The sequence below is a fragment of the Glycine max genome, chromosome 18, assembly GCF_000004515.6.
Source record: "Glycine max cultivar Williams 82 chromosome 18, Glycine_max_v4.0, whole genome shotgun sequence".
NCBI lineage: Eukaryota > Viridiplantae > Streptophyta > Magnoliopsida > Fabales > Fabaceae > Glycine > Glycine max.
Genome location: NC_038254.2, coordinates 28729097 through 28801185, shown reverse-complemented (window position 1 = coordinate 28801185; position 72089 = coordinate 28729097). Strand labels below are relative to the sequence as shown.

General features: G+C 37.7%; 2 protein-coding genes and 1 long non-coding RNA gene across 3 annotated transcripts; 2 read left to right on the top strand and 1 right to left on the bottom strand.

Annotated features, from left to right (window-relative positions):
* Positions 1–12033: 12033 nt before the first annotated feature.
* LOC100813212 (uncharacterized) lies at positions 12034–15153 on the bottom strand. The gene is made up of 7 exons (XM_014770601.1): positions 14616–15153; positions 14398–14471; positions 13857–14141; positions 13654–13763; positions 12881–13524; positions 12584–12802; positions 12034–12491 (listed from the first exon to the last, which is right to left on the bottom strand). The coding sequence occupies exons 1-7, from the start codon at positions 15151–15153 to the stop codon at positions 12034–12036; spliced, it is 2328 nt and encodes a 775-aa protein (XP_014626087.1).
* A 16251-nt stretch (positions 15154–31404) lies between these two features.
* On the top strand, positions 31405–32205 carry LOC102665300 (uncharacterized). The gene is made up of 2 exons (XR_419525.3): positions 31405–31741; positions 31921–32205. It is a non-coding gene; the product is annotated as an uncharacterized lncRNA (long non-coding RNA).
* A 22450-nt stretch (positions 32206–54655) lies between these two features.
* On the top strand, positions 54656–55135 carry LOC102662811 (uncharacterized). Its single transcript, XM_026126862.1, has one exon. The coding sequence runs from the start codon at positions 54656–54658 to the stop codon at positions 55133–55135; it is 480 nt and encodes a 159-aa protein (XP_025982647.1).
* Positions 55136–72089: the final 16954 nt, after the last annotated feature.

The window sequence follows — 72089 nt, the reverse complement described above, 5'->3', positions numbered from 1 at the left end:
TATTTGCTATGAGTGGTTCAGAAGTAGCTGCCTCCGACGATTTGATACGGGGTAAGTGTTTGATTGCTGATAAACTACTAGATGTACTTTATGATTCAGGTGCCACGCATTCTTTCATATCTTATGCATGTGTGGAGAGGTTGGGATTATGTGCGACGGAGTTACCATATGATATGGTGGTGTCTACTCCGACGAGCGAGCCTGTAACCACCTCTCGGGTGTGTTTGAAGTGTCCCATAATTGTTGAGGGTCGATCCTTTATGGCGGATTTGATTTGCCTACCTTTAGCTCATCTAGATGTGATCTTGGGGATGGATTGGTTATCTACTAACCATATATTTCTAGACTGTAAGGAGAAAATGCTAGTGTTTGGTGGAGAGATAGTTCCAAGTGAATCGTTGAAAGGGAATGCGGCCAACGAAGGAACGGGTGATGTTCAAACTTACATGGTGTTGTTCTCTATGTATGTGGAAGAGGACGCTGAAGTTAGTAGTATACCGGTGGTGTCAGAATTTCCAGAAGTTTTTCCTGACGACATTTGTGAATTGCCACCTGAGAGAGAAGTGGAATTCATTATTGACTTGGTGCCTGGGGCGAATCCAGTGTCGATTGCACCTTATAGAATGTCTCCGGTGGAACTAGCAGAGGTGAAGGCACAAGTACAGGATCTTTTGAGCAAACAATTTGTTCGTCCAAGCGCATCACCGTGGGGAGCGCCGGTCTTGTTGGTTAAAAAGAAGGATGGAAGTATGAGGATGTGTGTAGACTACCGGCAGTTAAACAAGGTCATTATCAAGAACAAATATCCGCTACCAAGGATAGATGATTTGATTGACCAATTGAGGGGAGCAACGGTATTTTCGAAGATAGATTTGCGATCGGGGTATCATCAAATTCGAGTTAAGAAGGAAGATATCCCAAAGACTGCGTTTCGGACTCGGTATGGGCACTACGAGTATTTAGTCATGCCATTTGGAGTGACTAATGCTCCTGCCATCTTCATGGACTATATGAACCGTATATTCCATGATTACTTGGACCAGTTTGTGGTTGTGTTTATTGATGATATCCTAGTGTATTCAAGGAATAAGGAGGAGCATGAGAAGCACTTGAGGATTGTATTGCATATCCTGAGGGACAGGAAGTTGTTCGCCAAACTGTTAAAATGTGACTTTTGGTTGGAGAAAGTGCAGTTCTTAGGGCACGTGATTTCTAAAGACGGGGTTGCGGTAGATCCGAACAAGGTGGAGTCGGTTATGGAGTGGCAACAACCGACAACTCCAACGGAGGTTCGAAGTTTCTTGGGGTTAGCTGGCTATTATAGAAAATTCATTGAAGGATTTTCTAAATTGGCATTGCCTCTAACTAAGTTGACCCGTAAGAATGAGAAGTTTGTTTGGAATGAGAAGTGTGAGCAAAGTTTCCAAGAGTTGAAGCGGCGGTTGACGACAGCTCCAGTGTTAATTTTGCCCGACCCTAAGAGGACATTTGAAGTGTATTGCGATGCAAGCGGGCAAGGTTTGGGATGTGTGTTGATGCAAGAGGGAAGAGTAGTGGCTTATGCTTCACGTCAATTACGTCCTCATGAAGTTAACTATCCGACCCATGACTTGGAACTAGCAGCGGTGGTCTTTGCTTTGAAGATTTGGAGGCATTATTTATACGGTACTCGTTTTGAAGTTTTCAGTGATCACAAGAGTCTCAAATACTTGTTCGATCAGAAGGAACTCAATATGAGACAACGAAGATGGATGGAGTTCCTCAAGGATTATGATTTTGGACTTTCCTACCACCCGGGAAAGGCTAATGTAGTAGCCGATGCGCTAAGCCGGAAATCTTTATATGTTGCGACTATGATGAGTTTGGAGCAGAGATTGATAGAAGAATTCTGAGACTTGGATCTAGCAATCGAGATGCGACCAAAGAGCTTATTTGTGGGAGCGTTGCAGATCACCAATGAATTCGTAGATCACATACGCGAGGCTCAAGAGAATGACCCGTTTTTGCAAGGCAAGGTGTTAGATGTAATGGGGGATAGGGGTGTGGAGTTTGAGAAGGACACAACCGGGCTAATTAGGTTCAAGGAGAGGATATGTGTGCCATCTTTAGATGATTTGAAAGTTAAGATCTTGGAAGAAGCGCATAAAAGTCGTCTTAGTTTCCATCCAGGAATGACTAAGATGTACCAAGATTTGAAGAGAAGTTTTTGGTGGCATGGCATGAAGAAAGATGTAGCTGAATATGTAGCAAGATGTTTGACATGTCAAAAGGCTAAGGCTGAACACCAGCGACCATCAGGAGAATTGAAGCCATTGGAAATTCCGGAATGGAAATGGGAGAGCATATCTATGGATTTTGTATCTAGTTTACCTAAGACTAGCGTGGACATGATGCTGTGTGGGTCATAGTAGATCGACTCACCAAATCTGCTCATTTTATCCCAGTGAATATGAAGTATAGAATGGAAAAGCTAGTAGAGTTATACATCAAGGAAGTAGTAAGGTTGCATGGAATTCCTTCCAGTATTGTATCCGACAGGGATCCGAGGTTCACTTCGCGATTTTGGACAAGTCTACATGAAGCCTTGGGGACAAAGCTGAAGCTTAGTTCAGCTTATCATCCTCAAACAGATGGTCAGACTGAACGAACTATTCAGACTCTAGAGGATCTGCTTCGGGCGTGTATTATAGAGCAACAAGGTAGCTGGATGGATTGTTTGCCGTTGATTGAGTTTACTTACAACAATAGCTACCAAGCCAGTATTGGTATGGCTCCTTTTGAAGCTTTATATGGACGAAAGTGCAAAACTCCTATTTGTTGGTATGATGATGGAGAAGCAGTACTTCTTGGACCTGAAATGCTACAACAGATTAACGAACAAGTGAAATTGATTCGAGAGAAGATAAAAGCATCTCAGGATAGGCAGAAGAGCTATTATGATAGAAGGAGGAAGCCACTAGATTTTCAGGAAGGGGAACATGTGTTTTTGAAGGTTTCTCCCGTAACCGGGGTCGGAAGAGCTCTTAAGGCTAGGAAGTTGACGCCCAAGTATCTAGGTCCGTATCAGATTTTGAAGAAGATTGGGCCTGTAGCTTATCATATCGCCTTACCTCCAAGTTTATCGAATTTGCATCCTGTGTTTCATGTCTCTCAACTGAGACGGTACAACCCGGATCCATCACACATACTTGCAGCGGATGAGGTACAGGTGAAGGATAACCTCACCTATAAAGCACAACCTCAGAAGATCACTGACCGAAGAATGAAGTCGTTGAGAGGAAAGGAGATCACGTTGGTGAAGGTGCAGTGGGGAACCGATGAGGGTGATTCTACATGGGAGTTGGAAGATAGGATGAGAGAATTGTACCCAAGTTTGTTCATCGAGTAGTTAATTTCGGGGACGAAATTCCTAAAAGGGTGGGAGTATTGTAACATCCTAGAAATTTCTACCCGGAGTTTTCGGAAACGATGTATTTTGAATGATTATATATATATAAGTATTATTCAGTGCATATGCATATATGTTCTTGGTAGAAATAGGAGTAGTGGGGGCAAGATATGCGGGTTAGACTAATTAAGGAAGAGAAATCCATAACTGGGAGGTTATGGGTTAATTCCTAATTAATTAGTTTAAAAATCATCGTTTTGCGTGCGACTTAGAATTTAATGAAACCAACCTCTGAACCACGCTCGGGGTTTTATTATGAGCGTTTTGATATATATATTGCTTGCTTTCGAAAACTGGCCCCGACGGACGCAGAGAAACGCGAGGAACTGGAACCAGAGAAACGACATGCAAACCGAGGCAGGATTTTAGCGTTTCTAAGGTCAGATTTTTCCCACTTTTGTGACTGAGTATGGGTCACAGTCAAAAAGGGAAAGTGGGCCCTTCTTGCTCCACTCAAATGGAGACATGTGGCATTGCTCAAATAAAATAATAGAAAAAGAGAAAACCCTTTATTTAAGACCAAAAAGCTTTTCTCTCTCCTCACTCAGCAAAACAAAAAATTTCAGACAGCCCTCTCTCTCCCTCACGTTGCCTTTCTTTCTCCCTCATTCTCCATTGAAGCTCCAAACAAAGCTTCAACCTTTGGTGCCCATTTCTGCTCCAAATCGCGAAAGGAGAGCATTTTTGGAGTCGTGAAGTGCGTGGCTACGAGTGGGACTTCGAAATTTCAGGTTTGGGTGGACTTCTTTCTCCTTTGATTTTCGTGGGTATGGGGTTTGGGGAGATATGATGAGTAGTCTTGCTAGGTTTCTACTGTGTGATGATTATTTGTGAAGACATTTGATGAAAACTTGTTGAAATTGCCATGTTTGAATGAATTAAACATACCCATTCTGTTTTAGGGTTTTTGTGATGATGTTTGTGATGTTTATATGCTGAAATTGCTGATGGAAAACTGTTAGAGATGAAGGGTAGAACTAACCTAGGGTTAGAAAGTGAGAATGTGATGTTATGAGTGGAAAAAGAGTGAGGCTTTGAGGGTTGGAAGGCTAAGTCTGAATTCTGTGGTAAATGGAGGTTAAAGTGAGTTAATCCTAGCTTGAAATGTCATTTAGGACTTATGAGAAAGCTTGGACTGTGCTAGAGAGAACAACAAATGACCAAAGTGAACCAAGAGCCATTTCTAGGGCAAATTTGGGTGTTGAAGAGTCAAATTTTGATTCGGTGAGATTTTAGGTGTAAAACCAGTTTGAACAAGTCTAAATAGATGTTATGGACTGGTGTGAGGTGAGAGTTTGCTTCAAATTTACCTCATTCTAAATTTCACTTTTCAAACCTAGAAAACCCATTGAATGGAGGGGTGTTGGACACCTAGATCCTGTGTTGCTGTGCTTTAAAGCTTGACTTTGGTTTAGACATGATTGATACATGATTTGGGACTTGTAGGAATTGATTTGGGCAAGATTGGATGAGAGGAAGTGTGATTTTCGAAATCTGCACTTTGTGCAGATTTTTGCTGTGAAATTATGCAGCAGGATTTTGCACAAGTGCAGAAAAATCCATGTATTTGCTGGTTGTGGAAAGAGTAATGTAAAATGAGTTCTGGATGTTTGCTAGTAGATCCCAACGGTCACAATGTAGGCTTATGTACTATAGACTTCCAGTAAAATTTTGGAGTCGATCCAACGGTTAACGAATTGGATCGAAGGAATTGTTACTGGGGTCTTTAAGTGAGAAAAGCTGTGATTTGGTTGGCGTTTTGGCAGAGTTTTCTGCCTTTGCTCTGTTTTGCTTGGCTGTGATAGCTGTGCTGTTTGAATGTTGTTTTGTTTGGATGTTGTGGAAGCTTGGGAGGATTGATGGGGACCCGGTGTTGAGAGAAACGAGGATATGGGCTACGTGGGAGTACGTGAGCTCAGTTGGAGGTGGGCAACAGGGGATGGTGGGTTTATGCGCGCATTGTGGATGTGGAAAACTTGTTGTGCACCATCGCCCGACCGCCACCTAGTACCACATGTGATGGGTACCCCATAATCCTACAAGCTTGAGATGAGGAAGTGTTGAAGGGTGAAACTTCCTGCTTTTATTGTTGACCACAGAGTGGTACCTGGAGATATGTCGCGGGGGTCAGGAGACCTTGGGGACGTCAGGTGGGGTGCTATTGCCCAAAACCAAGCTTGACCAATCCCGACCCACCCCGGGCATAGTCGGTCAGTGAGAACCTGTGATGTACCTAAACAGGCGAGCTCCTGGCAGTCAACAGATAAAAGGAACAAAGACCACAAAGCAAGGGGGCTTGTGGTGGCTGGCCAGCTGTGAATTTTGTGTGATATGTGGATTATGGCCTCTGGTAATCGATTACCAAGGGTTGGTAATCGATTACAAGGCTTAAAATTGAAGACAGGAGGCTAAGATGGTCTCTGGTAATCGATTACCACGGGGTGTAATCGATTACCAGGCTTGAAAACGAAGTCAGGAAACTTAGGGAGCCTCTGGTAATCGATTACCAGCCTGTGTAATCGATTACACAGAGGGATGGGTCACTGGTAATCGATTACCAGGTATGTGTAATCGATTACACAGTGCATTTTTGCATATTTCATGTCCTGAGGCTGTGTAATTCAAGTTTAGCCTCTGGTAATCGATTACCAAGGCTGTGTAATCGATTACCAGAGATGAAAAGCCTTAAGATACCCTTCTTACTTGCATGTAAAGGTTTGTAGAAGTATTGTGTTGCGGCATGGTTAGATTCTTGTGAAAGAGTCTACCCCTTTCTTTTCTTTCTTGTAGATCGTGATGGCGGCGCAGCTAACCCATGATCGAGTGAGATGGAGTGTCTAGAGGGAGCTTGGGAGACCCTCGAAGGCAACACGAGGTGCTGATTTCGGGGCACCATTCAATGCACGGCTACTTCTTTGGTGCATCCAGATGAACCTGCACGGACGCTTCAGTGCACGGTGGAGTGGACAGTTTTTTTTTTTTGGATTAGTTTTGTATACTTTTGAGGGTGGGTGTATCTAGGACTGACTGTTAGGTTTACTCTTTTGTTTTTGTATGGGTAGACCTGATGTATAGGAATTTGATGATTGTATACATGTGACTGAAGCCACCACTATGGACACCTTTGCTCTGGATGACACTGTATTTTGTAAAACTCCCATATTTTGAACAGCTTTAAATGATGAAAGCATTTATGATCAATCTTGTTATTTGGAAAGAAAGCATTAGCAACTTTATTCGTAAAAGAGTTCATCGACTGTATTTTATCCTTTTATTTTCACGTGACGACCTAAAGTAATGGCTGGTATATTCTTCCTTTTGAAACAGCAAAATAAATTAGAGAATTATGAGCGGTAAGAAAGAAATGACTCCGAATAGAGTTGTGAACTGGCCATTCAGGACTTTATAGTGAGGATTTTCCTTCTAAACCTAGTTATGGTGAAAAGAGAAAGAAATGAAAAAGAAAAAGAAAAAGAAAATTTACCATGGTTTTTGTTATTTAAATTATTACTATTAAACCAGTCATTAATTTAGGGACGCCACAACATACTTGTTCGATTTGCTTTCAACAACTTTGAAACTTTGATGCACCTTCATAACATATTGTTTGACTGCATTTTTTACCGCATCTTTACTATCTAATTCCATGCCAACATATAATTCTTGGCCAACATTAAAGGTCGACGACATCTCCAAACCGCAAATGTCCTCCTCATCAGGATAACTCCAGTTGATATTGTTATAATGTAAAGCATCATTCCAAAATGGATTTTCAATTCGTTGTGCACCTAACTACTCAAAATAAAAAATCAAATCATACTTTTTTAGCATTAAATACAATTGTCATCAAATAATAAATGTATTGTCTAATTTTTTTATACAGCAAATTATACCTTCTGCTGGGTGAACAATTCTTACTGGTTGAGGAATGTCGGTGACTTCATCGTCTGTATCAGATATACTGTCAACATTGTCATCTTCGTCTAAAGACTCTTCAACGTATGAGTTAGACACAACATAATCATCATCATCATCGTCTTTGTCAATATGTAAATTGCTCATATTTGTTGCCGGTTGTGTCTCATCATTAGATAAATAATTTCCACATGATGTAAGCGAATTTGCAGAATGAAACATTGAACCACCAGCGACATCCTTCTCTATGTACAATTTCAGAACTGACATTTGGTCTTGTTGTTTAAAACTTTCCAGCATCGTTTCAACGTTTTCGTCATCACAAATTTGCAAGGCAATATATTTTCCTGACACTAAAAATCTACAACTGATAGCAGAAATAATTTCATTATTTTGTAACTTTACCTTATCTCCAATTTTTTTCTTCAAAGCATTGAAACTCATTCCATGTTTAATCTGAATCGCTTTTTTACTGCCTTCAAATATGACACCATCATTATCTTCATATACCCTTCCATTGAAATACAACACTGTTATAACCGAATTCATCGTGTACCTACAAAAATAATATTTTAACACGTCAAATAAATTATAATTTCAAAATAAAACTTCAAAATAAAACTTTATTTTAAAAAAAAATAATAATTTCAAATCAATTTCACATTAAGACACTTTAAAAAAATTAACAATTTCAATGTAGTAATTTTAAACTAATCAACATGTAATTAAAATTATTAACTTTAAATAAATTTCACATCAACACACTTAAATAACACAAACGATTTTATAAAACTTTAAATCCAAACTAATAAAATGTAATCACAAAACATCTCTTTATTGGAACTTCACATTCAATTTCTCTTTTAAAAAAATTTAGTTAACTTCAAATTAATTTCATGGGACACACTTAAAAAAAATGAACAATTTCAAGATAGTCATTTTTAACACAAAATAAAATAATTCATGAACGAAGTTAGTATTATAAATAATTAATCTTAACATTAATAACTTTAAAATGGAAAAAGGTAATTACAAAATTACTACAAATATAGTAAAATATTTAACACTTTCAAGTTGAACGCTTATAAATTTTTAACACACCAACAAACCAACCTAATCTAATTAAAAAAATACTACAACTTCATATTAAAAAAAAATCATACTCAAAATACTTATTTAAATAAATATAATCTACAATTTTTTTTTATTCAAAGTTCAAACATTCATCAATTTTTAACACACTAATAAATTATCAACACCAACCTAATCTAATTAAAAAAATATTACAAATTTCATATTCAAAATATTTTTATTTTCACTCAAAATATTATCTTCAAATAAATATTGTTACACAATTTTTCTTTTATTTTTGACATTTAAACACACACTAACAAGCCTATCAAATATAAAAGCTAATTTAATTTTAAAATAAATAAATACTTTAAACGAAAAATAAGTTACAACCTAACAAAATAACTTTAAAAAATTATTTCATACCACACAATTTTTTTGATTGCCAAAGCCACGAAAACGAAACAAAAACAAGTTGAAAGGCACACGCAGTTGCAAAAAAATGAAGCAGATGAAGCAGTTGCAACAAAAGGGAAATCATGGGTATTTAAAGACCCTAAAACGCCAAAGGAGCTGGCGTTTTCAACTGGCCTCGCCAACACCAATGGCGCCTTCACCCTCTGCAAAAGCAGTCTGTTGCTACCTAGCCTGCTCTCCTGAAAAAGCTAACGTAGGCCTAAAGCGCTGGTTTGACCAGCGACTCCACCCTGCATGGCCAAAGCGCTAGTGCAGGTGGCGATACCACTAGTGTCGCCAGTGGCAGAGGCGACACAGCCACGTGTCGCGTGCGAGAGTGACGCGCCATTCATGCTGGCGCTTTGCTTGAAAATTCCCATGCAGACTACGTGCAAAACAGCACCTCTGGGGAAAATGTTTAGAAACAACCCTAGATTGGGAAATAGTTTCTAAAACAGACCTAAACTGGGAAATTTGCCACATATGCCTTTTGACCAGATTGAGACCGGTAAGTATGGTCTGGTTGCAGACTAGTGTCCTGGTTGGCTATCATGGGTTCATGACGCTGCTGCTTGGCAAATTAATCGTCCACATCTTACCAGCTTCGTTACACAAATTCTTCCTTGAGGTTAATAATGAAACGCCACTATTTTAATTAATTATTTTATTTAATTACCAACTTTTTTTTTGAGAAATATTTAATTACCAACTACGGAATAGTAATTCTATGAAAATTTTGGAGATCAAAAGCATTCACTTACATTCCAATTTTAAACCAACTCAATAGTGACTAAAACATACTAGGTTAAATTATAATTTTAATTCTCCAATAAATTTAAATATATAATTTCACTTACATAAAATAATTTTTTAAAATAGTTTATATATTAGTTTATGATTTTTTTAAAGTTATAATAAAATAAGAAAAAATTTGCATATATAATAATTTATTAGTTTATATTAAAATAAAAATTTGTAATAAAAATAAGTAAATGTAATATTCAATATTAAATATATTTAAATATTAAATATTTTATTTTAATTTATAAATTTTTATAATTTTAAAAAATTAATAATTCTTAAATAATGATATATCTAAAAACATATTTATAAAATTGATTAAAAATAAATATTTTAATGATTTATTATTTTACTTTTTAAATAAAAGATTGAGTTCAACTCTTACTAATATTTTTTAATTATTACTTTATTTGGTTTTTTGTCAGGTAAGAATTATATCAACTATTTACGTAAGTGTCATCCTATGAAATGACTAAAATAATTTATTTTAAAAAATAAGAAAATTAAATGTTAATTACAAATAGGAAATCATAATGGTGGATTTGAAATTATAGAGAGATTAAAATTGTAATTTAGCCAAAATCTTTAATAAAAAAAATAAGAAATAAGCTTAAAAAATCCAGATATGATGAAGCACTCCAAAGCTCTAGATCTAGATCCGTTGAAGGTTGGACGGTCGACGAAGCTCCAAATCTGGACTAGCAAAGCCTCACATTTGAGGTTCGAGAACCTTATGAAGCGTCTAGCCATGTGGGACGTTGAGTCTGATTCCGTGATTGGTTCCCTGCCCCTTGGTCGGTGCCGAGATCTATCACCAAATCTGGAGTAGAGTCGCATTATCGAGTTGAATGCCATCTACTCTACCCTTCTTGTTGTTTATGGTGGAATTGAAATCAAACCCATGTGTTTTTGGTTTGGCTACTCTTTGGAATCCGGATGATTGTGGTGCACCCAAAATCCCATATGGGAGAAGAGTTTCTTTGTAGACACTAGAGAGACGCCCATGCCGATGCACGGGCTCATTCTTCTATTTGAATATTGATAAATGTGAAGTATGTCAAAATATATGTAGGGAAAGGAGACCATTAATTTAGGAATGTATTTGAAACTAACCTGATTGTATGATAGAATGTTTTTGATGGTGCTGGAAAGATTATGATGGTAACATCTTCTACGAAGTGGGAGACTATACAACATAGTGTTGATGTATACTGCAATATAAGAAATGGTATACTAATAAGCATAGTATATTGTAATCATATAATTAGAAATTGACAAAGTGAAAATGAAATGAACAATTAGTGTTTGATAGAAAATGAATTTTAATAATGAAAATGTACATGAAAAAAAAAGGATTTGGGAAGCATACCATGATTATAAGTTTGAAAAAACTTTTTTGTATACTACATTAATGGTAGTATTTTTGGGAGTGCCTTGATTATCATGAATAAGAATGTGGAGCCCTTTTTTGCTTTGAACTCGTGAAAGTGCAACATATAACTGGCCGTGAGAAAAACTGGGGTTGGCAAATACAATCCAACATGTGCCAACGATTGTCCCTGAGATTTGTTAATTGTCATTGCAAATGAAACCATGAATGGAAATTGTCTTCTAATTAGCTTGAATGGCCTTGGTGAATCAGAAGGAGAAAGATTCATTCTTGGTATGTATGTTCTATGACCTATGTTGGGCCCAGTAATAATCGCCGCTTCAACAACACTTGAACCAAGTCTTGTAACAATAAGCCTAGTTCCGTTGCATAACCCATCAGCTTGGTCCAGATTTCGTAGTAGGATGATAGGCGTACCAACCTTGATTATGAGCTTGTGATTTGGTATGCCTGATATCTTCAATGAGTTTAGAAATTCAGCTGTTAGTACTCCAAATGCAGGACTGAGTAGTTCATCTGATTTGTCAACAGAATCAGCACTACAATACTCTTTCTCCTCACCAGGAATCAAAGACAGGACATAGTCATTTATTTTATCAACAACATCTTTTGTAAAGGCAAGGACAACTCTTTTTTGCAATAAATCGCCATTGCTGTAGTTGTGTAATATGTATGGATATGTTGCTTCAACAATTGCCTGGATAGGATCTTGAAAGTCCTTGATAAGAAACTCATTTGGGATGGTGATTTCACCATAACCATCATTTGGTTCTGCAAGTTTACCATCACCTATGTCTAGCAACCACTCAAAAAATTGTTTTAGTTCATCCAAGTTGGAATGGTCAGTAGGATTTGATTGCAACCACATATTTTTAGTCAGCTTTAGAATTTGACAATGGTTCCAAATGTAAAATGAATTTAGAGTTGCATAGACAATGTCAGAACGATTACCTCATGGAACAACAAGTAGAATTTGACAGAAATCACCACCAAAAACAATGACCTTTCCTCCAAAAGGATTGCCATTGTGCATGATGTCCTGTAAACTTTTGTCAAGGGCCTCAATATTGTATCTGTGACACATTGGAGCTTCATCCCATATGATGAGTTTTGTGATATGCAACAATTTAGCCAAATCACTCCCTTGATAGATATTGCATGTAGAATTTTTTGTTGCAGGGACAGGAATAGCAAACTTAGAATATGTTGTTCTACCGCCAGGCAATAGTATTGAGGCAATCCCACTTGAAGCTACTGTTAAAACAATGCCGCCAGTAGAGCGTATAGCAGATGATAAAGTTTTCCACACAAATGTCTTGCCTGTGCCACCATATCCATATAGAAAATAAACTCCACCTGATTGAGTTGCAACCACATGCATAATCTTATTAAAAATAGAAGCCTGCTCATCTGCATTTAGTAATGTATGAATGATTTATTATTAGTGTAAATTGTTGGGAATTCATATTGTGTTAGTAAAAAGTAAAAAATTTTGTAAATACCTGTTAGCCACTGGTAGCATTTGTCAAATTCGGCGGCCAATATGTCCCCGTCGTAAGCCAATTCATTGTAGATGAGATTATTTTGGTGCGTGTTGGCGGCATATCCTAGTGGGTATGGCATTGAAGGAAAATCTCGTAGGCTTTTCCTGTTGGCTTGCAAGAGGTTTTCAATTGTCGTCAAACAAAGATGCATTTTTTCTTTGTCTATTAGTTGGATGCCTATGGATAGTAAAAAATGACATTGTCAGTTATGAATAGTATGATTGATACGTATTTATTTAGGATTTATGAAATTACCTTGTCTTCTATGATTAAATACAATATCATTTGCCATCCATTGCCAAGTTTGTTTCCACACATATTCTGGCCTATCCATGGTATTCATAAATAGCAGCTTCACAAATAACTTCCTAAGATAGTGTGGAGTTCCCCAAGTGTTTGCTTCTCGTAAGGCACCAACAAATTCTTGATCACTTCCTAGAAAACCTTTTGCAAAGCATGCTTCTCTAAATGTATGATAGACAACATTTTCTACTGTTCTAATATCTTCGTAACATTGTGATCCTTTAGCAGAGGAAAGCATCATCCTCATGTAGACCAACTCTCCACTGGAAGGGGGCACCCAAATCAGCCTGCCAATAGTATTTCCTTGTTTCCTTGGTTTCCAGCATCTTTTTCGTGCATCATAAACAAATTTGGACACATATTCAGCATAAGTAAGATCTCGTCCATGATGGTATATTTTATTAGAATCCATCCAAGTTGTGAACATTGATTCTTTGATTGTACTCTTAGCCAGTACTGTGCCAATTTCTTCACTATCTTTCCAGTAAACAGGCTGTTGATTTTCTAGGTGGAAATAAAGACGTTCAACTGCCGGTGCATGCCCATGCATTGGGAATGCAAAAATCTTCCAACATGCTTCAGGAGCCGACACATACCTGGAGAATGAAAAATAAAATATGAACACATTATTTGTAGTAATTATTAATTTTATTAATTAGTTCATAACAAAGGGTTTTTTTGTCTATAGAAGAAATGCATTTAATGAGAAGATGATGGACACATACCGACAGTCAAGATAATGTTTAATTTCATCATGAACCTGATTGTGTGTGCCATCCTGGTTTTGGTCATTGACAATAGCTGTTGTAATCCGATCAGATCCTTTGTTGATGTACTTAAACAAATATTTTATTGAGGTACTTTGATTGCACTATTCCACATTTAGGTGTGTTCTATATTTGAGTAGCAAATGTGGACTATATGGGACAGCAAATCGATTATCGAGATGAACACCCTGCTTTTGCACAGTCCGTCTGGTGTCTCTTCTTCTATAAACAGGAAAACCATCTTGGTCAACAATTGTGGCTGGCTGAAACTTTTTTGGGAAAAACCTGAAACACTTGCCATTGACCATACATGGTGCCCTTTTATTAGCTAGTCCACATGGACCATGCATCATGTGGTTGTTGACAATTTGATACAATTCTGGATCTGTGTCCTTGTTTGGTATTTCAGCAAAAATTATGTTGTCAATGTCTTCTGGATTTGGATACTTATTTGAAGGATGCAAAAAGATTAAGATATGAGCATAAGGCAATCCTCTTTTTGCCACTCAATGGTGTAAACAACTGTATTACAAATAAAATATCAGTAGCATGATTAATAATGTATAATTCTAAGTATAATTGTAAAATTGGAATGTAAGCAAAAATTGATGTAGGTGGTAATTACTTACATGCAAGAATGGGACCAAATACATGTCCACTCTTAAGATCATGCATCAACTGGTTTAGTTTCATTTTGAATACCCGTGACACAACATCAGGGCAATCATGAGCTGTAAGATTTGACTTTGCAACTTGTCGTTGTATTTCTAGCCATGCTGGATTACACGTTAATGTCAAGAATAGATCAGGAAATCCAACATGGGCACAAATTGCCATCCTATCAAAATACAATTGTTGCATATATCTCAGACTACCAACGAACAAACTTGGTAGTATAATTCTCTTACCTTTTTCATTACCTTGGGTTAAGGGCTGATTATTACAGTCATTTAAATTGATGTACTTGTCAACTCGGAGTTCTTGTTGATGTTGTCTAACATAGTTTAGTTTTTGAGACTCAATCATACAATACCCATCAACAACCCATTGGTGAAGCAATCTTCTTGAATGAAGTATTGTTTGTGCTTCATTATCCCTTGATTGCATCCTGTAACAAAAATACTCACGCATGGTAACTTTGTTCCTCTTTGCAACATGGCTATGCGGATGATGCTTATGAAGAATGTTTGGTCTGTAGCCATCTTCACCGTGTGGGTACAAAAGAGGATATTGCAAAGGTAAATATGCAGGATGAAGTTCATTTATTCTTTGCAGCATGCCTATTTGCTTCTCAATGATGATATCTTTGTTATTTGCTGTATGCTTGTCACCAACAATTAAAGCAGCCACTTCAGAAGCATTTGGCAAATTATATAATCTGCCATCAGTTTGCCTATCACTAATGAGTTTTAGTTTCAGGTCACACACTGCAGAAGAGTCTAGTTTATCCCTTGCCATTCTGAATTTTTGTGCATATGGATTGTGGGTATCTAGCATATTCTTGATACCAATTATAATGTCTTCATCAACATTATTTTTTATACTGGACATAGACAATTGTTAACGATAACCATTCTTAAAAAAATATATAAATTTAAATTTAAATAACTATAAAGGTGGCATTAGATTAATCGAATGTTTACACTTACGGGTATTGTGAAAGCCTATTGTTGACTTCGTTCTCCGTGTCATAAATATATAGTTGTGCAAACTTTGGTGAGTTATCCGGCATAGGTAGGAGGCTTCCAATAAGGTGATGCGATTGACCATGTATGCGCAATGTAGGAGGACCTCTTCCAGTACTATAGGATGTGCCTACTTTGACACCAGGAGATGTGAATGCAAACATTAGGTTGTATAAACGTATGTTTTGCTGGAATTTCTTAGCTTGTGAGTCTCTGCTGTCAAAGAGTAGTTGCCGCAAGGGTTGCGGAGCATCATGTAGTATTGGCAGTTGTATTTTACCATCACCACAACATAATGAAAACTTTGGATTTTTTGTCTGTTTATCTTTGTTAATCCTCTCATCATACCACATCTTCGCTTTACATTGCTTGCATTGCCAAATAGGATCTCCAATATCCTTGTAACCTGCACCTACATGTAAATGCAGAAATTTAGACATGGTATTACATTGTCAAAGGTAATGAAGGACAATACAACATAATTTGCACAGTGAATGTAAAAACCGGTATTTTCATTGTCATATGGTGCTTCAAGATTGTCATCATAATCGGTATGAGCAAAATCCTCAGTTGCTATGTCGTCAAATGAATAATCTATATAGCACATACATAGTCAGCAATTAAATACAAATAGTTGAATATTTAAAAATGTTGTAATTAACATAACAACATATTACCTGTAACAATGTCTCCCTGTGTTATATCGAGTTCGTCATCAGTGTCATGCGAGATGTGCTCTATTAGTTTGGAATTGAATATTGTGTATCTACCTGAATTTATATGTTGAGAAGTCATCCCAATTTAAGTAGGTCGACAACCTGTAGTTGTATGTGGTTCAATACATGGTGATGAATTAAGGGTTGACATAGTTATATTCTCTTTCCCAAACTTGGACAACAAATTCCTCTGTATCGAAGATGCATTGAAGGTACATGAATTCACAAAATTTTTTGGTCGAGTTTCAAATTGCCTTGTAAAATCTTGTTGTTTTTGATTCGCAGTCAAAGTGCTTTTTGATAATGGTGTAGACTGTGTATGTGGTAACGCACTGTCTACAAAAGGGTGTGTTTCACATGGTGAGGTACGTCTACGCTTTTCTGCACCAATAATTGTGATACATGCATAAATATTTATAAAATAAGTACAAATTAAAAGAATATTTAAATGTATTGTTACCACTATGTAAATCTGGATTTGGAGTGGCAAAGCTTTGTCTTCTTTGTTGCAAAATGTGTTTTCTATGTTTCCTCCGTTGAACAAAATTTTCCATTTAACCTTTTCGTAATGAATAAGTTTTACAATATTGTGTCAGAGCTTCATAATACAAATGTCAGATAAACATACTCAAATACCATTACCTAATATGCATGCCATACATGTACATCCATTAGTGGACAATAATTAATGTAAAGTATAATTTATTGCATTAACATAAAAAGCTTACTTGGCAGTTAGCAGTAGAAGTAAGTGATGTGGTGTTGTTGTTTAGCAACTTCACTTTTGGTTCCTCATTTATGAATAGATGCATTTTAGATGGTGGTGAATGTGAGTGAATGTTGTTGAAGATGGGAGACTAAGGTTATGAATTATTCTCCATTAGTATTCTGCACTAAAGTTGTTAAACAAAAAAGAAGAAGTGGTTTCGGTCCATTGGCACTAATTTGTGGAGTTTTCTTTTCCTCCAAGCCTGTCATCAAAGATTGTGTGCCCCTCACGCTTGTGTCAATCAGACCCACAGTACACAACAGTACTGGTTATTAATTGCTCCATTAAATGTGATTGTAGCCTTTATTGATATGCACGCAAATGTCCTGGGAATTTGTACTTTTGATTTGACAAACGGGAAAAGTTGCTGCATTTGTGATATCTTTTTAAATATTTAATTTATTAATATGCATCGATATTTCTTAAAAAAATTCAGAGTAGATTTTTTTTTATAAAATATATTTTATAAATATTCACAATAGTTAAAGTGGTATATATTAGTCATCGTATTTAATGTAAGTAGGTAAAATTAAAAATCTGTTGGTGTTCAAACAGAATGATTAATAAGACTAAAAACAAAATTCATCGTACCCATTACATTGTTTCAGGACTAAAAATTCACTTAATTAACAAACATTGGTAATATTAAGCAATTAGGAATAAATATCATATTAATCAACTAACATCAAATACCTTATTCAAACATGTAAAGGCATAAATATAGCAACTAAGTAAATTCATAATCAATAGCATCCAAATCTTAAGCGAGTTTGTTGTTCATAAAACTTACATTACAAATAATAAATTGCCTGGTTCCCCAAGGGAATATTAAAATGGTTATAAATATTACATGATTACTAAATAAAATATCAAACAAAGTTACAAATATTTTAAACCAAAATATTAAAGGCTAGTGCATTCTGAACATAAATAATCACGGGGAGTCATCCTCGTCCTCGTCCCACACAGTTTGCTTTCTGGCAATGACCTCCCAAAGAAGTTGATTCGGCCTGAAATAAAAGACAACTTCGTCACCGGCCATCAAATCATTTTCTGTTAAGAATTGGAACCATGGCTCAGCAAAACATTGAAGCCCATTATGCATACTCAACTTCCAAAAGTGACGATGCCCACGAACACCAAGGACAGTAACATACTCGTCTCCTGCATTAACATAACCCACAGCATCGAGTGGCAGTACCTACATTGGAATGAAGCTAGTCAGTAAATATTTAAAAGGTATGATATTAGAAAACAAAAAAAACTTCATATGACCAAACTGTTACCAATGGATAAAGTCTAACAATCATGCGATTGTCGACATCCACAGTAAACACATATTCTCTGGTAGAATGGACAGGCCTGCCACATGTCTGTGCATGCAGTGGCGGTGAGAAGTAGATATCAAACTTTCAATTCTTGTCTGGCGCACCAAATGTGATCATCACACCTTCATATATTCCCATATCCCTCCTGAAGTGTTTGAGACCATCAGCAATGTAGACTCGGTTACTAAATTTTCTAACTCTTATATGGTGCTTCTTTCCATTGTAGTCCAACACCACATAATTTGGGTAATCTGGAGCCCATTGTTTATGATAAACAGAGGGTACCTCAATGATATTCTGGAAGTAAAGACCTAAACGTGTTATTGATTTATATGGGATCATGTAAATATTTCAACATATATTATTTTTTTGTGGGATTAAAAGAAATGGATAAATATCATAAAGGATGGCAAATACTAACCCTGTCAACATGAAATACGGCCTTAAATTGGTATGTCATACCGGATGCGAATAACATAGGTGGGTCCTGAATGGCATAACCAAAATGCAAGCAAATAAAATAATTTAATACAAACAAATAATGAAACATAACAATAGGTATACGAAGGTACTGACGAAAATGATCAATAAATACCGTTAATGTTCCGAATACAATCCTTAATATTCAATAGCGGTTGCAAAAAAATGTAGTGAATCATGCACACGCGGGATTATAAGGCAATACAAACAAAAATAATGGTTCATTACAACAAACCTGCAAATCAGAATAGAAAAATGCGCTATACGAAGGCACAACAAAATATATGTACTTGGGTTTGTGTTTGGAAGACATTTTTTAAAAACATGTAACCAAAGATGGACCAAAAACATATAAGAAGTATCACACAAATAATAGGAAAAGACATAAATCTTACAGCCATATTTTGTAAATCTGCAGACTGAACATGATGAATATCGTAGTCAACAGTGTTACAAACATCAACATCATGTAGTCTATAAAGGGCATATAACATACATATAACATATAATAACCATACAAAAAGGAGGGAAAAGTAAAATACACTAACAACATTGCAAGGATTAGTGATGAACGAATGTTGAACATATACAAATGAGAAGGAAAAGAGGAACGATGGAAAAACATATACAAAGTAAAGACAAAGGATGGAAAAGTTAAAGAACTTACGACATTGGAGGTGGTTGATGATTGTGTACTCATATTGTTAAGGGTTGTATGATGTTCTTTGAGAAATGACATAAGAAATGTGGATAATTGTTGGTGGTGGTTTGATATACTTCACGTTTTGTAATTATTATTATTGAATGAAAATGAACGGAGTTTAATAAATACATAACCTACTTGGCGTAACAGTTATTGCATATTCTCACCGGTTTTTAAGTGACGTCTCTTCAAATATACTACTATTTTAATACTATTTAATAGCGCGACTATCAACAGTTAATTAACAGTTCATAATAATAAATGTTTTCTTAATTATATAAACTAAATTAATATATTTAATACTGCTGATGTGTATTAGTTGGGAGGCTTTTACACTTCCCCGTAATAATAATGATTACCTTTCTCACCCCTCAATAATGATTAGACCACTACAACTTTCGACACATATATTGTGCATTGGGAATTTGCACCTACTCACATTTGTACTTTATAACTGGTCAATTAATTACTATGTACTGATCTATATCTAAATTGTACCCATAAGACTTATTATAGCTATAAGCCCATGATCCTTTTGATGGCATCGAGCATACCTGTGTATATGTACTATTTCCAAGATGATCCTTTGGCCGGATTTTGTAAATGAGTATACGTTACCTTCATAAGTACGTCAGCATGATATGTGAAGCTTTGAATCCTACATTTGTACTTGAAAACCTGCAAGTAAATAAAAGTATCACATTCTGTATTCCATATTAAAATTATATATTAAAATAATAATACTCAACTTTTGGTTACGAAAATAAAAGACATAACATAAAATGTTCTGAATAAACGAATTCAAATCTTAGGACAATTTTAACTTAAAATTGTAATACAATGCATAAAACCCTTCAAACACCTGCATGTAAATAAAAGTATGACATTCCATATTAAAATTATATACTAAAATAATAAAACTCAAGTTTTGTTTACGAAAATGAAAGACATAAAATTTACTGAACAAATTGATAACACAAATTTGAATTTGACAACAATGTTAATTTCATTTTAATACAATGCATAAAACTATTCAAACACAACACAAAACGTTGAATGATTTCAGTAAAATTTCAAGAACAATTAAAATACATTAATGTTTGGTATTTTAATATGAATCTTATATCCGCATTTCATTATGAACAATTTTAAAGTTATTATTTTGTTATTATCATATTCTACATTAACTATTTTATAAATTAACTCAAGGTTGATGCTGGCATAAGTTGTAACATTCATACAATTCATTCTTCATACATCGGTAATTAAACTTGTTCCACATCACAAAATACATCATAATGATGACCTAATTGTTCAAACCAAAAGGTATGACATGTCAAACATAACATACATACATCACTTAAAAAGTTACAATTTTTTAAATCTAAATAACAACTAATTACTCAGCTTTTATATGCTTGTTGGTCGATAGTTCATATGTTGCGAAGTCGTCACTATCAAACTGTCTACTTCCTTGTTGATCGGACGTTCTTTTTGCAGGAGTTACAAAGGCAGCATTTCCAGGATCATATTCAGATGACTATGACAATGAAGGTTGTGTAACAATACATATATTATTAGTAAATAACAATTATTAGTAAATAACAATACAATAATAATTAAAGTGATTCCCGATAAAAAGGTTGTGTAACAATACATATATTATTAGTAAATAACAATTATTAGTAAATAACAATACAATAATAATTAAAGTGATTCCCGATAAAAACAAATAATGTAAACAAATAAATAAAATGTCTACTTGTTGCTTATACATTGTTCATCCTACAAGTAAGAATAGATTGATAAGAATTTTTTTTTTTAACATCTACGGATTACACTGACATGGACAAATTATTATTACCTGTAGACCTAGTGTGGATATCACTGACTGTATATGATGTTCCTGTTCACTAAAATCAAACACGGATGATTGGTGCATTTGTATACGGTGTTTGAATCTGACAACCCAAGTTTTACCCAACAATTGATCAACACACGCAGGGAACACCTTGATCTCATCATCACTCTACAAATAAAAAACCATTTTAAATACACATTTGTGTTCATTGATCATTTTGTAATATAATTGTAATATAAATAACTTACCGCAATCAACTCTTGACGACATTCATTTGCAGTTTTACCAAATATTTTGATACATACTGCATCCCAAAAATGGAAGTTCGCCTTCTCCCCATTCTATTCCATCTTGACAACTAACTTATACATAGACCAACAAAGCATTGTTACAGAAAACAGTGAATCTGGATGACTTAAAGAACAGAAATTCGAATAACTATTCAATTTGTATTCGGCGAAAAATAAATGTTACCTTGGAATAGTGTGAGTAACATGATTCTGGCACGAATGGCAGGCTGCACCTATTTTTAATGGATCAAAAGTGGTAGTACAGTATGGACAACTGTCATAATTCCATGGTGTATCAATCATCACCTCATCGACAGTGCCCACAGTCAAACAGTAACAGTCCTAAATAAGTTTAATTCATTTTGAAAATTTATAAGAAATTAGAAATATCATAACAAAGTCCTCGGCTAACTATACATTAAGTTCATCACAAATTGATAATATCATAACAGATTAATTTCATAAAATGAATATAATAATAATCTAAAAACAATGCCTTTAATAATAAATAAGAATACTTAAAAATGATAATGACTCTCATCATTTTAAATTAACAACAGTTAATAGACTTACCTGTCGCAAAGTCTTTATTTCACCAAAGCTCACTATTTGAGCATTATGCAAAAACTTATCTTGGCAATACTGGGTAGACTGTGACTGAGAAACACCACCCTCATCATCTAGACCGCCAATATAAAATGGCACACGTAAACTGCATCAATGAACAATATAAATGTATACCTGTACCAAACTGCTTAATAACCCAGCAAACAAATTCAAATCATTCATTGTACCTATCATGGAATTGTTGGATTTCTACAATGTTACCATTCACATACAACTTCGAACCATGCTTTATATTCTGTACACTGAGGGGATACTTGTCTGCAAAAAATATAACACATATAATGCATTCATAAATTGAAGTCAACAATGAAACATTTAATAAATGGTGAACGACTTAATACTGACCCTTGGGTTCTTTGATCTTAGCAAGGGTTAGCATAACAACCAATGGCTTTTGCACAAAATGGTTTTTCTCAATAGCATCATCCAGCTGAAGAGCATATTCCTCCCACACAATCATGATGATCCCAGCATGACTATAACATAACAAAACATATACATACATGTTGTGTCTCAATTGGGGTAGAATGACAATGTTAAATTTGATTACAGATCACAGAATACTACAGAGGTGGATTAAAATTAAAAGGACCTGTTGTCTCTCAACTTGACAGTCACTCTATATGCAAGATTAACTGTTTTGCGTTCAATCACTTCAGCAATAACACCCACAATATCTATTTACATTGCAGACACAGTAATGCTAATTACGTTAAATATATTCATACCAACTAATGATGCGTACAACAATGATGCCTACCAAAAAAATAAATTGCATACCAACTAAAGTATCAGGTTTTGCAACGCCTAAAATTATATCAGCAAATGAAGTAATGGCATGAACAATAGGAGGAATCTCAGGTCTGTCCACCTCTTTGACAGACGTTGTCTTCACAAAATAAACCAAATATTTAATTGCACTCACATTGTAGTTAGAATGAGTATCAACAACCTTCACGTTCTGAATAACATATGCACCACCACAACGCAACTTGGGCTCAAATTCAGGGAACAATTTTTGCCATAGAGTTGCCCCAATCTTTGTACCCCGCAACAAATACAAATGACACTTGTCAGTTAACTAAAGATGAAAAACTTGTTAAACTAAACAACATTTAAATTACAGTATGGTCCATCAACACCATCTCAATGGATTGTTGACCATTATGTTTGTTAAGACGCCACATATAAGTTATTCGCACGACTATCTTCCAAGTACCTTTCTTTGTATGCAGTTCACATAGGAGGTTTTCTTTGCGAGACATGACTACAAAGAAATTTATGTCAAGCATTGAACAAATAAAAGAGGATTGAAAAAATAAATAAGGAAAGAACAAAACTGCTGGTTTTGTCTTCGGCTTCTTGGTTATTCTCCGCCAACAGACAGCCAAATTAAAGAGTATTGAACAAAAATGAGGGTAGACAAAATAAATGAAAACAACAACAAAAAGTACTAAAACATGCACATGCAACATCAACAAAGGTCCAACCCTTTGTCTTCATGGCATACACCAATAAAGAAGTGAAAAAACCAAACATACCAAACCAAGCCAAACAAAAACGAAAACCAAAACACAACAAATCTGGGTTTAGGAAACGATAACATAATGATAAAATGCCCAAAGGTCTAACCTTTTGTTTCGTTGTCCTGCAAAAAGTTAAGAATAAAACAAAAACGTATTTACTGATAAACATGCATCATCTAAAATGGTTCACAGACAAAAATAACCCACCAAAAAAGTCATATACCTTAACAAAAATGCATACACCGATTTACAAAAACGCATACACCGATATACAAAAATGCATACACCGATAAAGCAGTAAAAAAACCAAACATACCAAATGTAAATGTATGTATACATGATTTTGATGATGTCAAAAGAAGAATCAAATAAGACTCATTTGCTTCAAAATTAATACAAGATTGTTTCAACAAACAAAGTCTTGATTCAAGATTTCTTCAAGATCAAGCCTTGCCTCAAAACAAAAAGGTTTCAAGTCATCCAAGGCACATGTAATCGATTACCAATATGCTGTAATAGATTACCAGAGAGGATTTTCAAGGAATATTGCCAACAGTCACATCTTATCATTTGGTTTTTGAATAGCCATCAAAGGCCTATATATATGTGTGACTTGGGATGAAATTGGCAGAGAGTTTTTCTGGTCCAAAATATCTTATCCTCTCAAAAGAAAATGAGAGAGATTCTAAGAGAACTTCATTGCCAAATGCTCTCTCAAGAACTCTTGGGAAAACACTTGTAAATCCATTAAGAGTTCATCCATGGATCTTCATTGTAATATTCTTCTCTTTAAATCCTGAAGATTTTAATGATATCAAGAAGAATTTGCTTGAGAAAGGGGGAGAATGTAAATCATGCAAGCTTTGATGATGTCGAGAAGAAATCACATGTTTGTCATCATCAAAAAGGGGGAGAATGTAAATGTATGTATACAAGATTTTTGATGATGTCAAAAGAAGAATCAAACAAGGCTCATTTGCTTCAACATTAATACAAGATTGTTTCAACAAACAAAGCCTTGATTCAAGATTTCTTCAAGATCAAGCCTTGCCTCAAAACAAAAAGGTTTCAAGTCATCCAAGGCACACGTAATCGATTACCAATACATGTAATCGATTACCAAGGCACATGAAAGTGTGTAATCGATTACACATCATATGTAATCGATTACCAGAGACTCTGAACGTTGGGAATTCAAATTTTAAATGAAGAGTCACAACTGTTCATGAAAAACAATTGTGTAATCGATTACACCAATGCTGTAATCGATTACCAGAGAGGATTTTCAAGGAATATCGCCAACAGTCACATCTTATCATTTGGTTTTTGAATGGCCATCAAAGGCCTATATATATATATATATGTGACTTGGGACGAAATTGGCAGAGAGTTTTGCTGATCCAAAATATCTTATCCTCTCTAAAGAAAATGAGAGAGATTCTAAGAGAACTTCATTGCTAAATGCTCTCTCAAGAACTCTTGGGAAAACACTTGTAAATCCATTAAGAGTTTATCCATGGATCTTCATTGTAATATTCTTCTCTTGAAGAGAGAATTCTTCTTCCATTCTTCTTATTCAATGAGATTGGCTAAGAGACTACGAGTCTCTTGTTGTAAAGCATCTGAACACAAGGGATGGATTGTCCCTGTGTGGTTCAGACTTTGTAAAAGGATTTTACAAACATAGTGGAAATCTCAAGTGGGTTGCTTGAGTACTGGACGTAGGCACGGGAAGTGGCCGAACCAGTATAAACCTGTGTTTGCATTCTCTCTTCCCTTATCTCATTTATTTCATTGCAATCAATTTTGCCTTGCATGTTTAAAGAACATTATTAAATTGATTGTTGTTGCTTCTTCTGCATTCTAAGTCTATCCCTCTTAAGATTATTGAGGCCACAAGGTCCAACAAGTGGTATCAGAGCAGGATTCTTGTATAAAGTTTAAAAACTTCAAGAATAGATATGGCCTCATCCAAATTTCCATTTCCTGAGGGAAATTCTATCAATAGGCTCTTATGTTCAATGGTGAGTGTTATCATTATTGGAAAACCCGAATGCAGATTTTTATAGAAGCCATAGATCTAAAGATATGGGAAGCCATTGAATTTGATTCCTTTATTCCTACAATGGTAGAGAGAAATGCAACTACATAAAAAAAAACTAGAAAAGAAAGAAGATGATGATGAAAGAAGAAAGAAGAAGATTCCTCTTTAGCCCCAAAATGATGAGCGCGATCAACTTGGGCACATGAGATTCAATTGTCTTGTGTTTAAAAGAAGAATGGAAAAATCCGACAAGATGAATTTCAAAGAGAAGAAATAAAAGAAAGGATACATCACTTGGGAAGATAATGTCATAAATTATTCAAGTGATTCAGAGAAGAAAATTATAAGTCTGGGTATCATGATGAAAGACTATGAAAACGGAGAAGAGCAAAGTCGATATATTGATAGCAATTTCTCCAAACACATGGCATGCATCAAAGTTTATTCATATTTCTCCCCAAGATAAGTGGATATGTGATTTATGAAGATAACAAACAAAGGCCACATTTCTCCCCAAGAAAAGTGAATCTCAAGAAAAGCGAATATATGATTTATGAAGACAACAAAGGCCACTTGATCAACAAGCCCAACTAGTAATATCAAATGATACCAACAGGTCACTTGTCCTTGATTGATTACTTTTGATGCTTGTTTTCTACTTGAGTTTAGATTGGCCTTGATGATTGATTGATTGTGTTTTTTGATTGATGTGTTTGTTTTTGCTTGATTGATATTCAATGTTTGTTAGTTTGATTGATTGATTATATTTTATAATTGATTAATTGTGGTTGCTGATTGTTTTTGATTGAGTTTTGATTGTCTTTGATAATTGTTTTTTATTGTGTTTTGTTGATTGCTTTTGATTGTATATCTGATTGATTGTGTTTGATTGTGTTTTTGATTGATGTGTTACTATACTTGTTTTTGCTTGATTAAATATTGAATGATTGTTTTAATGCCTTTTGGTATTACTTGATTCTCATACATTGCAACAAGTGGTAACATTTTTCTCCTCTCTATTCATGATTTGTTTTTGATGTTGACAAAGGGGGAGAGAAAGATAAAAGATAAAATAGTAAGGAAAAATTATCTATTTTTTATGAGACAACTTTTTATACATGAAAAGTTGGAAATCTTCAATTGTCTCATATAAGCAATCATTGTAAAACCAAGGGGGAGTAAACTATATGCGAATAGATATTTTCTTTGTTGTTGCTCCTAACCAACAGGTGATTGTCATCATCAAAAAGGGGGAGAATGTAAACCATGAAGATTTTAATGATATCAAGAAGAATTTGCTTGAGAAAGGGGGAGAATGTAAATCATGCAAGCTTTGATGATGTCGAGAAGAAATCACATGTTTGTCATCATCAAAAAGGGGGAGAATGTAAATGTATGTATACATGATTTTGATGATGTCAAAAGAAGAATCAAACAAGGCTCATTTGCTTCAACATTAATACAAGATTGTTTCAACAAACAAAGCCTTGATTCAAGATTTCTTCAAGATCAAGCCTTGCCTCAAAACAAAAAGGTTTCAAGTTATCCAAGGCACATGTAATCAATTACCAAGGCACATGAAAGTGTGTAATCGATTACACATCATATGTAATCGATTACCAGAGACTCTGAACATTGGGAATTCAAATTTTAAATGAAGAGTCACAACTGTTCAAGAAAAACAATTGTGTAATCGATTACACCAATGCTGTAATCGATTACCAGAGAGGATTTTCAAGGAATATCGCCAACAGTCACATCTTATCATTTGGTTTTTGAATGGCCATCAAAGGCCTATATATATGTGTGACTTGGGACGAAATTGGCAGAGAGTTTTGCTGATCCAAAATATCTTATCCTCTCAAAAGAAAATGAGAGAGATTCTAAGAGAACTTCATTGCCAAATGCTCTCTCAAGAACTCTTGGGAAAACACTTGTAAATCCATTAAGATTTTATCCATGGATCTTCATTGTAATATTGTTCTCTTGAAGAGAGAATTCTTCTTCCATTCTTCTTATTCAATGAGATTGGCTAAGAGACTACGAGTCTCTTGTTGTAAAGCATCTGAACACAAGGGATGGGTTGTCCCTGTGTGGTTCAGACTTTGTAAAAGGATTTTACAAACATAGTGGAAATCTCAAGTGGGTTGCTTGAGTACTGGACGTAGGCACGGGAAGTGGCCGAACCAGTATAAACATGTGTTTGCATTCTCTCTTCCCTTATCTCATTTATTTCATTGCAATCAATTTTGCCTTGCATGTTTAAAGAACATTATTAAATTGATTGTTGTTGCTTCTTCTGCATTCTAAGTCTATCCCTCTTAAGATTATTGAGGCCACAAGGTCCAACACCAAACCAACCCAAACAAAAATGAAGACCAAAACACAACAAATTTGGGTTTAGGAAACGATAACATAATGATAAAATGCCCAAAGGTCTAACCTTTTGTATCGTTGTCCTGCAAAAACTTAAGAATAAAACAAAAACGTATTCACTGATAGACATGCATCATCAAAAAGACCTAAACCAATATACACCGATATTCAAACCTCATCATACATTCCAACCCTAGCTAAATAGGAAAAACAAAAATGAGGAAGAAAACCTTATAAAGAATGCACATGCATCATAAAAAATGGTTCACAGCCAAAAATCGTTCACAGACACAAATAACCGACTAAAAATGGAAAACCTTGGTATAGGAAAACATAAACGAATGACAAAATGAACAAAGGTCGAACCTTTTGTCTTGTTGGCCTGCGAAAACTCATATAGCATAACAAAAACACGTAATATACACCGATAATCACCGATATACACCGATATTCAAACCTCATGATACATGGCAAACCAAGCTGAATAGCAAAAACAAAAATGAGCACCTACGGTGAGTCCAACGATAAATGCAAAGGGGAGCAAATCGAAACGGGAGAGCATTCAAAACCCAAAATCCAAAAGCCACAACGGAAATGGAAAATGGAAAGGCTTGTAGCAATGGAAAGCATGAGACATCGAAAATAGTGAAAAATTAGAAAACATGCATCGGTAACTGAGGGGTTACCTAGAAAACGACAAAAGCAATTAATGGCAACTGAGAAGACATTTTTGGGCGGGAATGGGAAGCGCTGGTATGTCGACACATAGGCACTGGCAATGCCACGTAGGCATTGTCAGGGCCTTGTTTGTATCATGATAGATGATTTATAATTTTTTAAAGGCTTAATTAAGTTTTTCATACATGAAATATAGGTTGTTTTTAGATTAATATCTAATATTTATTTTTTTCCACCTAAGTACCTAAAAATAATTCAATTTCATTTTATTATTTATTGTTAGTCGTATTTTGTTAAGTGATAACATGACAGAGGAAGACGACTAACTTAAAATGAAACTCAAATCTTTTTTTAGGTAGTTATTTGGCAAAAAATAATTTTTTTGTAGTAATTGAAAAATGGTTTATTTTTCCAAATATGAAAAAACTTAATTAAGTCAATTTGAAAATAATTTTTTAATTAACAAATGATAAAGAGAAGTTTTATCAAAATAAATAATTTAATTTTAGATAAAATGATAAATTTTATTATTTTATTAAAAATAAAAATGATAATCGTAAATTTAAGTTATGTTTAAAAACAAATCTTATAAGTCAATAAGAAAAAATCGTTTCTTAAACAGTTTTTTTTTATCAAATATTTGTAAACTTGTAAAAAAAACTAAAAATTAATTAAAATAACTTTATGAACATATATGTAATTTAATTTATCTTATTTATTTTTTAAGATAATTCCTCATTCAAAATAAAAATATACGATAAATTAATAAGATATTTTTTTATTGGTAGGAATAAAAAAAAACTATTTAAAATTTACAATAACTCACCTATCAATTTATCATGTTTAATCAACTAAACTAGATTAATAAGATAATATTAAAGGTGAAATTAAAGAGTTAAGATGTGTATATTTAATATCTGGACAAAGCTAAAAGAGAATCTAGAGATTAGTGAATGAAGAGTGAGGAAGAACATAACATGTTATATGTGTACATTCATCATAGACAACAAAACACCAATTATATATGGTTTAAATAAGTTTTTCATATCTAGAAAATATATGATTTTCAGATTACTACCTAAAAATTCTTTTTTTTTCAACCAAGTACCTAAATAAATTTTCAGTTTCATTTTAATACTTACTGTTAGTCATCTTCCGTTAAGCGATAATGTGACAGACGAAATGTCAAATCATGATGCTTTGTGATTTTTCAAATTGTGGAGGAACGAATGACTCACAAAATTGTCCAAATAAGACAAAAAATATTGAATTTCGTTCTCAATCTCCAAATAAGTTTTTGTCTTGTGGAGAAACGAATCATGACACACAAAATTGTCCAAATAAGACAAAAAATATTGAATTTCCTTCTCAATCTCCAAATAAGTTTTAGCTTTTGTGTATAATTTTTTAAATTGACGTCTATACTTATTGAATTCTAATATTCACTATGTATTATGTTTTTCTTGTGTTTTGATAGGATGACTAAGGGTTGGAGAAAGTCTTCTCAAAATGGAGGCTGAGTTGGTCAAAGAAAATGACAAAATTGTTTTGTCTGGAGATCTATCAATGCTTTTTGACATGAAGATTTTGGAAAGTTTTAGCTAGAGTTGATATTGGATAGATTTAGCTACAGATTTTTTTTTTTTTATCAAATTATGAAGTCAGATTTTAATTTATGTTTTGGTGTACTCAGTGGCGAGAACACATGTACAACAAACCAATTCAATCTCCTTAGATAGCATACCTTGATATTTTTTTGTTAGAGTGCAGCTTCCTTGATGACTTCTATTTGGTTTTGTTTTTGTTAACAGAGTAATATTTGATCAATTTATATTGTCCCTATTAATCTACTGTGATAGTAGAAATTCACTATAATGCAATAACGATGTGATGAACAATTAATTGATTGATTAGCCAATTTTATCTTGAGTAATTACTGTCATAATGTATACTAAAAAACTAGTTTTTGATTTCTCATAGAACACCCATCATTACTAAATTAAACAAATGACATTAGGTGCTTGACTTAGATTGATTTAGTGAGTTGACTTGTTGATGAACTGCTGAAAGATGTTGGGTGAAATAAGCAATTATCTTTTGATAGATCAACGAAACAAGAGAATACAAAGTACCAAATTTTATTACCAAACACAATTCATTTGAACTTACAATCTTGTTTCAAACAAAAAAAAAAGTCAATACATTAGTACTCTAAAATCTAGAATTTTTTTGTCTTCTCTGTAAGCAAAACAAGCTTTGGAGCACCAATCAATTGCGGGGTATACAATTGCACAATATATAATTTATTTCTCCTTTGTAACGTGCAACTTCAGTTGTAATAGCACTTAGGTAATGCAATAACACCCGCACAAAAACAAAGTAAAGAGGTAAAGCAATAGCATCACAATCAATCCAGAAACCAAACTCTCTGATAACTAAAAAAACTAGAGAACCCAAATTACCCCTAACAGTTCAGTACCAACATTTACACCAAACACATGTATATATGTCACCCTACTTTATATATTAGTAAACCTTGCCACCAATTCTAAGCACCCAAAAATTATACAAAAAATTATACTTGGAGCCCTGCAACCAACCCCCCCCCCCCCCCCCCCCCAAAAATTGTGTCAGACAGTAACGGATTGCAGTTGACTCGACCCGAATTAGTTGCACACTCGAAGTGGGTTTAAAAAAAAATTGCCTCGTTTTGTAGCCGGTTTGATTTGACCCAACCCGTTTCAGAAAAAAAAAAGTAGGGGCCTGAATATTCAGTGACTCGTTTCACCCCGCACTGTGCACTTTCTCTCGTTCACGACAGCTATGGTTCCTGACTTCTTGTTCCTCGATCGCCGATCAGTTTCTTGGTGAAGCCTGAAGGGTTTCTTGGCGAAGGGATCCTCATTATTCTTGGAGCTCTCTCTCGTTCTTACAGGTTTTGTAAGGAAATACTCCATTCAATGGTGAGTTTACTTTTCTTGTGTTTAGTTCTTTTGAGGGACCGAGCATGGCAATTAAAAGTTTCAATTTCTATGTTGAATGTCAATATAATAATGCCATGTTTCCTTGTCATTTTTTTTTTATGTCAATTTGTATGGTAGATGAGTAATTTGGTGCTAATACTCACTACATATCAATGCAGATTCTGTGACCCGAATCATGAAATGATGCATATTACTTTGTGTTCTATAATGACCTTAATTTTTTTTATTTTGGCATTCTCATATGCAATAGAAGTTTTTGTCATGTGTCATGGATCTTTTTGATATATGGTTCACTATGCTGGATCTTAAGATGAAAACTTAATTAAGATGTATTTTTCTTCTTTTTTTTGTGTATTCTGAATTGGTTTCAACTTGATTAAGATATGTATTTATCACTCTATTTTATTGAATGTTGAAAGACATATCATGATTTGGATTTTTTATGATATATCCAAATTCTCAAAGAAGCCTTTATTGTTTAGCAATTCCGAACGGTCTCAACACTGACATAGTGACATGCAGCTGGTAAAGACTAAATCAGAAATTCCAGATTTTAGAAGTATAGCCATAGGAACTCAATTACAAACTTTTAAACTAAAGGAAGTTTTTTGAAAGGTTAGTAAACTAGAGGAATCTACACAATGCTTTAACTTTATCTAATTTGAGTTGCCGGAATTTTCTAGAGCAATCTCACCATTCTCATAATTTTCTTGTAAGTTGGCTTGTTAATTATTCACATTTCAATGTTTTCGAGTTTATAAAAGCTTTCAATTTGAAACCATTGAAGAAGTATATAATTCTATCAACTAGAAGGGACACCTATTAACACTATAGGAAGTTAGGAAGATATCTATTTGATTGATTAAACAATATATAATTCTAAAATTGTGCAGCTGAATGTAACATTAGAGTTTTTTAGACTAACTTTTTCTTCTAATTGGAGGTATTGAGAATACTTAGCAAGAGATAATAGATAGAGATTCCAAAAGTATTCTAAAAAATCTTCATTATGATAAAAGATTTTAATAGGAATAACTTGGCATCACTAAATTCCAATACTAACTTTCCGTAAAGCACTGGTTCATTTAGAATCAAAATCCCGGTGGTTAGTGGTTACCATTTCTGTATAGAATAAAAAAGTGAAACAACTAAAGATTTCAAGTTGTATGCTGAGAAATCTTTTGGGATGCGAGGATCATTACTATATTAGTTCAATTTTGTTGAAATCCTGCTAAAGTGGTGGATAACATAAACCTATTGTATTTACAATCTGTGTGTTTCAAAGTGACGTGAATGCCCTGGGCGAAATTATTCATTATTGTTGCAACCTACCCTTCGACGGGAGGGTGAGGCGAAATAAAAAGGGGCGTCATCCAAAAAGGAGAACGCGTAGGAATCGTCACCAACGTTTATTCGAGAAAAATGCTAGAAAAACCAAAAAAGGGTCTGTGAATTTTGAAAATAAGGGTTCGAGAGTTGTTTACGCATAGGAAAGGTATTAGCACCCCACGCTCGTCACAAGAGATGACAACCTTTAATCGAGTGTGCAAAAACGTGACTTCAATACTATTTATTTTCCCTTTTTATATTTTTATATTTTTTTGTGGTTGACAAGGGGACTGCCCTTGCCCCTACATATCCTAAGGTGCGATGAGGAATTCAGATCCACGTAGTTCTTTAAGTCTGAATGTTTGTGTGTTAATTTTTTTTTATGTTTTGAAAGATTCATTTTAATTGCGAACAAAAAAGTCGTTTAAGGCGTTGGACCTTGAAATGATGCTTTAAATTTTGAAAAGCGGAGAGAATCGTTAAGGCGTTGGACCTTGAAACGATCTTTTAAATTTGAAAAACGGAGAGAGTCTTTAAGGCGTTGGACTTTGAAATGATCTTGTGTGATATTCGATAAAAAGAAGTTTAGTTGTGAGTTGGTTTTATCTTGCTTTTGTTTATTAACTTCCGATCTTTTTAAAGACAACTTACGGTGCTAATGATTGGTTAATATTAAACTTTACAAAAGAAAGGAGATTACCGATGATAGAAGAAGGAGATGAATATGCACAAAACAACAAGGGGGACCCCTAAGGGTGCATAGATCATGTTCAAATCCCTAAAAACAAAAACTAACCGAATGACGAACGAAGAACACGGAGCGAGAAATGGTGTAGGGATTGATGACGGTCGTGATTCGACAGCGCCTCGGCCTTGTTTTCCTCTTCTTTCTTCTTCTTCTCTCTTATTTCTCCTAATTCCTTCACTTCTGGACCTTGGAACCATCTCTCAGCCTCCTTTCACGCCTATTTATAGGAAAAGCAAGCCATTGGGACCATGGCAGCTCGCCCAAGCGAGCTGAGACTTAACCATGAAGCAACTGGCTTGCCCAGGCGAGCTGGTTACTTAACATGGAAGTCTTTTGGTAGCCCAGGCGAGCCAGAGGCTAGCTTGGGTGAGCTAGGGCCCAGGAAACTCAATGAAAAGATCCTTTTGCCCCCTTCTTTTGGTATCTTTCGCATTCCTGATCAAAACATTGAACGATCCTTCGTTTTGTACAGTAACTGGTGTCGAACAGTGCAATTTGGCTAGCGAGAATCAAAAACATCAATGAATGATAGCCCCCGAACGAAATTAGGGTATGATAGTTGCCCCTCTTTTCTTATCTCCAATAAAAAGGAAGTAAAGATAAGGACACTAATTTCGTTTGAGTGACCTTGCTATTTGACTGGGCAATTGGCGAAAACCAAGGAAGTGAAACCGAAAAACATGAGGACATTGAAGTTTTATGAAACGTAAAACGGAGGACATTGAAGTCCAGTAGAGAAGACGACATTTAAAGTTCCCTTCTTTTTTATATTATATATATATATATATATATATATATATATATATATATATATATATATATATATATATATATTCAAAGCATAGAAACAGAGGACGTTGAGTCCTAAGAACCACAAAGACAAGGACATTGAGTCTTATAAAAGACAGAAGACGTTGAAGTCTTATAAAGTGTAAAAGATAGAAGACATTGAAGTCTTGTAAAATGTAAAAGGCAGATGACATTGAAGTCTTGTAAATGTAAATGAAGACATTGTAGTCTTTAGAAAGCGTAAATGACTGAAGACATTGAAGTCTTTGAAATGTAAATGAAGACATTGTAGTCTTTTGAAAGCATAAATGACTGAAGACATTGAAGTCTTTGAAATGTAAATGACAAAGGACTTTGAGTCCTATGAAAGATAGAGGCGAGGACTTTGAGTCCTATGAAAGATAAAAGCGAAGACTTTGAGTCCTGTGAAAGATAAAGGCGAGGACTTTGAGTCCTGTGAAAGATAAAAGCGAGGACTTTGAGTCCTATGAAAGATAAAAGTGAGGACTTTGAGTCTTGTGAAAGATAAAGGTGAGGACTTTGAGTCCTATAAAAGATAAAGGCGAGGACTTTGAGTCCTATGAAAGATAAAAGCGATGACTTTGAGTCCTATGAAAGATAAAAGCGAGGACTTTGAGTCTTGTGAAAGATAAAGGCGAAGGATGTTGAGTCCTATGAAACAAGCCAATAGGTACTAGTACCAAAGGGCTCAACCTTATGAGGAAGCAAGAGGTTGACTCTTTGAGAGGGCCTCTCATCCTAAACTCAAAAGATAGGGCATTAGATTTGGGAAATTGGTATATAAAGAGAAATCTATGCACTTATAGCCTAATATGAACATGATTTTTGGGATGCAGATGCATGCAACCTTCATCTTGAAATGCTAGTAATGCAAAAGATTTTGAATCATGAAAATTGTGTAATGCTCACGACATTCTTTCCTATTTTTGTGATTTTGATTTTGATTTTATTTTTTTGATTTTTTCTTTTTGTGGAAAACACAGATTGACTGTCTCTTTCTAAAAGACGTGATAACTCATGAGACCTCATCCTATCTTTTTGCAAATCTCTTTATGGACTCCCTCAGAGTGTATGTTTTGTTTGATTTAATCACTTGACAATTTTGGAGTGACGACAATGGAGCCGCTTGACATTTAATCAATCAACCGAAATATTGATCCTAGGGTTTTCCCCTTTCCTTTTTTAAAAACTTTGATTATTCTACACAACAAGAAAACATAAGACTTTGGAATCGATCGTGTGCCCCATTGAAGGATGGCAATGGATTGTCACACTTTGGTATGTGACCAAGTGAAACTTTCCCGATTTAAGATCGTAGAGTGATGCCAAGGGTCTATCGATCCCGCTGAAACTTGATGACATGGGCTGATCTCGAAAGAATTTATACAACAAAGGCCACCCTTGGATTTAAAATGAATCCTAAGGAGTCTGCATGAGCGACTAACATCAAATGTACCCTACTATCATAATTGTCTTTGGGCATTTTCCCTGAGTTCCTAGTTGAATGAGCTTTCTTCTCAAATGTGCAAGGGCGAAACCTCGAGGATTCTCTTATTTTCTTTATTTATATATATATATATATATATATATATATATATATATTTTTTTTTTTTTTTTCCAACAATCACAAGCGTGTGCAGATTCCATTCCAGAATCCAAACCTAAAAGAAAAATTAGTCATTCCTTGATCCACATGGGCTTTATTGGGCTTGTAACGTGGTCAGGGGTAAGAGGGCTATGAAAAAAAGATCAGAGAGGCTCAAAGAGTGTTTAAGGGTTACATTAAGTAAGAACCTTGAGATTCTTGCTTTTACTTTTGTTCCTTTTAACTCTTGGGTCGAGCTCTACTCCTTTTGCCTTATAAATTAATCCTTATTGCACTTTTGTGCCTTCCTTGTAAAATCCAGAGATCTTTTGTCTCTCTTTTTCTTTACTCGCCTTTGGCGGATTTTATTTTTCTTTTTTCTTTCATTGTTGCCCAACTTTATGCATGTGTTGTTTGCATTGCACTTCCCACTGGTTTAGCGGTGGTTCCTACTCAGGGTTCCTATTTTGTTTTTGTTGTTTTTTTGTGTTGTTTATAGAAAACAAATGCTTTGGCTCAGAGGGGGTAGCAAGGGATAAATTAGTATTTGGGTTGTTGAAACACGACCATGTGTCATTTCAAATCTTGACTAGATACTTTTATAGTTTGGATTTTGGGACAAAACCTTTGATAAACACACTCCTTATTCTTTCCTTTTTTTATTTTTTTATTACCCTAATTTTTGCCTAGGCTATCCTTTCGAGTTTTCGACCCACTAGGTAAAACTTCTTATCTGCCCCTAGGTTTGCTTAAGGCTCATGCATGATGCCTCTCATTGCCCAAGTAGGACTCTGAGGTATCTATTGCTATCTTTTGTCATGACCTTGTAGCAAGGAAAAATGAAAGAAGTTATGCAGGTTCTCGAAAAATGAATTTTCAAGGATGAGAAATATTTAAAGGATTTTCAATTGACAGATTAAGTCGAACGACTCTTGTTCTTGACAACTCACTTTTCTCTCAAAAATAAAACTTTTAAGAATGAGGTCACATGAATGTATGTACTTCTTATTTTGATTTGAAACATAGTCAATCAAACGTTTTTTTTTCTTTTTCACTTTACTTTACTCGTCGTTTATGGCACCCCCACCAAACGTGTGGAACGAGCAATTTCTGATTGAATAGACTTGGAGATCAACTCAGGAGCACAAGTCACTTAAGCAAACAAACCAATGACGTACATTCACATTCTAGTGAATGTTAAATAAATACGCAAAGATGTAATTGTGAGAGAATGAGAGGCAAGGACATCAAATTTATCCATTTTAGTAGCATTGTGACTGTTGTTTACAGTAATAGCATACACCTGAAAATCCTAATGAGTCATTGGAGACATCTAAAAACAACCTTCAAATTTCCCCAAGCATCATACATAGTATCGCTTGACGACATCAGAATTCATGAGTGATTCTCCTCCTTGAATCTCAGCTAGCCTGCATCAATTAGACTTTGCACCTTATGTTTCAGGGTCATACAATGCTCAATGGAATGCCCCAGAACTCCTCCATGATAAGCACATGTTGCATTCGAGTTGTATCCTCAAGAAAATGGAGGTTGAGGAATCTTTGCTGGGATTATGGCTACCATTGCATTATCGAGTAGATATGGAAGTAAGTCAGCATACGACACCGGAATTGGGGTGAACTCTACAAGCTTCTTTTTTGGAAAATTCCTTCCTTGGTTGGTGTTTTGGTTCGTGTTAAGGGTGGTGTTTGGTATGGGATGTGTAGCAAGCGGGTTTTGTGGCTGATTTAGGGGTGGCCTTTGTGGATAATTGGGTGTTCTTGGCTGAAAGGGTGGTGGGTAATGAGAAAGGCTGATATTGGCTGAGTATTGATATTGTTGAGGTGGTGGGAAATTTGGCCATGTAGGAACGACAGTCACAACATGGGTTCCTCCCTCCTTCTTATTCTCTCCATTTGCCCTAGGCTTCCTATTCATCAAAGCAGGATAATTAAATTTGCCTCTTCTCAGACCCACTTCGATCCTTTTGCCGGCAAAAACTAAATCGGCAAAGCTTGAAGGCGTGTAACCCACCATCTTCTCATAGTAGAACACCGATAATGTGTCTACTATCATTGTTAGCATCTCCCTCTCCATCATTGGAGGCACTACTTGAGTTGCCAGATCCCTCCACCTTTGGGCATATTCTTTGAAAAATTCATGCTCCTTCTTACACATGTTCTGTAGCTGCATTCTATCTGGAGCCATATCAGAATTATACTGATACTTCCTAATGAAGGCAACCATTAGGTCCTTCCAAGAATGGACTCGGGAAGGTTCCAGATTAATATACCAGGTGACAACTGCCTCAATAAGACTTTCCTGGAAGAAATGCATCAATAATTTTTCATCTTCCACGTATGCCCCCATTTTCCTGCAGTACATCTTCAGGTGATTCTTGTAGCAAGTAGTCCCCTTGTACTTATTAAAATCTGACACCTTGAACTTTAGAGGGATGACGACGTTAGGCACTAGGCACAACTCTGCCATGCCAGCAAAAGCATAATCTCTGCCTCCTTCAATGGCCCTCAGCCTTTCCTCTATATGATCAAATTTTCCCCTTTCCACCATAGCAGGAGAGACTCTTCCCACCACAAAATGCAAGGGTTGTGGTTGTGGGCGAAACTGAGGGCTCTCCAAAGTGTTTGGCAGGGGTACACCACCAACTGTTTGGCCCTCAATGGCATATCCGAGGTGAGGTTCGAAATCGGCTAGATTGTGGTCTCGGGGTGCTTTATGTGTCTCCCCCATGGGTTGAGAGACATGTGCATGATCAGATTGGGGTTGTTGGCTCTCAATGGGTATGGGTACGAAGTTGTCGACATTCTCATCAAGAGTGTGTGCAACATTGGGTGGTGCATAGTTGGAAGGCAAGCCATCTAGTGGGAAGGAATGTTTGTTCTGAACCTACACAAAATGGGGGCCACCCCCACTTCCTAACGCTTTGCCTCCTTGACCTACCACATCCGAGGTTGGATGATTTACTTGATTGAAGCCAAGTGGGTGGGTCGGGTCCACTTCTGTGGTGGTACTTGTGGGAACAATTGTAGCCGCATTGACCCCCATCATCCTTCTCATACTCATCATGGCTTCCATCATTGTGGTCATTTTCTCTTTCATGGCCTCCATGTCAGCCATCATATGCTCTTGTGCCTCCTCTATTTCACTCATTACTCTAGCTTTGGCACACATTCGATAAGGGTGCCGTAAAGCGTGTTCTTTCCTTTTGATTACAATGATTACAATTCTGGTTTCATGGAAAGAATGAAATGAGCAATGCAACCAATGTGAAAAGAAAGATAAACATGGATGTATGTGAATGATACATTGTTGAAGTATTGCAAATTTTACACAGGACATTTAGTAGAACATAGGGTCAAATCAATTCAGATTTTCATTAAAGCAACATGGTTCATCACATCTTGTCAGAGTCAAAGTGAAACTGGAAATAAAACATGGACATCAACAGTCCTCAATTTTGTAAATTATTTAGCTTAATCATGTGTTGGCAGTAGCCAAATAAGCTATGTAAACTCAATCCATCTTCTGCCCCAACTTTTGCAAGCTGGTTACTTCCATACTTAACCTTGACTTGATGAAACCCTTTTCTTAAAAGCATGTTCTTGGTTTGACCCCATAATCTAAGGAATAGAAATTTTGATTGTCAATATTTCGACAACATATCATAGAGATAAATGACTAGGGCATACTTATGTTATGCATGACAAATGTAATTATGAGATTGACATGATACGCTCGAAGAACCATCATTTCCTGGTTAACAATGCATTAGGTACCATGTTCACATGATTTTCAATCATTTTTTTAAGAGAAATGAGTGTATAATCCCAACATGGTTTGTTTATAGCTATCATCATGGTACCCAACACATGTAACTAAGAATGTGGTATAAACTTTATTCTTCATTGTGACTTTCTTTTTGTTCTTTTTGTTCTTTTGTTTTATTTGTAGAGGAAAATGCAATGCACGAGCAACTATGTGCCATGATCATGCATGAGTAAACATAACATGCAAATGATGAAAATAGAATGTATGCAATTGGCAGAACAAAAGCTTGTTAAATGAACATGTATGATAATGCAATGACTTATGCAAATAAAATGCATGAATATGATAAATGATAAATGATAAATGCAGGAATGATATGTCCATTATGATTCCATGAAGAGATGCATGATGCGATCAAAGAACAAGCCAAAGTGAGTTTTTTATGTGCCCCCTAATCTAGGAACCTAATGGAAAGGATCTAAAAGTCCCCTTTTAGTGACAATTCCCAAGGGTGGTTTCATGTAACTTTATTGGCTTCTAGAGATATCATCCTCTTAGGTAATACATTGAGGTGATAGGGACTATAAATGCCAATGCATCACTAAAAGAGGAAAACTCTAGATGAGGCTTCACTGTTATCAAGTGAGTCGAAGACCCAACATGACCACAAATCGACCTCCACTCCTTATGGCTCACATAGACCCGAGTATAGGGCCTAATATCTCAATGTGTGTGCAAAAGTGTAGGTGCCATGTGTGCATAGAACAAAAATATTTCTAACTACGAATGTAATAAATAGATAGACACACACCAAACATAACACATAGCAAAGGTTATATACAAACATGGACAAAACAAAAGATAAAAGGGAAAAAGGAACATAAATAAAAAAGAAGTCACGATAAAACATTGCACACTGATTGAATGACTTAACTCTCTCACAAAATCCCTAGTGAAGTTGCCATCTGTTGCAACCTACCATTCGACGGGAGGGCAAGGCGAAATAAAAAGGGGCGTCTTCCAAAAAAGAGAACATGCGGGAGTCGCCACCAACGTTTATTCGAGGAAAACGTTAGAAAAGCCAAAAAGAGGGTTTGCGAATTTTGAAAATAAGGATTTGGGAGTTGTTTACGCATAGGGAAGGTATTAATACCCCACGCGCTCGTCACAAGGGACCACAACCTTTAATCGAGTGTGCAAAAACGTGACTTCAATATTATTTATTTTCCCTTTTTATATTTTTTTATTTTTTTTATTTTTTTATTTTTTTGGGGTTGATAAGGGGACTGCCCTTGCTCCTACATATCCTAAAGTGCAATGAGGAATTCAGACCTACGTAGTTCTTTAAGTCTGAATGTTTGTTGTTAAATTGTTTTTATGTTTTTGAAAGATTCATTTTAATTGCAAATAAAAAAGTTGTTTAAGGCATTGGACTTTGAAACGATGTTTTAAATTTTGAAAAGTGGAGACAATCGTTAAGGCGTTGGACCTTGAAAAAATATTTTAAATTTGAAAAGTGGAGAGAGTCGTTAAGGCGTTGGACCTTGAAACGATCTCGAGCGATATTTGATAAAAAGAAGTTTAGTTGCGATTTGGTTTTATCTTGCTTTTGTTTATTAACTTTTGATCTTTTTAAAGACAACTTACGGTGCTAATGATCGGTTAAGAGTAAACTTTACAAAAGAAAGGAGATTACCGATGATAGAAGAAGGAGATGAATATGCGCAAAACAACAAGGGGGACGACCCCTAAGGGTGCATAGCTCATGTTCAAATCCTTAAAACCAAACACTAACCGAATGACAAGCAAAGAACACAAAGTGAGAAATGACATAAGGATTGATGACGCTCGTGATTCAGCAGTGCCTCGGTCTTGTTTTCCTCTTCTTCTCTCTTATTTCTCCCAATTCCTTCACTTCTGGACCCTGGAACCATCTCTCAGTCTCCCTTCACGCCTATTTATAGGAAAAACAAGCATTTGGGACCATGGCAGCTCACCCAGGTGAGCTGGAGCTCACCCAGGTGAGCTAGTTACTTAACATGGAAGTCTTTTGGTGGCCCAGGCGAGCCAGAGGCTAGCCTGGGTGAGCTAGGGCCCAGAAAACTCAATGAAATGACCCTTTTGCCCCCTCCTTTTGGTATCTTTCGCATTCCTGATCAAAATTGAACGATCCTTCATTTTGTGCGGTAACTGGTGTCGAACAACACAGTTTGGCTAGCGAGAATAAAAAACATTAATGAATGACAGACCCCGGATGAAATTAGGGTATGACAACTATTTATTTCTCTCTAAAAAGAGTAATCTAATAAGTTGATGTATCTTATCTTGCAGCCAATTGCAATTGCTATTGGAGATTGGTTTTTGGATCGGAAAACTGTCAAAGCTATCAACTATGCTTACCCTATGACAATACCTTCCATAATCTTGTCTTCAAGTAGTGGGAGTTTATTATCTTTCGTATGGCAATTTGGCATTTTATCAATATCATCATTATGATTGCCATTTGTGTATTTAACATTCATTAATTGTAATGGAAATAAATATCACTCTCGGCTGAGGTTGCAATTAATTAGATCTATCTATTTATTAATAAGTCATTTCAATAAGATTTCTTTGAATTGAAAATCCAAAATTAGCAATTGAGATTGTTCTTTTTCCTTTTTATCTTGGAAGGTATTATATTTTCTCATACTAATATTTAGCAAGGACCCCAAACCTGTGCCTTAACGGTGCTGCCCTTTTTCAATTAATCAAACCAAACCACCTTTCAAGGATCCTAGAAAATGATATATCGGTCTTTAGAAAAAAAGATTGAAACGTGATTCCTATAGATCAGTTTCGTAGAACTTGCAATGAAAGGCACCACCTGAAAAAATTCTTGACTTGATTTCTGACAGTTGTTCTTTACTAACAGGGTTCTACATATGATAAACTTTGATTGTAGGCCTTATATTGATCATCTCATTGTAGAACTTAGGTAAAATGGAATAGATTTCAATTAATGTATTCAACATGTAATTTGGGTTCATATTGTTGATAGTCAATCCTTCCTTTGTGTTTGTGGCAGCTGCCAACTATATAATTAATAACCCCCTTATTTTGTTGAAGAAGAAACTCTCTTATAATATTAGAGGTATTGATTGAGCTCTATCTTGATCATTATCAGAGTGCTTACTATTTTTTTGTACTTTGTTTAGAAATAGAATTCATATTTAGTCTCCCTTTCTGTTTGTTAAATAAGTTGCTTGGTTAATCAATAGGAAAATTGTTGTGAACTTACAACATTTATAATTACATAGAGCTAAATTAGATGCAAGGGAAAACCTCACCACAAATCTAATTACTATAAGTCTATATCATCTCTTAGGCTCTTGTCGAGTTATCGATTTTTCAAAAAATCAGTCAATTTATATCATTGGTAGCCTGTTTTTATTATAATTCTATATCAATTGTTGATGTTCTTAAGCTAAGATAAGTGACTTTAACATTGTTTTCAGCTAAGATTTATATACTTATGTTCTTTTCAAATGCAAAATCACTAGGTGGATGACCATGATGATGACATTGACATCGTGGCCTCTAGCACAGCAGGAGACATGTTATCGCCTCACTCCGTAGAGTGTAAAAATAATCTACTGCATGGGATCACTTTGATAAATTGCCAAACCCCAATCCCTTATCTCAAGCTAAATGTCGACATTGTGGTGCTTTGATCAAATATAGTAGTGGAACGACTGTCATGTGCACTCATTTAGACAGATGCAAGAAGAAATCAGACATCATGAGCAAGAGGCAAAAATCAGATTCTTCTTCAACGACCATTACTCCTTCTTCCTCTTCCATGATTGACCAAGAAGCATGTCAGATTGCACTGGTCAAATTGTTCGTGGCATTTTAGCTCTTCCTTACGATTGAGCATGAAGCCTTTCGAGAATTTTTTAGCATTGTAGCACCCTTTCTTGTTGTCATCTCATGCACTACCTTGGTAGGGATGTTCTTAGTCTTTGGAGTAGTGAAAAAGTAAAATTGAAGAGCTTTTTTTGACAACATTGTCAAAGGGTTTGCCTCACTACAGACACATGGACTTCGTCACAAAATTTGACTTATATGAGTTTGATGACACATTTCATTGACAATGACTGGATGTTGCAAAAGAAAGTGATAAACTTTTTTCAAGTCAAAAGTCACACGGGAAATAATTTGGTTAGGATGGTTGAGAGTTTCTTAAGTAGTTGGGGGCTAACCTATGTTCTTTCATTGATAGTTGACAATGCCACTTCAAATGATAAAGCAATTGTATATCTACAAAAGAGGCTAATGCCTTGGAATTTTTTGGTGTTGAATGGAAATTATCTTCATATGCAATGTTATGCACATATTATTAATTTAATTGTCCAAGAAGGTTTCAAAGAGGATATTGCAGCTATTTGTTGGGTTCATGTTGTTGTCAAGTATGTAAAATCCTCCCCTTCTAGATTGTCTAAATTTAAGAAATGTGTTCCGCATGTAATCATTTAATATAAAGGCCTTGTTCACTTAGACATAGAAACTAGATGGATTTCTACTTACTTGATATTGGAAGCCACTTTAAAGCATCATAAGGCATTTGAGGAGTTCGAATTGAGAGACAAAAAATTCATGGGCATGGCTCCTACATATAGTGATTGAGAATTTGTGTGTTCAATCTTGCCATTCTTGGAGATTTTCTATGATGCTACTTTATGCATTTCTGGTTCATCTTATGTGACAAGCACTATGCATATGTTTGAGATCTTTGAGATTGGAATGAAAATCAGGGAAATGTTTACTTCCAGGGGTGTGGATATGAGTGTTAGAACAATGGTTGTATGCTTAAAGGAAAATTATGACAAGTATTGGGGCAATCCTGATTGTATAAACATGCTATTGATGATCTCTCTTGTGTTGCACCCGAGTTACAAATTAAAATTCACGAATTGGCTTATTGTTGAAAGTTCTAATGGTGAAGGGGGTGATTGACTTGTAAGTTGAGGGATAAAGTGGAATCTAGCTTGAGATCACTTTTTGAAGAGTATAGTAGTGGTGGTGATGAGGTTGAAGTTAGCTCACAAGAGGCTTGAGCTTGACCTAGTGAAAGGGTTGAGAATGATCCTTATGGCTATAGTCTATATTTCCAATCAACTAGATCTAGTACATCTGAATTAGATATATACCTGGAGGATGCTAGTGATAGTCGACTGGATTTGGATTGAATTAGTGGAAGCTGAACTCAAGCTGATTCCCAACTCTTGCAAGCATTGCAAGACATGTGCTTGCTATACCTGTCTCTACTGTAGCCTCTAAGTCTGCCTTTAGTACCGGAGAAAGAGTTCTTGATCTGTATCGTTGTTCTATTACACCTCAAATGGTGGAAGCACTTGTTTGTACACAAGATTGGATAAAAAAAACACCATCACCACTACCTTCAAATGAAAATGATGAATTTTTGGAGTTTGAAAGAATTGAAGAAGGTAACAAGATTTTTTTTTCTTAAGGTAGTTTTATGTACTTATTATATAATATGAATGACAACTAAAAAATTTTCTTTATGTTTCAGAATTTGTTCCTTCACTAGTCGCATTGGATGTTACTCATTCAGTCTCCTCGACCTTTACACTTGATGATAATTGAAGAATCAAGAACGCTTCTTTTTAATCTTTTTTAGTATTAGGATTGCTATGTACTCAATGAATTTGGAGTTTGGACCTTTTGATTTGGATCGTCACTGTTATTGAACTATTGGAAATGTCAAATTTGCTTTCAGAATTCTTTTCATGTTAATATCTTTGATTGGTTACATTTTTTGTTAACATTAAGTTACATTGCTTCCTCTTGTTTCTAAAGGATTTTGTCAAGCTTGAATCTTGGTGGGGAGATATCACCCGCCATTGGTGTCTTGATCCTATTTGGGACACTGTCAGAGAAGCCAAGTTAGAGGTACCAATAAAATTGGATTATTGGGAAGTTCATGGATTGTTCTGTTCTTTTTTCCTTTGAGTGTAAACTGTATATAGTTATATGATAATTACTGAACTGACATACAATAAGAATGTGACTAACTTGTTGTTGGCATTCCTGATAATTACTGAATTTTGCATTTTGTGAAACCAGTTTTTGCGTCCTTGAGCAGTGGAAACCCTTCTTTTAATGTTGGTTTTCCTTTAACTAATGTTGATATTTTAACTTGGCTTTGTTGTGTGAAGTTGATAAGAATGTAGTGATTGTTAAAGGATTTCACTAGGTTCGGTTCAGTGGCATGCACCTAAGTCTCATTTGGAAACCAAATTGTTCTTACTTGTGTGAAGAACCACATGATAATCAAAGTGAGCTTCATTATTGCAGCTTTGATTGCTGCACTCAAGATTCCGTAGACAAAAACTAGCTCTTCCACCAAGAGAAATGGTACACTAAAATGTTCAAGTGCCACCACCTTTCATCTATTAATATAAACTCTTTTTTTCCCTCTAAAAACTTGGTAGTGTAAAACAAGTTTCAACTTTCAATACCATATTATAAACTCCTTAATTTACTTCATTCATTTCTTAGTATTCATTATGTTGATTTATTCTAAACTTTTGTTATGTTGCTTTTGGATGCAAAGGAAGTGATGGGTCACACTTGGAACAAGAGTTTGAAGAGGGGGGAAATAGCACTGTTAATGCTAATCATGTGATACAGGTAGAGTAAGTCATGTACCCTCCACGTGTTTTTGTCAACAAAAAAAATCAATAGAAATGTTAAAAGAAACCATATATTGACATTTTTTTTACTACAGAATGAAGAGAATGAGATTAAATTTGAAATGCCACAGAATCTGCCAACAGGAGAATTTAAGGACTTGGAGCTATTAATAGATGGTGAGAAAATGCACAATTTTACTAAAAAGGAGGTATTGCAGAATTTGGTACAAAATTACAAGGAGAGAGAAGTAAACCTTGAAAGGAAGCTTCTTAAATTTAATAGCCTGAGGGAAGAGCAATCATCCATTGCTCAAATACAAAAACAATTAGAGGAAAAGACAAAAACTATGGAGATTCTTAAAAAGGCCATTGGTTCCTTGCAGTCAGAGAATGAAGTTTTTCGAGAAAAAAAAAAAGAGAGGATCTAATGTTAAAAAAACAATTTTGCATTTTGTGAAACCAATTTTTGCGTCCTTGAGCAGTGGAAACCCTTCTTTTAATGTTGGTTTTCCTTTAACAATGTTTCATATTATGGTATTGATAAGTATGACATTGGAGATGGATTTGGCCATTTTGGTCTTGTTGTTGATGATGTGAGTTTCCCAGGCCTACTATTATAATTTGTAAACATCTTTCACTAGTGAAATGTATTTTTATATGAAATTTTATGATGTTTTACAGTCTTCTTATTTTCTATACATAACATTGATTTGTTTGTGATTGCTTACTGCTTAGGCTTTTGGTATGGAGCTACTTCGAACACAAGATGATCCAAAATCTAAGGTGCCTTGATATCTATTTTGTTACATATATTTGGCACTAACATCCTTTAATGTATCTAATATATGCCTAAGTACTTAAAACTGAAAAATTAGAAGATAATGAGAACTTATGGTTTATATATGATTGCAAGATTTTTGGTTTAGTTTTTGTTATTTGTTAACCATTTGGCAAGTGTATCAAAATGTCCAAGTAGTAAAGACTCGGAAGTCCGAGTGTTGATTTCCACAGGGACTTTTTTTTGTACTTGTGCTGAATAATTTCCAATTTATAAAAATAGAAGATGAGATGAGGTGAAAAAAATGAGTTTAAAAGAAACAGGAACTAAAATAATAAATATTAAAAAGAGACAAAAGATATATTAGGAAATTCAATGGATGAGAATGTTAGGACCTAACATGCCATATTTGCCTAAGATGTATTATTTTAGATTTTGCTCTATCAATTAGGTGAATTTTTCCTACCCACAATTGTTAGAATACTTGTCCCTGATGTTTCACGATGATAAGCCTATCTTACCTATCTATCTTCCAAATGTCTTTGCAAAGACTCAATAGATAAAATGCATGAAGTTCTAATTCTAGATGTTTGCTTTGATGCATGGCTATAATGCAATAACTTTTTGTCTAACAATGATTTTATTAAGATACCCATTCCTTGTAGTTCTATTAGAAATTACCCTCTGTCGAACGACTAATCCCTAAAACTGATGCATGTAAGACCTTCCTTGTATTTCTATTAAGGACTACCCTCTGTTGAGCACCTAACCCCTAAAGATAATGCAAGGATGAATGATACATGAAATTAAAATAAGAAAGGATAATAGGAAAGAAAACACCTGTTTGCATTGATAGATATGAAACATACAATACATCTTTTGGCTTTTTAGGCCTGTTGTTAGTCGATGAATACGACTAACTTTTGTGTATAAAACTTGTGTAAATTGTATCAAACTCCTCCAATTTATGGTTATTTTGTAGTGTTGTAATTACTTTTTGTTAAAGATAGGTAATAAATACTTAGTACTTCCATTTTGTGTGTTTAATAATAATTTTCTCTTAATTTCAGGATAATTAGGTGTCATACCCTAATTTCGCCCGGGGACTATTGTTTGATGGCATGCAACCTTTGGTTGACTGCTTCGAGGTACTTGGCACCCTTTTTTTGCACAATACGTGAAGTTCCGAGACATGCCGGAAATCAAAAAGAAGCATTGTTACGCAATCCGTGAAATTCCGTAACATGCCAAAAATCAAAAGGAAGTATTGATACGCAATCTGTGAGTTTCCATAACATTCTGAAAGCTAAAAAAGGAGTAATTACATGACCCGTAAGGTTCCGTAACCTTACGGAAAGAAAACAAGTATCGTTACAAAATTTGTAAAGTTTCGTAACATTACGGAAAAAGAATCACCAAAAAAGCAAAGGGGGTGTATTTAGTAAAAAGGGGGTGCAAGTAGCAACCAGGCCCACTTGGACCTTCCAGATTGTTCCTCCAGAAGGCGGTTGCTTTAGGAGGAAGCAACCTGGCTCGCTTGGGCGAGCTGGGTGGCAAGCTCCTCCCCTATTTTCCTATAAATAGGGGGAGGAGTGAAGAAGAAAGGGGTTCAGCCCTCTTGGCACTTCGTAATCACTTAAAATTAGTGAGGAAAATTGTTTCCGTGAAGAAAATCCAAGCCGAGGCGCTTTCGTAATGTTTCTGTAACGTTTCCGTGGGTGATTTCGCGAAGATTTTCAACCGTTCTTCATCGTTCGTCATTTGTCGTTCGTTCTTCGTCGTTCATCGGTCTTCAACCGGTAAGTTCCCGAAATCGAACTTTTCAATTCATTCTATGTACCCGTGGTGGTCCCCATTTGTTTCGTGTACTTTTATTCTCGTTTCATTTACTTTCTGTACCCCTTTTGACGTGCTTTAGTCATTTACTTAAGTCATTTCCTCGCCTAATAAAAAAAATAAAATAAATTTCCACCGATCATTTGATTTGTAATTTCCATTAATTCCTGTTAAAATGAAATCCGACCGTTCGGTCATGCCGTAACCACGTTGGAAACCAAAAAGAGGTAAAATAATAATATAATAATAATAAAATATCTTTTAGTAAAATAAACCAAAAAAATCAATCGGACATTTCTCTTTGGGATTTCTCTTTCTTAATTGAATTGACTAATAACTAAAGTGAAACTAAGGCTAAAATCAACTCGCAAAGTCAAGCTCGTCCGCAAAAAAATCACTAAAAAGGATTTTAAGGTTCGATACCTCAGTTTTTCTCACCAAGTAAAAATGGGTCGTTTTAAGGTCCAACTCCTTAAAAGGACCTCCTTCCAAGTAAAAAGAATCGCTTGATTCGCTCTTTAGAAAGAACTACGTAGGTCTGATTTCCTCTTCGATGGAGCGTACGTAGGAGCAAGAGCCCCGCTTTTGTTGACCTCAAAAATAAAAAAAAAATAAAAGTTTAGATACACAATTTCGCACAATTCTAATTTAAGGTTGTTGTCCTTTGGGACAAATGTGAGAGGTGCTAATACCTTCCTCAAACGTAAATACAACTCCTGAGTCTGGAATATTCTTCATGACCGGTTTCCTTCGGTTTTTCCGACGTTTTCCACAAATAAACGTTGGTCGCGACTCCGTGCATTTTCCTCCTTTGGAAGACGCACCCATGAGCCTCGCCTCGCTCGCCCGTAAAAGGGTAGGTTGCGACATTAGGCAAGTTTGGAAGTGATGATTTTCACCCTCTCGCTAAGCTAATCTGCTGGCTTAGCGAGCCATCCGCTGAGCGTAACATTCCTCGACTAAGCGCGAGGAAGAATCTGGAAGAAGGATAAGTTATGTGTATTCACTGAGCGAAGGGTCATCCCGCTAAGTGCACTGCTTCAGTCCATCTGCTGAGTGAGAAAAGCATGTGCTAAGCCGAAATTCACTAATGTGCGCTAAGCGGTTTAGAATTGCGCTAAGCGCATGAGCACGAACAAAGCCACCTATTTAAGCATGAAATCAGATTTTTGAGGGGAGTTTGGCCTTTTCTTGAAGCTTCTGCATGTCTAGAGAGTTCTAGAGATAGAAAGGTCCAAGTTCCAGAGAGTTTGAGAGATTTTGTTGTGTGAAGATCTGTAGAGACCAGAGCTTGAAGAGAAAGCCGTCCTGAGAGCTTGAGATGAGTTTGTGAGTGATTGTGAGGTCCTAGAGGTGGAGGAGACATCCCCACTACTTGTATTTCTGCAATCTTTCATCTTGCTCTTCTCTTTGTTGTAAAGGAAGCTTCCCAGTTATGGAAAGCTAAATCCTCTATTGGATCTTCCTTGTAGGTACTTGATGTAAATACCTATATATTTATTTAATGATGTTTTGTGTGTTCATTGTGATATCAGAACTTCATTCTACCATGCTTTTTCCTTGATCACGTAGATGCATGTGTTTTTAGGATCATTCAACAGTGGAAACTGGTCTGATTCTTAGAACTTGATAGGACAGGGCTAGTTTTTCATACTATCACGAGGGATTGGGGTATGATAACCTAGTTGTTGTATGCTTGTCTTATGCGGTCCTGGCCGAGTTTAGTCCAACAAGAGGAATCTGCGGACGATGCTTGATCAGGATTAGGCTAGACTTTCATGAGGAATCGGGGTTTAGCATTTCAGGAGACACCATAGAACGCATAAGCATTAAGTAGAGAATATCCTTTTAACATCAGGCACCTATTAGAAAGACCAACGTGTCATCTACTTGTCTTTATGCATCATTACTCACGTGATTTTCCTTTTTCATAGTTAGTTTACATACTTGTTCATAGTAAACACATCACTTTTTATACTAGACACCTATTCACTGAAGTAGTTTTACCTAGTAACACAAGTTCCACGAGAGTTCGATACTTGGTTCTTACAGTTTTATGCTACTTGCGCGATTCGGTGCACTTGTCGGAAGCGAACAAGCTTTTGGCGCCGTTTTCGGGGAATTTCTTTTTTTTTTGGAAAGTTAGTTCATTTTCAGGTGCCTATTCTTTATTCGTTATTCTTTGATTATCTGTGAATATTTGTTCTCAATTTATATTTGTCTTCTCTTATTGAATTGGATAACCGTTGTTTTGTTAGTATTTTGTATGTATAGAATCTCCTACAGGTGGCCTAGTTATTCCTAAGGAAGACAAATCTCTTACCGCTGTATCATGAAGATTGTTATCTCTATTCCACTAATAAATTATGATTTTGCTGGAGGAGAGCATCACCAGGACAGTTGTTACTTTTATTCTATAAATAACTTTGACTGGAGGCAGGAACCCGCCATGTACAACTATTATGAGAAAGGAAGAGCTCCTGATCTTGAAAGTGTATTGGCAGACTTCATGACATACCAAGCTAGCTCTAAAGGTGACTGTTATTCCATGCAACAACAGGGAATTCAATTTAAAAGGGACTATTCTTTTGTACATTATCAATGGGAGTCAGAATGACAACCTTATTATCATAATGAAGCAGAAGGATTGTCTAATCTAGATGACCTGCTAATGTAATTCAAAGATACTGTAGATTCAATGCAACAAGCCTTTAAAAGAACTGAAACTAAGATTGGCAAGTTGGTAGATGACATGACTAAAGTCGTGGTCAGAAGAGAAGAAGAGTATGCAAAGATTGAAGCACATCAAGAAAGAATTCTTCAAGTTACCACAATCCATCATCAATTGATCAACGAAGAAGAAAAGGATGAAGTCTCCAGTACTCCAGAATATCCTTGCATGGCAACTGTTGGCTATGTTGTAGGGATAGATAAAGGTCGATTGGAACTCAGTGTGGAGGATAAGAAAATCTCTTTTGACCTCTTTGAAGCCATGAAACACTCATATATGGGTGATGCCTATTTTGAAGAAGAAGAGGTGGAGCAGGAAATAACATCATCAGCTTCAACCATGATACTACAGATTCCTTTGGAAAAAGAGCTAGTTATGTGGTAGACTGCTTAGTTTGTGATGAAGAGCTTGATGATCCAAAAGAAAACTTTGTTGGTCATGTGGTTTTTGAAGAATTAAAAAAATTTAGACCAACAGAAAAGCCCAAAGCAGAATTAAAGACCCTACCAACGCATTTAAAGTATGTGTTCTTGGAGAATAATGAGACTAAACCTATTATAATTAGCAACTCTTTGAAGAAGGAAGAAGAGGATCAACTGGTGTAGATTCTAAAACGTCATAAAGTGGATATTGGTTGGCACATCTCTTATTTAAAAGGAATCATTCCATCATATTGTATGCACAAAATCAATTTGGAAGCCAATTACAAGCCCGTGAGACAACCTCAGAGAAGATTGAATCCTATAATGAAAGAAGAAGTAAGAAAAGCAGTGCTCAAGTTACTAGAGGCAGGGCTCATCTACCCAATTTCAGACAGCTCATAGGTTAGGCCTGTTCAAGTTGTTCCGAAAAAAGGAGGGTTGAAAGTGGTAAAAAAATGATAGAAATGAGCTAATTCCTACAAGAACAGTCACCAGATGGAGAATGTGTATTGATTATAGGAATCTCAATGAAGCCACAAGAAAAGACCATTACCTGCTTCCCTTCATGGATCAAATGCTTGAGAGACTTGCAGGGCAATCTTTCCACTGTTTCTTGGACGGATACTCGGGTTACAATCAGATTGTAGTAGATCCTTAGGATCAAGAAAAAACAGCTTTTACATGTCCCTTCGGTGTTTTTCCTTATTGACGCATGTTGTTCGGTTTATGTAATGCCCCAGCTACTTTCCAGAGATGTATGATGGCAATTTTTTATGACATGGTAGAGAAATGTATCGAAGTCTTTATGGATGATTTTTCGGTCTTTGGTGCATCTTTAGGAAATTGCTTACCAAATTTAGAGAAAATGTTACAACGATGTGAAGAATCTAATTTGGTGCTTAATTGGGAAAAATGTCACTTTATGGTTCAAGAAGGTATTGTGCTGGGACACAAGATCTCTAAAAGATTAATTGAGGAGGATAAAGAAAAACTAGATGTTATTGTTAAACCTCCACCCCCAGTTAATGTAAAAGGCATACACAGTTTTTTGGGTCATGTTGAATTTTATCGGTGATTCATTAAAGACTTCTCCAAAATTGCTAAACCCCTAAGCAATCTGTTGAACAAGGAGACTATGTTTGTATTCAATGAAGAATGTTTAGAAGCCTTTAACACTCTCAAAGCCAAATTGGTTTCTGCTCCTGTGATTACAGCACCAGACTGGGGACAAGAGTTTGAATTGATGTGTGATGCAAGTGATTATGCAGTAGGTGCTGTGCTGGGGCAGCGGAAGGGCCAAATGTTTCATACCATCTATTATGCTAGCAAAGTTTTGAATGATACTCAGATTAACTATGCCACCACTAAGAAAGAATTGGTGGCAATTGTATTTGCACTTGAGAAATTTCGATCTTATCTGGTGGGATCAAAGATAGTGATTTACACTGATCACACAGCAATAAAATATTTGTCGCACAAAGCTGATTCCAAGCCACGATTGATCAGATGGATACTGCTGCTTCAAGAATTTGATTTAGTCATCAAGGACAAGAAAGGTTCTGAAAATGTGGTAGCAGACCACCTATCCAGATTGGTGAATGAAGATGTCACTTCAAAAGAGGCTGAAATAAGAGATAAATTTCCTGATGAATCTTTGTTTTTGATTGCAGGGAGACCCTGGTTTGCTAATATGGCTAATTTCAAGGCAGCAGGTGTCATACCGAAAGATCTCAATTAGCAGCAGAGAAAGAGATTCTTCTATGATGCCCGACATTATGTTTGGGATGATCCACACTTGTTCAAAGTAGGTGCAGATAATCTCCTTCGAAGATGTGTGACAAGTGAGGAGGCCAAGGGCATATTGTGGCATTGTCACAGTTCACCATGTGGTGGGCATTATGGCAGAGACAAAACAGCAGCTAAGGTTTTACAGTCAGGATTTTTCTAGCCAACACTTTTTAAAGACGCCCATCACCATGTCTTAAAGTGTGACCAATGTCAGAGAATGGAGGGAATTTCCCGAAGGAATGAGATGCCTCTGCAAAACATTATGGAAGTTGAAGTTTTTTATTATTGGGGTATTGACTTCATGGGTCCATTTCCTTCATATGCAGGAAATGAATATATTTTGGTAGTTGTTGATTATGTGTCTAAATGGGTGGAAGCTATGGCCACTTCAAGGAATGATGCTAAGACTGTGGTGAAATTTATCAAGAAGAATATTTTTGCTCGATTTGGGGTACCTCGAATCTTAATCAGTGATGGTGGTTCGCATTTCTGTAATACTCAACTTCAAAAGATGTTGAGTCAATACCATGTGAATCATAGAGTGGCGTCCCCCTGCCATCCTCAAACTAATGGGCAAGTCGAAGTATCCAACAGAGAATTAAAGAAAATACTAGAAAAAATAGTGGTGTCAACCAGAAAAGATTGGTCAGCCAAAATAGAAGATGCACTGTGGGCTTACAAAACTGCATACAAATCTCCAATTGGTCTGTCTCCTTTTCAACAGGTGTGTGGCAAATCATGTCATTTACCAGTCGAAATGGAACACAAGGCATATTGGGCTATGAAATTTTTGAACTTTGATAAGAAGGCATCCAGGGAGCACAGAAAGATCCAGTTGTTGGAGCTAGAAGAAATGTGATTAACAGCTTATGAATCTTCAAGACTTTACAAAGAAAAAGTCAAGACTTACCATGACAAAAAACTGTTGAATCCGTGAGCAAATCCGTGAAGTTTTCCACCATTCTTCATTTGTTCTTCGTTCGTTCTTCAACCGGTAAGTTTTCGAATCCGAGACTTTCAATTCATTTCTTGTTTTGTTGGCTTCCATCTTTATGTCATTCACTTTTGGTTTTCTTTTCTTCCATTTTTAACGAGCTTTAACCGATCGTTTAAGTCATTTTCCCGCCTAATAAATGATAAAATTAATTTCAACCGATCATTTGCGTTGTAATCTTGTTTAATCACTATTCAAGCAAAATCTAACCGATCGTTCACACTGTAATCACGGTTAAACCAAAAAAAGACAAAATAATAATAAAATAATCAAAATATCTTGAAAACATAATAATAAAATAATCAAAATATCTTTGAATAAAATAATAAAAAAAATCAATCTGACGTTTTTCTTTGGAAGTCTCCTTGAATGAATTGACTAATAACCAAAGTCAAACTAAAGTTAAAATCAACTCACAAATCAAGCTTTGTCCGCAAAAATCACTAAAAACCGTTTTAAGGTCCAACGCCTAAAACGGTCCTCTTTTCTTTTATCGGTTTACATGGACCGTTCAAAAGCATAAAATCAACATGTAACTTTACCGCTTTTGCAAGAACTATGTAGGTCTGATTTCCTCATCGCAATTGAGGATACGTAGGAGCAAAAGCTCCGCTTTTGTCGACCACCCCGAGAGATCGTTATTGGTCCAACGCCTTAACATTTCTCTCCTTTCACCCCAAGAGATTGTTAATGGTCCAACGCCTTAGCATTTCTCTCCTTTCCAAAAATCAAAAGATCGTTTCATGGTCCAATGCCTTAAATGACGTTTGTTCGGTCAAAATATATCTTGCAAAAAAAGATAAAAACAACTTAACCAACGTTTAGTTCTGAAAGAACTACGTAGGTCTGATTTCCTCATCGCAATTGAGGATACGTAGGAGCGAGGGAAACACCCTTGTGATGGCATAAAAAGGCATAAAAAGACATAAAAATATAAAAAAGGGAAAAATACATAATTTTGAAGTCATATTTGCACACTTGATTAAAAGGCTGTCGTCCCTTGTGATGGACGGGTGGGGTGCTAATACCTTCCTGTGAATGTATGTATACATGATTTTGATGATGTCAAAGAACAATCTAACAAGGCTGCTTCAAATGATAAGCATTTGCTTCAAGAATAATTCAAGATTACTTCAACAAGCAAAGCCTTGTTTCAAGATTCACTAAAGACCAAGCCTTGCCTTAAAACAAAGTGCTTTCAAGACATGCAAGGCTCTGGTAATCGATTACCAGGAAATGTAATTGATTACCAGAAGACAGGGTTGAGAAATAGTAGTTGAAAAAGGTTTTGAATTTGAATTTTCAACATGTAATCGATTACCATATGTCTGCAATCGATTACCAGCAATGGAACTTTTGAAATTCAAATTCAAAAGTCATAACCTTTCAAATAATAAATGTGTAATCAATTACACAAACATTGTAATCGATTACCAGTGGAAAGTTTTCAAAAAATCTGCCAACAGTCACATCCTTTCATTAGATTTGTGAATGGCCATCAAAGGCCTATAAATAGGTGACTTGGGCACGAATTTTTGAGAGATTTTTGCTTGGAATAAATGTCTTATCCTCTCAAAAGACAATGAGAGATATTCCAAAAGAACTTCATTGTCAAATGCTCTCCCAAAAGAAATCCTTGACCAAACACTTGCAAAATCTATAAGGATTCTTACATGATCTTCATTGTAATATTCTTCTCTTGAAGAGAGATTTCTTCTTCCATTCTTCTTATTCAATGAGATTGGCTAAGAGACTGTGAGTCTCTTGTTGTAAAGCTTCTGAACACAAGGGATGGGTTGTCCCTGTGTGGTTCAGACTTTGTAAAGGATTTTACAAAGATAGTGGAAATCTCAAGTGGGTTGCTTGAGTACTGGATGTAGGCACGGGAAGTGGCTGAACCAGTATAAAATTGTGTTTGCATTCTCTCTTCCCTTATCTTATTTATTTTGTTGAAATCAATTGTGTCTTGCATGTTTAAAGAACATTGTTAAATTGATCGTTGTTGCTTCTTCTGCATTCTAAGCCTATCCCTCTTAAGATTATTGAGGCCACAAGGTCCAACACTTCCCCATGTGTAAAAACAACTCCCAAACCTTTCACGATTAAAGTTCGTAGACCACCCTTTCCAGTTTTTCGATGTTTTCCTCGAATAAACGTTGGTGGCGACTCCGCGCCCCTTCCTCCCTTGGAAGACGCACCCGTGAGCCCTCGTGTCGCCCTCCGAAGGTATTAGCACCTCTTACGTTTGTCTCGAAAGACAACAGCCTATTTTTTAGAATTGTGGAATTGTGTTATCTTAACTTTTTATTTCTTTTTATTTTTTGAGGTCGACAAAAGCGGGGCTTTTGCTCCTACGTACCCTCCTTTGGAGAGGAAATCAGACCTACGTAGTTCTTTCTTATGCGTGAATCAAGTGATTCTTTTTACTTGAGGGGTGATCATTTTAAGGCGTTGGACCTTAAAAATGATCCTTTTTACTTAGTAAGAAACTGACATGATAAACTTTCAAAAAACCTATTTTTGTGGACGAGCTTGACTAGGCGAGTTGATTATAGCATTAGTTTCACTTTAGTTATTAGTCAATTCAATTAAGAATGAGAAGTCCCAAAGAGAAAACGTCCGATTGATCTTACGCTTTTAATTTACTAAAAGGTATTTTTTTATTATTATATTATTATTTTACCTCTTTTTTGATTTCCAACGTGGTTACGGCACGACCGAACGGTCGGAATTCATTTTAACCAAAATTAGCGGATGATACGATTCAAATGTTCGGTGGAAATTTATTTTATTTTTAGATTAAGCGAGAAATGACTTAAATAAATGGCTTAAGCACGTCAAAAGGGGGTATAAAAAGTAGATGAAAACAAGAATAAAAATACATGCAACAAAATGTGGACCACCACGGGTACATAGAATGAATTGAAAAGCTTGGTTTGAGGTACTTACCCGTTGAAGACTGAAGAAAACGAAGAACGAACAATGAATCTTGAAGAACGGTCGAGAATCTTCGCGTAATTACTCACGGAAACGTTACGGAAGCGCCTCGGCTTGGATTTTCTTCACGGAACTAATTTTCCTCAGCAAATTCGAGAGAGAGAGAAGTGCCTAAGGGGCTGAACCCTTTTCTTCTTCACTTCTCCCCCTATTTATAGCAAAATAGGGGAGAAGCTTGCCGCCCTGCTCGCCTAGGCCCAAGTGGGCCTGGTTGCTATTTGTAACCCCCTTTTTACTAAATGCACCCCCCTTTCTATTTTTTTGTAATTCTTTTTCCGTAACTTTACGAATTTCGTAACGATACTTATTTTCCTTCCACAAGGTTACGAATCCTTACGGATTATGTATTTACTCTTTTTTAGCTTTCGAAGAAGTTACGGAAACTCACGGATTACGCAAAAACACCTCTTTTCGATTTTCGCCACATTACGAAATTTCACGAATCACGCAAGCCTGCTTCCTTTCGATTTCTGAGACGTCTCGGGACTTCATTTATTGCATGTCATCAAGTAATAATCCCCGAACGAAATTAGGGTATGAAAGTTGCCCCTCTTTACTTACCTCTCATCGGAGATAAGAGGAAAGCAAAGATAGGACACTGATTTCGTCCGTCCTGCCCTTTCTGTGATGTCGACTCTCGTCTCCACTCCTTCTTTTTTTTCTTCTGCACAAAACAAAATACAAACAACAACAAAGAACAACGAACATAATATACACAGATACACATACACATATTTGACGAAGGAACCGATCCGGAAAACAACAGAATAACGTGTTTCCCAGTCACCAGAGACTTCGCGCTTGACAAGGGAGGACACATGAACAGCACTAGGCAATAACATTCATGTGGCTCCGGAACAAAGGTGGAGTATGGAGGATTGCCTTGAGGGTCCGCACTTAGGCAATCATGAAACTCAGCTCCAAACTCGAAAGTGGAGGACACATGAACAGCCCTAAGCAATAACATTCATGTGGCTCCAGAAAAGGGTGAGAATGGAGGATTGCCTTGAGGGTCCTCTCTTAGGCAATCATGAAACTCAGCTCCAAACTCGAAAGTGGAGAACACATGAACATCCCTAAGCAATAACATTCATGTGGATCCGGAAAAGGGTGAGAAAGGAGGATTGCCTTGAGGGTCCTCTCTTAGGCAATCATGGAACACAGCTCCAAACTCGAAAATGGAGGACACATGAATGACAACGCAATTCATTCATGTGGCTCCGGAAAAGGATGAGAATGGAGGATTGCCTTGAGGGTCCTCTCTTAGGCAATCATGAAACTCAGCTCCAAACTCAAAAGTGGAGAACACATGAACAGCCCTAAGCAATAACATTCATGTGGCTCCGGAAAAGGGTGAGAAAGGAGGATTGCCTTGAGGGTCCTCTCTTAGGCAATCATGGAACACAGCTCCAAACTCGAAAATGGAGGACACATGAATGACAACGCAATTCATTCATGTGGCTCCAGAAAAGGATGAGAATGGAGGATTGCCTTGAGGGTCCTCTCTTAGGCAATCATGAAACACAGCTCCAAAGTCAAAAGTGGAGAACACATGGACAGCCCTAAGCAATAACATTCATGTGGCTCCGAAAAAGATTGGAAGGACCGAACGGTCCACCGGGTTTTTCCACCTAAAAGGATAACATGCTTTTTGCAAAGAAAAATAAATCATTCGCGAGAGCACCACATCTTAGAGAAACAATATACTTGTGCCAAGGGTAATCTTCCTTGTAACCGAGAATGAAGGGTAGGATGTCAACTTCTAGCTTTCAAACGAACACGCAGGGGAAACATCGGGCTAAGCTGAAAATAAATCACTCATAGTGTATAAAACTCACAAGGCAAGTGTCTTATCCTATTCCCAAACCATAACTGCACCAGGACTCTATTTTGCACGCGACTTCCTATCGAATCATAAATCAAACGTATGATCACGGACAAATAGGATTTTCTCGAGGTCAGTGTTTTTGGAGAGGAATCTGGGTGTTTCGGTCTTTTCCTCTTTGTTCATGTGGGGTGGGATATTGCCAGTCAAGAATGATTATGAGTGGTAATCTGGCTTTTGGAGACTTTCTATCCTCTTTCTTTCATTGATTGAGAATTGCTTCTTTTCCCTTTTCACTTCATTTCGATCATTGATCGGGAATCCTTCTTTCCTTTCTTCTGTTCTTTTCTTTATTTTCATTTTTTCTTTTTTCTTTCTTTCCATTTCTTCCTTTTCTTTCTTTTCACTTTTCCTTCCCCATCCCTTTCTTTGGGAAATCGGGTTTAGCATTCTATTTGCTCTCCCTTGAGGAGATTCCGCTGTCCTTTGCTTTGGGGGAAAGAATGAGGATTCCTTTTTTACAGGCCAAGGTTCAAAAAGGTCTAAGGTTGTGTTTAAATGGGGTCTTTTATTGTGGGAACCCAATCTTGATATCTGGGGCGCAACAAATTTGGGTGTCAAGGCATCGGTCTCGGGCCGAATCCCATATTAGTCCACAAGGCACGCGTGACAATGATGATTTGAAAACAACGTGCAAAATTAGTCATGGCTACAGCTCGGTGGGCACTCAAGCATCCTGTTTATGGCATTGTGATACTACGGTTGGGAATTTACACAGACAGACCCAACGTTTCCAAGTTATGTTCTTTCATCAGTTCAATGAATTCATCCATCCTTATCTCGGTTCATTCCGGAAAATAAACTCTTAGCATCAGTCCCTTGTTTCCAGAAGATGCGTTTGCTCTTTACGAATGATTTATACTTCTTAACTATAACATGTCGACCTTCGCGGTCTTTCTTTCTCTTCACTTTTTGTTTTATTTTTAAATATGTTCATTGAAACTATACACTTGTGGTTCTTTATGAGGAAAATCTTTCTTTATACATCTATGACAAACTTTTTCTATACATGCATTAGAACTCTTCTTCTTACGTCACGTGGTCTATATACAAACCCTATTTACATTCAAAGATTTTCATTTTTCCCAACACACCCTTATGGTTCACACAAAGGTTTCTTCATATACACTCGTTGCTCACACACACAAGAATTCCTTTCCACGCATCATTTACACACAAGAATCCTTCTATACACATTTCCTTTTACATACATGTATAAATAAAAACCTTTTTTCTTTTCTTTATGAACATGACTTTTATTCACAGCGCTTCTTTCTTTTTATTAGGATTTTTGGTTCATTTTATTTTATTATTTTTAGGACGACGTTCCTAAAATGAAAAAAAACTCTACGCGGTTCCAGCATTTCAACAAACATTATTGACAACAACGAAACAAATACCGACGTAACAACTCAAGTGATATGTATGTACAAAACAAAAGTCAAAACATGAAACAAACGTCAGTCCCTTAGTCAAACACAAAATAAGATGATATGTAACAGAAAAAAACAAATGGAAACAAAAAGAAATATGGATCAAGAGATCTCCCAATCATGTGGCACCGCTCCCTCCCAAGAAATCAAGTAAATCGGTCATCTCTTCGTCCTCGCGGGCCTCATCTGCCTCGTCGGGAGCCTCTGCTGGTGCCCCTACTGGTGCCTCTCCTGCCTGGGCCTCAGGCCAATCTCCAAGCCATGCGACCTCTGCCCTGAACTGGTCTGGAGTAGGGCACGAAAAAGAAGTAAAGCCCTGGCTCTGCAGGCTGAGACTCATCTGATAAAGACAATCATGAGTCTGTACATGTGCCCAGTGGTTGGCCGCCTGCTGGCGAACCAAATACCGCAAATACTGCTCTGTATCAAACAATCCGGCTGGACCAGCCTGATGAGGTGGCGGCGCGTCCGCGGCCTGTGGTGCATCACCCTGGACCTGTCTCTGCGTGCAGTACTTCTCAATAAAAGCTCGGGTGATGGGCGGCCGAATCACCTTGCTAGGTGTGACGGGGACGCCGAACGACTGGCAGAGTCCTGTGATCAAGGCGGGAAATCCCAGGGCCCTGTTGGACTTATCTGGGTCCAGAGGGTGCTTGGTAGGCGTCATACATGCAAATATATAGATGGCATCAGCGATTAGCTGAGCCACATGAATGCTCATCCACGTCAGGATGGCGTACACCAGCTGACACTTCGGCAGGGGGAGGTCGGAATTATGGTCGCTGGGCAGGATGTTGCTGAGCAGCAAAGTCATCCATATCTGAGTCAGGGTGGTCATGTTGGTGCGCATGATCCGCACCCATCTCCCGGCAACAGTCCGGGCAAAATCTTGCCTCGGTATACATAGCAACTGGGCGATGGCCTCCTCATCGAACCCATCGGACCGGTTCCTCCTCTGGCCATATTCGCACTCCTGGCCCTCCTCCAACACTAAAGGATATCCCAGGAGCTGGTCGATAGCATCCGCATCAAATGGGATCCACTGACCCCTCACCCAGGACCTCATATCACGCACGCCCTCCTCTGTTGGCCAAGCATTGGCATAAAATTCGAGGACTATGTCTGGATGAAACTTGGCCATGGGGGTAACCAGTGATGCCCACCGCCGGCGACCTATTTCTTCCTGGAAATCAGTATACTCATCGTCCCTGAGCTGGACGCGTCGCTCCTGGAGAAATGACCATCCCTTGATGGCCTCGAAGCGCTGCTGGTGTTCAGCGCTCCTAAAACGGTGACTATCATACTCGGGAGCAGAACTAGTTCCTTCGGCCGCCTTATCCTTCCTGGATCTCTTTGAGGCAAGTTTCCTCGGGGCCATTTCAAATTTTGTTGTTTCATTCATATTTATTTACATATATGCACATTGGAGAGCCAATCTCACGTCACGCACACACTTGCATTTGAAAAGGAACTTTCATGCCATCTATCTACACTTGAGGAGCAATTCCACATCATATATTCATTTGGGAAGCATTCTTGTGCCATTTTTGGCATGGGTACATTTTTTTTTTTTTTGAAAGGCTTCTTATGCTACCTATCCACAAATATACATATTTTAAAAGGTATTTTTACGTTACCTATCCATAAATATACATTTTTGAAATGCATTATTTACTATTCATTCACTTTGCAAGGTATTTTCATGCCATATATTCACATATATACATATTTTTATGCCATATATATTTACACACATATCTACACACCATTGAAAAGCATCTCCCACGTTACTTAGGTGCAAAGTGCCAATCATGGGGCAGCCCAAATTCTTACAAACAAGTCCCTATTTTCATGCTTTTCTAATCCTAAAACCAAACTTTGGGTTCCTAGTCATGAGTATGTTTTCTTGCATTGAAGCTTAAAAAGTTTGGGTCCCTAAGCTTGGGACTGGATTTGGGCATCTATTTCGACTTTCCTATGCTGTCTCTACATACACAAAATAGCCCCACCATCCCAATTTTGCAAAATCATATTCATTCATCATTGGGGAATTTCACCGAGCACTTGGTGAGCGCATGTTTGAACATAAATTGCAAGAGGATGGGGACAATGTGGCATGCCCCATTGCTTCAGAATACAACCTAGGCCTAAGGCCTTCTCATCCAAATCCTCAACCCAAGAAAACAAGGATCAAAGCAAACCAAAACTGCCTCACAGATATAAGCATGTTCTCACAATTTAGAGTACCAAAAGATGAAGAAAACACATCAATGGGAAGCGAAAAACATCAAGGATGGAATACTTACTTGTTGGAGTGAATGATAACACCAAAAATGAAAGCAAAAGGCAACCAAAAGTGGCTTGAGGGGGCAAGAACCGCAAGCCTTCGTGTTCTTTCTTTCTTGAATGAAGGGGGGGAAGTTTTTGGATACAAAAACGTTCCCCTCCTTCATTTTTATATTTTGAGTGCAGGGGTTGCTCGCCCAGGCGAGCTAACCTGCTACTTTTTTTTTTTTTTTAGGGTAACATTAACCATGTCCCCTCCTTTTTCATGGGTTAGCGTTTCTCCTAACTTGAACTTACTTAAGTTAGAATTAGGCGTCGATTACTTATTTAAAACAAACAATAGTAAAAGAAACTGCAACCACAAAGGATATTGGGCTGCCTTGCAGCGACGTTCTCTGCTTGTTTAGCGCTGGGAAGGGGCAACGATCGGTCGGTCGTGACCCTAGTCCCACTCGATCCGTCCCTATGTACCTATAAGTAGGAAACAAAAATACGCGGCCAATCGTGACCGGTCATCATCTTACCTTGGTTGATTTCTGCCATTGATTTGTCTTGACTTCTGACCGTGGCCTGAGACGATTCTACTCTTTGCTATCACAAGATATGCATGTGCATGTATGAATGTATGAATGTTTCTAATGTGATGATTTTATTTTAGTGAAGGCTGGTTAGGTTCAATTTTTAAAATAAACGTTTGGGGCACCCCATACACCGAGCGAAGAGGGCTCATGCTTATAACAAATCTAAAACACAAAGTTTGAAACCAAAGGGAGGACTAAAACCTCGCCTATCTTTTCCCTTTTTTTAAAGAACAAGAACAAATACAGAGGAAGGGAATCCCTGGAGGAAACCAGGAAGAACAAAAACTCAGAATTAAAAGAACATGCAACGATCCCCTCGATTGCCCCAGATTTCTACCGTAATATCGTTTAACTACATCGGAGTTCACGGGCGAGGGCAACTCCTCGCCATCCATGTGGGTGAGTATCAGAGCACCCCCAGAAAAGGCTCTTTTCACCACGAAAGGTCCTTCATAATTCGGGGCCCACTTGCCTCGGTTATCTTTAATAGCGTGGGACATCTTCTTCAACACGAGGTCCCCCTCGTTGAACTTGCGCGGGCGTACCTTTTTGTCGAATGCGTTCTTTATCCTTCGTTGATACAAACTCCCATGGCTCATGGCGGCCAAACGCTTACCTTCAACAAGGTTAAGTTGGTCGTAGCGCGCTTGAGCCCACTCTGACTCTTTTAGGCCTGACTCCGCCATTATCCTCTGAGAAGGAACTTCTACCTCAAATGGGAGCACTGCTTCCATCCCATAAACCAAGGAATACGGCGTTGCCCCAGTAAAAGTTCGTACCGAGGTTCTGTATCCGTGTAGGGCGAAAGGCAGCATCTCATGCCAATCTTTGTACGACACTGTCATCTTTTGGACAATCTTCTTGATATTCTTATTCGCAGCCTCTACAGCCCCGTTCATCTTTGGTCGATAAGGGGTAGAGTTATGATGCTGGATCTTGAAGTCCTCGCACATCTCCTGCATCATCTTATTGTTCAGATTGGTGCCATTGTCAGTGATGATCTTCCTGGGGAGTCCGTATCGACAAATCAACTCCCTTTTTATGAATCTAACCACCACATTCCTTGTGACATTAGTATAAGATGCCGCTTCGACCCATTTGGTGAAGTAATCTATCGCCACTAGAATGAAGCAGTGACCATTCGACGCCTTAGGTTCGATGGCCCCAATGACATCTATTCCCCACATAGAAAAAGGCCAAGGGGCGGACATAACATTGAGAGGATGTGGCGGAACATTGACATTGTCCGCGTATGCCTGACATTTATGACATTTCCTGACATGAGCGCAGCAATCGCTTTCCATGGTGAGCCAATAATAACCAGCCCTAAGGATTTTTCTGGCCATAGCATGCCCATTGGCATGTGTCCCAAAGGAACCCTCGTGGATCTCCTCAATCATGAAGTTCGCCTCTTTGGCATCTACGCATCGTATGAGGGTCATGTCGTGGTTTCGTTTGTATAGGATAGTACCACTTACAAAGAAACCAGTAGCCAATCTCCTCAACGTCCTTTTGTCATTGTCAGAAATCCCTGGTGGGTATTCTTTGTTCTCGACATACTGCTTGATGTCGAAATACCACGGTTTCCCATCCCGCTCTTCCTCTATTGCATAACAATATGCCGGTCTGCCTTGAGATTTGAATTCGATGTATGGCAGATCCCCGTGTGGGGCAAGTTGAAACATGGATGCCAGGGTGGCTAGTGCATCAGCCATTTGATTCTCTTCCCGAGGTATGTGGTGGAAGGAAATGTCATCAAAGTACTTGGCTAACCTCAAGATATGAGTTTGATAGGGTATCAACTTCGAATCCCTAGTTTCCCATTCTCCTTTCAATTGGCGTATCACCAAAGTTGAGTCTCCATACACCTTGAGTAGTTTTACATCAAAATCAATGGCCGCCTGAACCCCGAGGGCGCATGCTTCGTACTCGGCCATATTGTTGGTACAATCAAAACCTAGCCTAGCCGTGAAAGGAATACACCGATCATCCGGGGATACGAGGACTGCCCCTACTCCGTGGCCCAAAGCATTTGATGCCCCATCGAAGCAAACAATCCATTTGTCTAGGTCTTCATGCGTCCGCTTCTCTTCAAACAGGGCCATGATATCTTCATCTGGGAACTCGGGGTGCATCGGCCGATAATCCTGGAGGGGTTGTTGGGCCAAATAATCTGCTAAGGCACTTCCCTTTACCGCCTTTTGGGTGACGTAAACGATATCGAATTCAGATAATAATACCTGCCACCTAGCGATTCGTCCCGTGAGGGCCGGTTTTTCAAAGATGTATTTCACGGGATCCATTTTGGAAATAAGCCACGTGGTATGGCTGAGCATATACTGCCTAAGCCGATGTGATGCCCATACCAGAGCACAACACGTCCTTTCCAGCATTGAGTAATTCATCTCACATGCGGTAAACTTCTTGCTCAGATAGTAGATGGCTTGCTCCTTTTTCCCAGAATCATCATGCTGACCCAACACGCACCCCATAGATTCGTCCAACACGGTCATGTATAGGAAAAGAGGTCTTCCTGTTACGGGTGGCATGAGCACTGGGGGATTCGCGAGACTCTGTTTGATCTTCTCGAAAGCCTCTTGGCAGTCACTGTTCCATAGGACCGCTTGGTTCTTACGTAACAGCTTAAAAATGGGCTCACAGGTAGGGGTGAGTTGCGAGATAAATCTCGCGATATAATTCAACCTACCCAAGAAACCAGGGTGCAGCACATCCTTTCCAGCATTGAGTAATTGATCTCACATGCGGTAAACTTTTTGCTTAGATAGTAAATGGCTTGTTCCTTTTTCCCAGAATCATCGTGCTGACCCAACATGCACCCCATAGACTCATCTAACATAGTCATGTACAGGAAAAGAGGTCTTCCTGTTACAAGTGGCATGAGCACTGGGGGGTTTGCGAGGCTCTGTTTGATCTTCTCGAAGGCCTCTTGGTAGTCATTATTCCACAGGACCGTCTGGTTCTTACGTAATAGCTTGAAAATGGGCTCACATGTAGGGGTGAGCTGCGAGATAAATCTCGCGATATAATTCAACCTGCCCAAGAAACCTCAAACCTGCTTCTCCGTGCGTGGTTCCGGCATTTCAAGAATTGCCTTCACTTTCTCGGGATCTATCTCTATCCCTTTCTGAGTTACGATGAATCCTAGCAACTTCCCCGATTTTACCCCGAAGGTGCACTTGGTTGGGTTTAGCTTCAGTTGGTATTTCCGCAACCTTCCGAACAGCTTACGCAGATTGACGAGGTGTTCGTCCTCAGTCTGAGACTTGGCAATCATGTCATCTACGTAGACCTCTATTTCCTTATGCATCATGTCATGGAACAACACCACCATGGCACGCTGATAGGTTGCCCCAGCATTTTTCAGTCCGAAGGCCATCACCTTATAGCAGAACGTTCCCCATAGGGTGACGAAAGTGGTCTTCTCTACATCTTCGGGTGCCATCTTTATTTGATTATACCCCGAGAAACCATCCATAAATGAGAAGAGGGCAAATTTGGTTGTATTATCTACCAATATGTCAATGTGTGGTAGGGGAAAGTTGTCTTTAGGACTGGCTCGGTTCAAGTCCCGGTAGTCTACACACATTCGAACCTTGTCGTCCTTTTTCGGGACTGGGACAATGTTGGCCACCCACTCCGGGTACCGTGCCACAGCTAAGAAACCTGCATCAAACTGCTTCCTTACTTCTTCTTTAATTTTTAAGGACATCTCGGGTTTCATTCTTCGTAACTTTTGCTTAACCGGGGAAGATCCAGGATTCAACGGCAACTTATGCTGCACAATGTCGGAATCCAGACCGGGCATGTCTTGATACGACCACGCAAAGACATCTTGATACTCTTCAAGAAGGATTATCAAGCCTTGGCGGATAGGCGTGGTCATACCGGTTCCTACCTTTACCTCTTTCTTTTCCTCCGGGGTCCCCAAGTTTACCAATTCGGTTTCTTCTTGGTGAGGCTTCATTTCACGTTCTTCCTGAGCGACCAACCTCTCCAACTCTGGTGACAGGACGTCCTCTTCCTCTTCCTCGTTTATCGTTTGTCTTATATCTCGATCAAAATCGATTGTTAAACCTTCGTTGTTAGGTTCCTCAAAGAATCGACCCTCATATCTATGCCAAACAAAACAAAAGAAACAAAAACATGCAAAATGACATGAGAAAAGGTGGTACTGCAAGAACAGATGAAACAAGATCTCTTTGTTTATTTAATAAGGTAGGTTTCACAAAACAAAAGAGAACGGAAATCTATAGGCTCTAATTACATTGAATCAGCGGTATAGACTTCTGACTGGCTTATCACACGCCAGTTCCCCACTTGGGAATCGGGGTGGCATGGTTGCACAAAACTTGGTGGATCTTGAGGGAACTACTATTCTATTGCGGCCACCTCCTCCTCGGACACCATTCTAGCGCTGGTGAAAGACTAGCTAATACGGCCGGGCCATACCCTATCCGCCCGAAATCTTGACGGCACGTTCCTCCTCCCCGGCATCCCGAGTTCATACCCTAATCCATACTTGTAGGGATTTCCCTTGATGTCTACCACGTCGGCATTCCCGAGGCAGTCCTTGCCTAGACCCATTCCGGGCTCAAATCCGTTCCTGAGCATAACACGCGCCACCATTATGGCCGCTTTGGAGAGAGAAGGTAGCGACGGACTTGGCTCCACAGAGGCGCAGCTCACCACCTCAAAGGATTGGAAAGCCGTTTCCAATGATTCTTCCGCCGCTTCTACGTATGGTGCGGAGGAGGGGCAGCTCACTAACATATCCTCTTCACCCGACACTATCACTAAAAGTCCACCCACTGCAAACATCAATTTCTGGTGAAGCGTTGAAGGGACCACTCCCAGGGCATGAATCCACGGTCTTCCCAAGAGGCAGCTATAGGCAGGATTTATATCCATTACTTGAAACACCACATTGCAAGTGTGGGGGCCTATCTGAATGGGAATGTCGATTTCCCCCATTACTTCCCGCTGAGTACCATCAAAGGCCCGCACCACCATCGAGCTCGATTTTAAACGTGACGCACTAAAAGGAAGCTTTTCCAAAGTGGTCTTCGGCATTACATTTAAACTCGATCCATTGTCGATAAGTACCTTTGCGACAACGTGGTCCATACATCTCACCGACACATGTAGAGCCTTGTTGTGTCCTCTCCCCTCAACGGGAATCTCTTCTTCCGCAAACGCGATGTAGTTGTTGGTGGTTATATGATTAACGATGCCTTCGAAACCCTCCACCGAGATGTCATGTGCTACATGGGCATCGTTAAGAACCTTCATCAATAGCGCACGATGAGGCTCGGAGTTTATGAGTAGTTCAAGCAAGGAGATCCTTGCTGGAGTTTTATTCAGTTGCTCGACTACCTTAAACTCGCTTTGTTGGATGAGGCGGAGGAACTCATGGGCCTCTTCCAAAGTCACTGTTTTTCCTTGAAGTCCCTCTTTCTTTTCGGCTCCTCTTGCCACGGGAGGATCTACTTCTTTCGAGGGGGTGGCTATATCTGTGGGCTCTTGGACCATGGGTGCCTTCCCTTTAGAGGGCAATTCCGCCGGGTGAGGGGAAGCGAACACCCGACCACTGCGGGTTACGCCACTGAGGCCGGTGATGTTGGTTACCTTAGCTGATAGGGAGTCAACTTCGGTTGCAACTCTTTCGCTGGACGCGGGAGGGGTATACTTCCACGGAACGGCCTTATCACTTTGATATGCAAATGGCGTTGGCTTGGGCGCCGCCCGCGGGTATATGGGGGTGGAGCCGGTCCCTTTCCTAGTAAAACATATCACTAGGGCCTTGGGGGTTAGAGGAACCTTCTTCTCTTCTGACTGCATGCAAATTTGTGGTTCTTCCTTCCCTCCTATGAACACTTCAAGCTGCCCGCAATCCATGAGCCGCTGAAGCAATTCTTCCACCACGGGACAGGTTTCCATGTCATGCGACTCCCCGAGGTGAAACAAACATTCATCCCTTTCATCTCCACCTCGGGAGACCATGCACGCCGCTTGCAGTGATTGATAGATGAAGCGTCTAGAAGTAGCCACATCTCCTAACCTCTTTGTCCGTGATGGCCCGTCCTCTTCGACGGCGTTCACGCTAGCACCTCCATGACTAGCTAGCGGGTTGGTTTTAACATTTGGGCCTTCTTCCTGAAACGCTAGCCAGCCGGCACTAATCAGATGCTGCACTTTATACTTGAACGGGATGCAGGAGTCAATATTGTGTTCGGGAACTCCACTATGGTACACACACTTGGCACCCGGATCATACCACTTAGGGTAGGGTGGCTGGAGAACCTTCCCGGGTATGGCCACCACCAAGTGATTCTCCAATAATGAAGGCCATAACTCGGAATATGCCATGGGAATAGGAGGGAAGTTGTCTTTCGGGTGCTGTGCATATCTATAGGTCGCGCCGGGGGCTATATTATTAATTGGCCAGGGTGCGGCTGGAGCTGTGCGTTGGACCGGCACTCTTTCTGCTGCGGGTGGTCCTTTTACTTGAGTCGGGAGGGAATTCCCGGCTCGGATTAAAAAATTTGGGGGATTGGGCTGGTATGAGCTTTGGATATTTTGGGGTGCTTTCATCCATGTTGGGGCGGTGGTGACTGCGTGGGCGTCTCCTTCCTTTTACCTCGCGCCCACTGCTGGGGCTCTTCTGTTGTTGTTGGGGGCCATATTGGCAGCATATTCAAACTTGCATTTTCGTAGCCCGGATTCAATCCTTTCTCCGGCGAAGACGAGATCCGCAAAGTTAGCTGGCATGTAGCCTATCAGCTTTTCATAGTAGAACGTGGGTAACGTATCTACCATAATCGTGATCATCTCTCTCTCCGTCATGGGCGGTACGACTTGGGCTGCGAGATCTCTCCATCTCTGGGCATATTCCTTAATGGACTCATGCTCTCGTTTAGTCATACCCTGAAGCTGGTTCCGATCGGGAGCCATGTCCGTATTGTACTGGTACTGCCTAATGAAGGCAGTTGCCAAGTCCTTCCATGATCGGATCTGGGAAGCTTCCAGATTGGTATACCATGCTACAGCTGCTCCGGCCAAGCTGTCTTGAAAGAAATGGACCAACAACTTCTCGTCCGCGGAATACGCCCCCATCTTTCGGCAATACATCCGAAGATGCCCCTTCGGACATGTCGTACCTTTGTACTTATCAAAGTCCGGTACTTTGAATTTGGGAGGGATGACGATGTTGGGCACGAGACATAAATCTGCTAAATCCGCGAATGGGTAATTGCCGAGGCCTTCGACTGCTCTTAACCTCTCTTCAAGCGCCTCAATCTTTCCCTTATCTTCCGCGAAAGGGAACAGATTCTTTTACGGGTGTGGGTGAGGCCGGGATATGGCGGACTATGTTTGGCTGGGGTAGTTCATGCGGGGATGGATCTTTGAGGTGGAGCAGGGGGCCAAGATGGGTATCTCCTTCCCCATCGTCTTGCCCGGGATAGTCTTCATAAGGTGGGAGTTGCCCCTCAAAAGTAGGGGCTTGGCTTAAATCTTCCGGGGTGGCACGGGGGGTGAAGTCCGGAGGCAGGCCATAAGGATAAGCTTGCGGACTATACCTTCGACCGAACACGGCCGTGTTTCTGTCTAGGCCCGGA

Bases quoted from the DNA above. Each gene is read 5' to 3' on its own strand.
- LOC100813212 (XM_014770601.1), bottom strand. From the start codon at position 15,153: ATGGCAAGGGATAAACTAGACTCTTCTGCAGTGTGTGACCTGAAACTA. The intron at 14,472-14,615 runs GTAATGAAAAAG...CGTGTAATCCAG, and splicing joins TAATCAGCCCTTAACCCAAG to CATGGCTAGAAATACAACGA. The intron at 14,142-14,397 runs GTATTCAAAATG...CCTTCAAATAAG, and splicing joins GCCCTGATGTTGTGTCACGG to TATCCAAATCCAGAAGACAT.
- LOC102662811 (XM_026126862.1), top strand. From the start codon at position 54,656: ATGGCCACTTCAAGGAATGATGCTAAGACTGTGGTGAAATTTATCAAG.